Source organism: Ipomoea nil, unplaced genomic scaffold (genome assembly GCF_001879475.1).
Source record: "Ipomoea nil cultivar Tokyo-kokei standard unplaced genomic scaffold, Asagao_1.1 scaffold3047, whole genome shotgun sequence".
Lineage (NCBI taxonomy): Eukaryota > Viridiplantae > Streptophyta > Magnoliopsida > Solanales > Convolvulaceae > Ipomoea > Ipomoea nil.
Genome location: NW_017619475.1, coordinates 92,009 through 162,884, shown reverse-complemented (window position 1 = coordinate 162,884; position 70,876 = coordinate 92,009). Strand labels below are relative to the sequence as shown.

General features: G+C 40.3%; 3 protein-coding genes across 3 annotated transcripts; all 3 read left to right on the top strand.

Annotated features, from left to right (window-relative positions):
* The first annotated feature begins 28,833 nt into the window (after nucleotides 1-28,833).
* Nucleotides 28,834-31,599, top strand: LOC109163893 (11S globulin seed storage protein 2-like). Its single transcript, XM_019312615.1, has 3 exons — nucleotides 28,834-29,114; nucleotides 30,488-31,177; nucleotides 31,315-31,599. Exons 2-3 carry the CDS (start codon nucleotides 30,588-30,590, stop codon nucleotides 31,469-31,471), a joined length of 747 nt encoding a protein of 248 aa, XP_019168160.1. The 5' UTR covers nucleotides 28,834-29,114; nucleotides 30,488-30,587; the 3' UTR covers nucleotides 31,472-31,599.
* Nucleotides 31,600-33,332: 1,733 nt separating this feature from the next.
* On the top strand, nucleotides 33,333-43,193 carry LOC109163841 (putative uncharacterized protein DDB_G0282133). The gene is made up of 7 exons (XM_019312558.1): nucleotides 33,333-34,571; nucleotides 34,746-36,920; nucleotides 37,018-37,509; nucleotides 37,594-37,839; nucleotides 40,665-41,062; nucleotides 42,866-43,067; nucleotides 43,188-43,193. The coding sequence occupies exons 1-7, from the start codon at nucleotides 33,333-33,335 to the stop codon at nucleotides 43,191-43,193; spliced, it is 4,758 nt and encodes a 1,585-aa protein (XP_019168103.1).
* A 1,428-nt stretch (nucleotides 43,194-44,621) lies between these two features.
* Nucleotides 44,622-47,234, top strand: LOC109163894. The gene is made up of 4 exons (XM_019312616.1): nucleotides 44,622-44,767; nucleotides 46,214-46,253; nucleotides 46,328-46,405; nucleotides 47,003-47,234. The coding sequence occupies exons 1-4, from the start codon at nucleotides 44,708-44,710 to the stop codon at nucleotides 47,170-47,172; spliced, it is 348 nt and encodes a 115-aa protein (XP_019168161.1). The 5' UTR covers nucleotides 44,622-44,707; the 3' UTR covers nucleotides 47,173-47,234.
* The last annotated feature ends 23,642 nt before the right edge of the window (nucleotides 47,235-70,876 follow it).

Genomic DNA, 70,876 nt, shown 5'->3' with positions numbered 1-70,876 from the left:
GGAAACTCCTGAGATTTTCTGAAAAGAACAAACTTCCATGGAACTATGGAAGTAGTGGTTGGTTGCTGGCATGAAAAGCCATAGAAGAAAATGGCAACCTAAGCTCTTCTCTGCTGCTAGAGTATTGTGGGAAGAGGTAAATCGTGGGATGTGCCTTAATGAGGTAGGGTTTGGGTGGGTCTTGGTCTGAGTGTTTTGTTTATTTCTCAAAAGTTTATTTTTCCACTGGTAAGGATTCAACTTGAATGTTCATTGAACACTATACCCATACTCAACTTTTCGATCAATAAGCTTCTTTCACTTCAGAAAACATTCACGAGCATATTTTTTTTAAGCGAGTTCTTTTGAAGGTGGCAGCACTTCAAGTAGCATTCACGAAGACACATGTCATACCATCGTATGAATTGGGACTTGCACCAACCCACCCAAGCTAGCTTGATGTTATGGATAACCCAAGCTAGCTTGATGTTATGGATAATATGGATAAAGCTAGAGCGAATTGTACTTTTGGTTTCTGAATTTTTTTTTTTTTTTTTTTTTTTGGATGTACTCGAAATTTGTTATCTAAAGTCAAGGATCGGACCCTTGACATTTAGTTAAGGATAAATGAGTCATTTTCACTTAAACATATCCCAAACTAATTGGTCCATGAGTTATAAGCTAATAATAGAACATTAGATATAGTCTATGTATTTTAGGTGTCACCAGTTTTGGTCCATAAGTTTTTAGTAATTAAAGTGGATGTCACTTTTAGTTTTTTGAATTGGTTAACCGTGGTTTAGTTGAAATTTACCAATATTCTTCAAAAATCATTAATTAATTAGAGCTAGTAATAAAATTTTATCCCATAATAAAATTTCTGCTATAGTTATGTTTAGGTTTGTAGTATCATCTTATTAGGTAATTAACCTGCTACAATACCTACGTATTATCGTTTACTTTTTGTATTATAATTCTTTGTGAATAGCAACGCACTGAAATTTTCTGTTATTGGAAAAATCAACGATTTGGTCCTTCAGTTATTAGCGAAATGTTAATGCATGTAATCCCTCAATCGTTTATTCATCGATTTGGTCCCTGAAAATAATTATTTTTAGTCGATTTAATTCCTCCGGCCGTAATCCAGCAACAACCCGGGGAGAGCTTCGATTTACCATGGGCAATTTGGTGTTTTCACGCCATCTTCTTCATCCTCTCTGACCAAGCTTCGCCGGGAAAATGGAGCCAAGTCTATCTATCACTAGATCTGCCACTGAGCCCGTCAGATCTGCTGGGTACGGTGGTTCGTCGTGTGCTGGTTCGCTGGAGAAGTTCAAGCTCGCCGGAGGGAGCTCCATCTCATTTGCTCATCGCCGGAAGAAAAGAGCCGACCTGAGCCATCGCAGGAATCGTACACGTAACAACTTTGGCAAAACTTCTATACAAACTGGGAATCCCACCCGTTCTTAAGATTCCCCTGAACACTGAAAATGCATTCTTTTTTGCAGCATAATGGTCAGCTGTAACTGTAACACCCCGAAATTTTGAAACTTTTAAAACTTATATAGAAAGGTGAATTCTCATTAAATCCCAAAAATCAACATAAGAGTGCGGGGTGTTATGCCACATCTGAGCTGGAAAACTCAGATGCACAAGCTATACTAACTAACTATCCTCAAAGCAATATCAGTACATAATCAGGGCACGCAGGCCGAAAGGGAAACTAACTAATCTACGCTCCGGATCTCTAGAGCGCTCGGGTGTCTACTCGTCTGTGCCTGAAAGCCAAATATATCTGTTCAGCGAATGATGCTGGTAACCCACTCCAACGCGTTGAAATACGATATAGGTAGATATATATATATAGATATATGAAAACCATTTTGAAGCAGGAAGATATATACTTAGGAGACTCTAGCTTTAAAACCAGGAATAGACTCAGCAATTAGAGGCAAGCACAATAATCAAAGATAACAGTTAAGTAGAGACAACCATCATAAAGAATATGCATCTAAGGTCACAAATCTCTTTCAAATCAATCGTATCATCATCCAATCATCATTTGTGTCACACAATCACACTTTGGTGGCACCACGGGACCAATCGCATGCCCAAAACATGAGGGTTAGTGCATATAGCACTAACACGGCCCCGCAGCACCCTACCTCATACCGCAGCATGAAGGGAGTTGATCGCAACCAACCCTATAGACCGCTGACGAACTCAGCGGCGGATCACAGTCCTACACATCGCTGACGCGCTCAGTCGGTGGACTGTGATCCTCTTTACAATGGGGGACTACGATCCTACACACCGTTGACAGGCACAGTCGGTGGATCGTAGCGGATCAGACCCTACACATCGCTGAGGGACTCAGTCAGTGGGCGATGATCCTCGGAGACTACGACCCTACACACCGCTGGCCCATCACTCGGTGGATCGCAGCCAGCCGTAGCCCTACACACCGCCTGGTTGCTCAAATCGGTGGACTACAGCCTTCCTCGGGCTTATTGGTCCTACACCCGCCTGGCGCGTCCGTCGGTGGGTCATAGCACACGAGGTCCATGTGGATCGCAGCCCAAGAAGTGAATCACTGACCGCAGCCAGGAGGATGAACCGCAGCTCATAAGTAACCAAACAATGGACCACAGCCCTATATAATATTTATATACTTGACCGATCGCAATCGGCCTGGTTAACAGTTGGGATGGTTCTCAACCCATCCAACTGCCCGTATAGCCAATTTGATCGCAACCAAATTGGGGAATCATGCATCACATAACACATAATAGCACATAATAGCACGTTGGGAAGGGGGAGACACATAAATAAGCTTACGTGTGATCATTCACATACTAAGAATAGTCCTAAGGGGTTCATACTGTAACACCCCGTGTTACGGCCCCTAAAACCGATTAATTAATTAATCAATAACCCAAGAGAAAGAATAAATTATAATGATTAATTAGGGAAAAAGGCCCACCATAGTCCGTGAGCCCTCATCTCTAAACCCAACCCCTAATCCCAATAGGATTAGACCCTAAATAAGATCCCTAGATCTATAAATAGAGAACTTAGGGGGCACCTAGAATTCCCACCACAATAATCTCTCATCACCCAAAGAGTTCCAAGAATCCCCTTAGGAGAAATCAAGAAATCAAGAAAGCTTAAAGAAAGATCCTTCATAGCCAAGGAATTAATTAAGGCTAAGAGGTAACCCATGTCTCAACAAAACCTATTTTCATAGTTATGATTCCCCCTTAGGGTTTCCCCATATTATTGTGTATTAATGATTGGTGATGATTATTATTGATGATTGATGTGATGATCCCATGGGGGATCTTGATAATCTTGATATTGGGAGATTCTTGATAATTATGGAGTTCTTGATGATTATATGGAGTTCTTGATGATTATGTGTTGTTCTTGATAATTGTGTGATGCCCTTGATGCTTATGTGTTATTCTTACCGAATCTTGCAATTAGAAGGCGAATCGTATTCTTGTTGATATAAAAGTGATTAGAACCCTAGGTTGTATCGTATGATATTATTCTTGGATTATCGGGTGGGGAAATCGCATGTTCGGGTGTTGATTATGTTTAGAAAAGCATGATAGGTTATGTGCCCTTCGTTTCTCGTATTTGATCCGTTAATTGTCTACGTATCGTGGTTAATTGCGTTGTAAAGTGTCTAAGCATGGTTTCGGGTTCCACAACGGTTCCCGGGGCGTAATTGATGAAAAAGAGTCAGTGGGGGGTAGAGGACCCGCCACCTACCCACGGCCGAGAAACACTATTCCGGCAGCGGGCAGCCGGCGGGCGGGCAGCTGCCCGCCGGCGACCCGCTGCCCGGAACAGTAAAGTCCGGCGGGCAGCCGGCGGGTGGCCCCCCACCCACCGGCTACCCGCTGGAAAATCATCCCCTTTGGGACCCCGGCTTTCCCGTTTGATGTTCCCCCGACCCCCGTGGTGTCCCAACGGACTCCGTTTATCGTGCCTATGTCTAGTTTGATATTTCGGGTACCGATCGTAGGTTCATGAGTCTATTATATTGCATGCTAGTTGAATTGGTATCCCGTTGACCTAGGTGGAAGGAGTATGAACCCCTTAGGACTATTCTTAGTATGTGAAGGATCACGCATGCATAGGTTTTGCTATACGCTTTCTCCCCCTTCCCAATGTGTAATGTGGGTTGCATGTGCTTGCTATGTGTTATGTGTGTGTGTTACCCCAATTCGGTTGCGATCGGATTGGTTATCCTGAGCTGCGGTTCAGAAGCTGGCTGCGGTCAGATTGATACTCTTGGGCTGCGGTCCACCGTTTGGTTGCGATCAAACGTTACTATATGAGCTGCGGTTCATCCTTTCCTGGCTGCGGTCAGATGACATTCTCTTGGGCTGCGGTCCACTGTTTGGTTGCGATCAAACACTATGATGAGTTGCGGTTCATCGGTCGGTTGCGATCGACCCCTCCGTGTTGCGATACGGGGCAGGGTGCTGCGGGGCCGTGTCAGAGCTATATGCGCTGACCCTCATGTATGGCCATGCGATTGGTCCTGTGGCGCCAACAAAGTGTGCTATGTGTTGTGATATGGATGAGTTGTGATTATGAGTGTCCTGGGGGATGTGACTATGGGTTTTATGTTGGGGACTGTTTATGTTGGGTTGTGACTATTGTTTATGCCTTGCCTTATCTGCCTTGCCTGTTATGAACTGCATATACTTGTTATAGCTGTTGCTTGCGTCTAGCCTTATCTGTCGAGTCATTTCCGGTTTTAAAGCTAGAGTTCGTAGGATATATCTTCATGCTCAAAATGGTTTTCGTATATCTATATATATCTCTATATGTATTGTATTTCAACGCGTTGGAGTGGGTTACCAGCATCTCTCGCTGAACAGATATATTTGGCTTTCAGGCACAGAGGATTAGAGCACTGGAGCGCGCTAGAACTGGAGCGTAGAAGTAGAATAGTTTCCCCTTTCGGCCTGCGTGCCATGTTATGCTTTATATTCGGAGAATATTAGTTAGACAGCCTGTGCACCTGGGTTCTCTAGCCCAGGTGTGGCATAGCACCCCGTACACTTATGCTATACTTTGGGATGTAATGAGATATTACCTTTATTATATAAGTTTTAAATGTCTTAAAAATCTGGGGTGTTACACATACGACTTCCACCTAGGCCAACGGGTTACCGATTCAACTAGCATGCAATTCCTAGACTCTTTTATCCTACGAACGGTACCCGAAACATCAAACTAGACTCAAGCACGACAAACGGGGTCCGTTGGGACACCGCGGGGAATGGGGAACATCAAACGGGGAAGCGAAAGACCCGGAGTGGGTGACAAACCAGCGGGTAGCCGGTGGGTGGAGGGCCACCCGCCGGCTGCCGGCCGACGACAACTTCCGGGCAGCGGGTGCCCGGCGGGCAGACGACTGCCCGCCGGCTGCCCGCTGCCTGGCGGTCTCACTTTGGGCAGCGGGTACCCCTACCCCCACCTACCCCCCACTGACTCTTTTATCAAATATGCGTACCGAGAACCTTTGTGGAACCCGAAACCATGCTTAGACACTTTTAAACCCAATTAACGACACCGCATAGACATTTAATGGATCGAAAGCATGAATCATATTGAACACATCGTAACATGAATTCTAGACACGAACAACACCCGAACATGCAAATTCCCACCCAAATATAAATCAAGAACATCACAATACCAATTCCCAATCCAACTTAGGGCTCTAATCCCACCCAAATCATCAAAATCATATTTTATTTTCATTATCAAGAACCATCAAGGTTATCAAGAATCATCACATAAATATCAAGAACCTCTTTTTAACATCAGGATCATCAAGATCTCTCATAGAATCATCACATCAATCAATCAAGATTATGTCACAAATATCATAAAGAAATTCATCAAGACACAAGTATATAGAGGGAGCCAAAGAAGGAGATCATAGCAAGGAAAATAGGTTTTGTTGAGACATGGGTTACCTCTTAGCATTAATTAATCCTCCCTTGGCTATTAAGGTTCTTCCCTAAGATTTCTATCTGTTTGATCTCCCTAGGCTTGGTGGTGGGGAGTCCCTTGGGAATTCTTGTGTGGTGATATCTATTGTGGTGTGACTTCTAGGTGCCTCCTATGTCCTTATATATATATATATATATATATATATATATATATATATATATATATATATATATATATATATATATATATATATATATATATATATATATATATATATATATATATATATATATATATATATATATATATATATATCTAGGAGTCCTAATTAGGGTCTGAATGGTATGGGTTTACTAATTCTATTCCTTATAGGATTAAGGGCTTGGCTTAGGGATAAGGGTCCATGGTCCATGGTGGATCATATTAATTAATTAAAGGGAATCCTAACCAAATTAAATCCTTTTTAATTATTATTAACGGGATTAATTAAATAATTAATTCGGGATTAAAGGCCGTAACACGAGGTGTTACAGCAACAACAATGAAAGGTTCCATCGATGGAGTGAAAGGGACTGGAGGAAAGAATGAGCCTCAGAAGTGAAGAAGAGATGGATCGAAGAAATAAAGCCAGCACATAAACGGCGTCGTTCGAGGGGACAGTTTTAAGTCGTTGAACTTAAGGCTAAACAGCGTCATTACGAACTAGCCGTTGGGTGCCGTTGAATGACCACGATTAGACGACGTCGTTCCAAGCATCTTCCAGTTTAATTCCTTTTTTATAGCCATTGGAATAGGGATTTTGTTAGCAAAATAATTAGCTGTTATTTTAGCTTGACTGGATTGTAGCTGGGTTTTTATGATGAAAAATATAGACTCCATTCATTTTCCCTTCTTATTCTCTCTCTTCTCTCAATTTCTACCCTACTATTCTTTTCTCGAATTTCTGCTTGTTTTCTAGTATATTGCAGTTGGCATCAGAACTCAACAATGGATGAGCGTATCAAGAAGCTAGAAGCTATAGTCATAGAGCTAAGCAGCAAAATTGATACTCGGTCGCAGGAGACTCAGGACTCCATCACTGCCTTGAAGAATGAGCTGCTCCAACTCCTGAGATTGAATCGACCGGCACCCCCCATCCTTGGAGCTTCCCCAGGGCAGTCATTTGTACAAGGGCAATTCCCAGAAGTTGTGGAGCAGGAGACTGACCGGATAAAGCCCCAATACAAGAAGTTGATGAGGATGAAAGGCTGGATACTGATGATCAGCCTCCTCTAGGATTGGGGCTAGGGGATCGAACTAGAAGAGACCGGATCCACAGAGATGAAGCAAAACCAAGGGCTGGACAGACTCATGAATTTCTTCTATGGTATAAAAGCGAGTTCCCTCTTTTTGATTACTCTTATCCCAGACAATGGATCATGAGGTGTGAAAATTTTTTCATACTCTCTCACATACCCCGACAGGAAATTGTTAATCTATTGTACATTCACCTAACTGGGAGGGTGGGGATCTGGTTTGAAAGTTATGTGCATAGTTTGAGGGGGGGGGGGGGTGTGTTTCCAGTGGCTTGCCTTCTCTGATGTTGTGTGTAAAAGATTTGGGGATAATGGGATAATGAGGATTTTGCCTCTTTCAAGCAAGTGGGGACTGTTGATGATTATATTGATGAGTATGAGGGCTTCAAGAGCATGTTGATGCAGGTACACCCTACCCTCATTGAAAACTATTTCCTAGAAAACTATATTGCTAGATTGAGACAAAACCTGGATTAGATGATGCCATATGGCTGGCCAGACAGTATGAGAAAGGTTTGAGGAGTACTGACAGTCCTAAAACTACCAATTGGAGCCCCAAAACTCCCTAGAATACAAGAACCCTTAACCCCCACTCAAATAAACCATTCTCAGCCAACTCCAGTCCAAAACCCTCACCATCCACTCAAACTACAGCCTCTAAAACCCCAGATATTAACCAATTTAAAGCCCAACTTAAGGATCAAAGGAGATGCTTTAAATGCTTTGATCCCTAGCATCCATGACACAAATGTAAGGGCCCTACTTTTAATATCATAGAAGAACAGGAGGATGGGGAATCAGTTGATGCCTTGGTACAGGAGTAAGAAGGAAAAATTCAGGAAGGGGCTGGGGTTTCTTTGTGTGCTGTTGTGGGAGGTGAAGGCTTGAATACCATTAAGTTGTTGGGACTGATCCAAAGACAGCCTGTGGTTATTTTGGTTGATAGTGGCAGCACACATAGCTTTTTAGACCCCAAGCTGTTATGCCAGTTAAGAAGAGAACCAGAAAAAACCAGTCCATTAGTAGTAACAGTAGCTAATGGTGACAAGGTGGTGAGTGACTCTGTGTGCCTTGGCCTTAGCTGGCAGATCCAACAAGAATGTTTTGTGAAGGATTTCAGCTTGCTTAGGTTGGGTGGTTGTGACATGGTATTAGGAATGGATTGGGTGGATCTGTATGCTCCTATCTAATTGCATACCAAGCCCCTTGGTATCTCATTCCATCAAGAAAGAAGGAAGGAATGTCTTGCTCAAAGGGCTGGCTAAGAAAGGGGTTTTGAAGGCAGCTTCTGATAAGCAAATTAAAAAGAAGCACAAGGATGGTGTACAAGGGTTCCTTGTACGGTGTTATGGCTCCTCAGTTGTTAGACTAGAAGTGACACCCCCCTCTAAACATCACCAGTACCCAAGCTATACCCACACCTTCCTTAAAGCTCACCAGTACCCAAATTACCCAAACCATACCCCCTGAGCTATCCCAACTGCTGCTGGAATTTCAAGAATTATTTCAGGAACCTGCTACCTTACATCCACAAAGATCCCTAGACCATACCATTCCCTTGATCCCAGGATCAAAACCTACCAATATTGGGCCTTATAGATACTCATTTGACCAAAAGAACACTATTGAGAAAATGGTAGAGGAAATGCTTACAACAAGAATCATCACCCCTAGTTCATCCTGCTTTGCTTCACCTGTGCTATTGGTGCCCAAAAAAAGATAACTCCTGGAGGTCCTACATTGATTACAGCGCCCTCAACAACATCACAATTAAGAACAAGTTCCCAATTCCTCTGGTAGAAGACCTATTCTCTGAGCTAGCTAGGGCAACCTATTTCACCAAGTTGGATTTAAGATCTGGCTGTCATCAGATAAGAATGAAAGAAGGAGAAGAATTTGAGACAACTTTTAGAACTCATCAGGGCCTATATGAATTCAGGGTAATGCCCTTTGGATTGATCAATGCCCCTGCCACATTTCAAGCACTAATGAACCTGGTATTCAAGTCACTCCTCAAGAAGTCTGTCTTAGTATTCTTTGATGACATTATTATATATAACCTAACTCTGGAGGATCACTGGATACACTTAAGAGAGGTGTTGCTTATCATGAAACAACATACATTGTATGCCAAGCTAAGCAAATGCTCATTTGCTAAAACACAAGTGGAGTACTTGGACATATTATTTCCAAGAATGGCCTGGAAACAGATCCAACTAAGCTAGATGCAGTAGCTGCTTGGCCCAAGCCCGAGACTGTCAAAGCAATAAGGGGATTCCTAGATTGATTGGGTACTACATGAGATTTATCAAGGGATATGGGATTATAAGCAATCCTCTAACTGATATGCTGAAGAAAGATTCTTTTAAGTGGACTATTGAAGCTGAACATGCCTTTGAGCAGCTTAAAAAGGCCCTATGCCACCCACCAGTGTTGGCACTTCCAGATTTTCAAAAAGAGTTTGTCATAAAAGCTGATGCCAGTTACAAGGGAATGTGATGAGAACACGACTACTACAATAATTTAAAAGATCATTATGTTGGTCCAAAAATATGAAGGAGAATGCCCTAGAAGTCCCATGGAACCTGATCATAATTGAAGCATAATTAAAACCTAGTTATTTTAGTGATTTAAAATGCATTTATGTTAAATTTAATTAGTGACCTTTTGTTTTCTTTATTTCTATGTTACTAGTTCAAGGGAGATGAATGTTATTTAATGCCTTGTAAATAGTCTTCTATAAAAAAGGAGGCTAAAACATTATCTTGGAGGCAAAATTTTAGAGATTGAATGAAAGAAATGCTAAGGCATTTTGTTTTCTCTCATGTGATTAGGGAGAAGTTCTTTTAGGCTTATCAAGATAATACCAATCTTGTCGTGCCATCCATTCCTTATCACCTAAGACCAAGGTGTGGCGGAAATATCTTTATACAAAAACACAAAAATAATCCCAAATCCAACCCCTACATCAACCAATTCCATCTCCAACACCCATAAACCGTAATTGTTGTTCCTGCTATTTTGGTGAGGAAAAGATCGCGAAATCGGAGGACTCTTTGGTGAATCGACTCACGAGTTCACCCCCAAAGATCCACATCAGTTTGGTATTAGAGCTTTGGGTTCATTCCTCACACAAAAAAAGGTTAACACTCTACCAATCAATTCTTGTTTCATTTGTTTCTGCAGTAAATTTTCAGCCTGCGTCTTCTGAAAGAAAAATTCCAAAAAAATACTTCCACATATCCAATTGTGTTGAAAGTTTTTCTGGAAGTACCCAACCTACCACTCTATTGTTTCATGAAATTTTTGTGTTAAAATCATATTCCTATAAACACATAAAATTCGTTGAATTCCGGCCACTGTTAGAACAATTTCTGCCAACATTCCAGCCTGCACTGTTGAGAGAACAAATTCCATAAAAAATACTTCCACATATCCAATTGCTTTGAAATTTTTTTTGGAAGTATAAAACCCACCACTATTTAGTTTCATAAACAATTTGAGTCAAAATATCATCCACAATATTCCAGAAAATTCTACAAATTTACTCTTAAAATCTGTCCAGATTTGTGTTGCCATTCCTTGTGTTTTCTAGTTTATTGTTCATTGTTTCATATCATCCATGGAGTCTTTTGAATTAAATACACTTCAACAAGGATCTCTTAGTGTGGAAGAATTCTACAATAAGTTAAGAGATTTGATGATTCGTGATGGCGTGATTGAACCACCTTTGATTACCAAGAACAGATTTGTGTATGGTGTTAGAAAAGAAATTGCATGATTGCTTCCTCAAGGGTGAAAGTGTTTGTTTACTTTACTATACCATGCCAAAATAATTGAAGAAAAATTGCAGCAAAAAGAGGTCAAGAATTCAGCATCTATTTCCTTGTCATATGATGAGAGCTCAAAAGAAATGAGTGACAATGTAAAAATAAGTGAAGAAGAGTGTGAAAACAAAGATGAGAAATATTTGTGTGAAAAAGGAGAGATTGAGAAAAAAACTGAAGATTAGGAAGAAGAATTGTCTTATAAACTTTGGAGAAAAAGAATGAGGAAGAAGATTTTGAGAACTCCATAACCTTTATTTTAAGTTCTTTGCAGGTTAATGGGTGTGATTCAAGTATTGAGAACAGGTTGGAAGAAATAACAATGGAATATCAAAATTTAAATGCATCTCTGGTGTTGTTGTGCCAAGTTCAAAGAAACATGTGTTTATTCACTTTCTATGATGAAGATATTCAATTAATACGATGGGAAATTTAATCATTTCCATTTGACCGAGGCAAGTGTAATTCGAGGACGAATCATCTCAAAGAGTGAGGGAATGATGAGAACACGACTACAACAATTTAAAAGATCATTATGTCAGTCCAAAAATATGAAGGAGAATGCCCTTGAAGTCCCATGGAACCTGATCATAATTGATGCATAATTAAAACCTAGTTATTTTAGTGATTTAAAATGCATTTATGTTAAATTTAATTAGTGACCTTTTATTTTCTTTATTTCTATGTTACTTGTTCAAGGGAGATGAATGTTCTTTAATGCCTTGTAAATAGTCTTCTATAAAAAGGAGGCTAAAACATTATTATCTTGGAGGCAGAATTTTAGAGATTGAATGAAAGAAATGCTAAGGCATTTTCTTTTCTCTCATGTAATTTGGGAGATGTTCTTTTAGGCTTATCAAAATAATACCAATCTTGTGGTGCCATCCATTCCTTATCACCTAAGACCAAGGTGTGGTGGAAATATCTTTATACAAAAATACAAAAATAATCCCAAATCCAACCCCTACATCAACCAATTCCATCTCCAACACCCATAAACCGTAATTGTTGTTCATGCTATTTTGGTGAGGAAAAGATCGGGAAACCGGAGGACTCTTTGGTGAATCGGCTCTCGAGTTCACCCCCAAAGATCCACATCAGAATGGGAGCTGTTCTTATGCAAGATGGAAGACCTATTGTCTTTTTCAGTAAAGCTTTTGGAGAAAGGCATTTAGGACTGTCTATCTATGAGAAGGAATACCTATTTATCATCAACTCAATAGATAAGTGGAGACCCTATTTGTTAGGAAGACACTTCACCATAAAAACTGCCCATCATAGCCTGCAGTTCTTACTGGGGCAAAAGATCACTACCACCTTGCAACATAAAGAACTTACCAAGTTGTGGGGTTGGATTACTCTATACATTATAAAAAGGGGATGGATAATGTGGCAGCAGATGCCTTGTCCAGAAGAGAACTTGTGTCTGAGGCAGAAAGTCACGCAATCACATCTGTCCAACCACTTTGGATAGAGGAAGTGTGCAGCAGTTATGAGGATGACAATTGGGCTTCTGAGGTTATGAATGCTGCCTTAATCAGCCCTGGGGCTGATCCCAAGATCTCCACATCTGGGGGATTGATAAGGTATAAGGATAGGCTCTATGTGTGCACAGTTGGAAATCTGAGAAGGGAGCTCATACTCAAGTTACATGAGTCTACAGTTGGGAGCCATGCTGGCCAAAATGGAACATATCAGAGAGTAGAAGGACTGTTTTACTAGAAGAGGATGAAGGGGGATGTGTTGGACTTGGTCAGGAACTGTGATGTCTGCCAGAAATGCAAGAGTGAACATGTGGCTAGCCCAGGTCTTTTGCAACCCTTGCCTATACCCCAAGAAGCCTGGCAGAGTATTTCAATGGACTTTGTAGAGGGACTACCTAAGTGCAACAACAAGGAAGTCATTTTGGAGGTAGTGGATAGGCTCACCAAGTATGCCCACTTCTTGGCATTATCACATCCCTACACTGCTGAATTGGTGGCAGAAGTATTTATGGAAAACATTTATAAGTTGCATGGTTTACCTAGGGACATTGTCTCTGATAGAGACAAGATTTTCACAAGCAAATTCTGGCAATCCTTATTCAAAAGTATGCATGTGAAGCTAAATCTCTCTATTGCTTATCACCCTCAGACTGATGGTCAAACTGAGAAGGCCAATCAGTGTGTGGAGGGCTATTTGAGATGTATGGTATTTCAGAGGCCTAAACACTGGGAAAAGTGGCTCCATCTGGCTGAGTGGTGGTATAACACCAACTACCACTCTTCCTTGAGATATACCCCATTCCAGGATTTGTATGGATATGCACCTCCCCTATTGGCTTTTAGCATTAATCCAGAGATTGGGCATTCTGATTGGGTGGCTGCAAGGGGTGATGTATTTGGAATTTTGAAAGAGAACCTTAAGCAAGCTCAGAATAGAATGAAGGTTCAAGCTGATAGAGGAAGGAGTGAGGGGTCATTGGAGGTTGGGGATTGGGTTTATCTCAAGATACAACCCTATAGACAAGTGACATTAGATGTGAGAAGTAACCTGAAGCTGTCTTCCAAGTATTATGGGCCTTATCAGGTACAAAGTAAGGTGGGAAGGTGGATTACAAGCCGAAATTACCCCCGGGGCTCAGTTGCACCCTGTGTTTCATATATCTCAGCTTAAGAGAAGAGTGGGGGAGGGAATCAGTCCTCAGTTGGACCCTCCTTCTGTGGGGCAAGAAGGGCAAGTCTTGGCTGCTCCTGTGGCTGTTCTTGGTAAGAGGTTGGTAAAGAAACATAACAAGGCTGTGACTGAACTTCTGATACAATGGGCTAATCTGCCTCCTGAAGAGGCCACATGGGAGGAATATTATCACTTGAAAAGCCAGTTTCATAGCTTTGATCCTTGGGGACAAGGATCTATTGGGGGTGAGGTACTGTAACAACCATGAAAGGTTCAATCGATGGAGTGGAAGGGAGTGGAGGAAAGAATGAGCCTTAGAAGTGAAGAAGAGATGGATCGAAGAAATAAAGCCAGCACATAAACGTCGTCGTTCGAGAGGGCAGTTATAAGCCATTGAACTTAAGGCTAAACGGTGTCGTTACGAACTAACCGTTGGGAGCCGTTGAATGACCAGGATTAGACGACGTCATTCCAAGCATCTTCCAGTTTAATTCCTTTTTTACAACCATTGGAATAGGGATTTTGTTAGCAGAATAATTTGCTATTATTTTAGCTTGACCGGATTGTAGCTGGGTTTTTATGATGAAAAATATAGACTCAATTCCTTTTCCCTTCTTATTCTCTCTCTTCTCTCAATTTCTACCCTACTATTCTCTTCTCGAATTTATGCTTGTTTCCTAGTATATTGCATCAGCCACCTGCAATCTTGTCTTGACAACTGAAATGGGATATAGGGCAACCGTGAACCCAGAAAAGATACCAACTCCTACCAGATAAAATTTAGTTTTATCAAGCCTGCAGGAAAGGTGGGTAATATGAAAAAATCTAAAAAATCATCAAGAAATTAGAATTCAGCTGCAAAATTTAACAAAGAGTGCGAATAATGATAACTTCATAGCATAACAGTGATTAAGCAGCAAAAGGAAACAACAAAATGGATTATTTCCATAATTAAACACTTCATCTATCCAAATCAATGAAATCATGGCATTTTCTCTACGATTGGCATATAGAATTGAAGAGATAGTAGTATGAAACAAAAAAAAAAAAAAATCTAAGGGATTCTTACTTGTCCCAATTAATCTTGGTTTGGAAACTTGGGTTAGATCGAGCATTTACGTCCATTAGGGAGAAACGCTAATTCAGGAAGTACAAAATCTAAAATCTTTTTGTACTCTCAAAAATCGAAATCCAAAGACGCGATTGCTAATTAGAAGTAGGAATATTCAAATTGCAGGTTTCTTGGAGCGGAAGCACAATGGAGCTGTGTGACGAGTGTTTTCCAGCGATGTTGGTCAGAGAGGTTGAAGAAGATGGCGTGAAACGACCAAATTGCCCATGATAAATCGGAGCTCTCGCCGACTTGTTGACGGAATACGGTCGGAGAGATTAAATCCGTCGGAGAGATTAAATCGACTAAAAACAATTATTTTCGAGGATCAAATCAATGAATAAGCGATTGAGGGACTACATTGACATTTCGCTAATAATTTAGGGACCAAATCGTTGATTTTCCTTTTTTTATTTCTTTAATTCTTATTAACATTTATCTGTTTTTTATACTTATACTAAACCTATACTATATATATATATATATATATATATATATATATATATATATATATATATATATATATATATATATATATATATATATATATATATACACACACACACACTGTGACACACACACATGTTGGGTATGGACTATAGAGTAATCTTAAATCTACAAATCAACAACAAAAGTAAACAAACAAACGTGTTAATGAATATCAAATCCAATAGTAAAATATAACATTTTTTAACTAAACGTCACCTTATTTATATTTTTGATCCCATAACAATTAAATCACTTCCATATTTTTACCAATATTATTTTTGTCATATTTGTTGCAGAATTCTTTTTTGAGGGTTATGGACTGGGTTGTGGCTTGGGTTCACATAGTGACTATGTGGAGTAGGTCAACCCAATCCATGAACAATGCAATACTTATACCGTGTACTATGTTTCACGTAACAAGATAAATCACTCATTAAAATTCATTATTTTTAATATACTACAAATTTATCTTGCAAAGTGAACCCAAAAGTGTATGATATAATTTGGCAAATTATGCTGTGCATCCGTATTATTAAAAACGCGCGTCTCCCTTAAAAAAAAAAAAATTTAGGTTCGATTCCCAGCAACAACATATGAACTAAAATTCCAGAATCGATGAACTATAATTCCATAATCGATGAATTAAAATTCCAGAATCTAATCTATGAACTAAAAATTTCAGAATGAATGAACTAAAATTTCAGAATCTAATCTATGAACTAAAAATTTCAGAATGAATGAACTAAAATTTCAGAATCTATGAACTAAAATTTCAGAATCAATGAACTACAATTCCAAAATCGATGAACTATAATTATATATAATCAATGAACTAAAATTTCAAAATGAATGAACAACATAATGTTGTTGCTGAAAATCAAACTAAATTGTTTTTTTTTTTAAAGGGAAGACACACGTTTTTAATAAAACAACGTCGTTTTTGCATCCGTATGGACCATGCATGATGCATACGGATGCACAGCATAACTACTCATATAATTTGCCATGAACAATGCAAATCGCTACTATAGCCACCGAGCAAACCCAGCCCATCTGCCACCTCTACATCTATTTTTATTTTTAATTTAATCGCATTACACCCTTAAATTTAAATATGTGACGAAATTAAAATAGTAAAACTAAATGTAAGATTAATATTTGATGCACCGTTGGTGTATAGATGCTATACATCGGCGGTAAAAGAGAAGATGTCACATCATTAAAAAACAAAGTCAATATTAACCGGGTCCTCTTTTTGTAAATATCTAAGACTTGTATTTTATTAGATAAGTCTTTTATTTCTAATTAACAAAATATATCTACCTTCCTAAACATATTATATATCTAATTACACTTGCAAGTTCAATTCCACGACGGTGACAATGAAACCTATATCATCCTTATGATTAATAATATTGTTAACATGTTCTTTACTTAAAATTAAAAATTTTAATTGAATTAAAAAATTTTAATTTTAATTAACAAAAATCATCATAAAGATGGAATATAACACTTCTTTCGGTACTCTTTTTTTCTTAATGAGATAATATAATGTTCCATCTCTGGACATCCAAGGGAGTCAAGGTTATACTTTTACACCTATTTGACAATATACCATAATAATTTTTCTTCATGTAAAAGCATAAGCATGTTATCTATCCATCATCATTCCATAAATGACCTTTTTTTTTTTGTTATCTGTAGGTACTATCAACAATTGTAAAACTCGGGCAGCTCCTTGACGAGAGAGCTTTCCGCTAAGAACATAACATTACCTTCCAAAGATGCAAAAAATAAGCAAACTCAATCCAAATGAAAGAAAAATTAATTAATTAATGATTAATTATACAGCTCTGATGTTTTACAAAATTAAAATCTTGTAACTTTCATGCACTAAAACCCTATTGAAACTAATTAAAGCAATTAATCACCCACTAAATTATCCAGCGTTTTGCAGAATAACACAAATTTCCATCAGAGTAAAATAAAGAATTCAAAATAAACAAAAGGGCATATCTTTCCAAACATTTTATCAGCAAATCAAATCATACAAATTACCAACAAAAAATCACTGATTAATTCTAAGTAAAGATTCATACATTATTGTTTCTAATAAATTGCCACAAGTAACAATCTAACTATTTGATTGAGTGTCTCTTCGAAGCACATTTTTAAGTCTTCATCACATGCTATTAAAATCTTGGTCCCATCCTTATCCTTATACGGGAACTTAAGAACATTTTTCGATGCTCGGACCCAACTCATCATCAACAATAGAGGCAGGAATCATCCAAGGTTCGACTTTGATAACCGGGTTGCTCGGACCCCCTCATCAATAGTGGAGACAGGAATCATGGAAGGTTCAACTTTGATAATGGTGTTGCTCGGACCCCCCTCATAAATTGTAGAGGCAGGAATCATAGAAGGTTCAAATTTGATAACCGTGTTACTCGGACCAGCCTCATTAGAGGCAAAATTCATCCCAGGTTCGACTTTGATAACCGTGTTGCTCAAAGGAGGTTCGACTTTGATAACCGTGTTGCTCAGACCCGCCGCTTCATCAGCAATGGAGGCCGGAATCGTAGGCATGCCACCCCCATCAGGAACAGGATTCCACATGCCGCCCGAGGAGTAATGAGCGGTGGGAGGAACCTCAGGATTCCCCAAGCCGCCAGAGGAGTAATGAGCGGTGGGAGGAACCTCAGTTTGACGAAAAACGGGGGGAGGAAGCATGATGCCGAGACGAAGCCAGCGGCCGCCGGAGTAGTAGTAAGCGGTGATAGGAGCCTGAGAATTTCCCAAGCCTCTGGGGGAGTAATGAGCGGTGGGACGAACCTCAATTTGACGAGAAACCATGGGAGGAAGCATTCTGCAGAGAGGAATCATGCGGCCGCCGGAGTAGTAGTAAGCGGTGATAGGAACCTGAGGATTCACGGTGGGAGGAACCGTAATTGGACGATCCCCTATGCCGCCACCGTGGGGACGAACCAGATTGCTCACCGTGGAAATTCCAGCACCGACAGTAATCGGACGAACCAGATTCCCCACAGTGGAAACGCCACCGCTGGAGTAGTAGGCGCCCATAGGGGGCGTCGCATAAACACCATTATTATTATTATCATTATCCATCATCACCAAGTTTTCTGCGGATGACCGATAGAAGTTCAAAGCAGATCTGTTTATTTATACAATGAGAATAATCTCCCTTAACAAACTAGACTTCTAGCGCTGAATTCTATACTTGTATTAGACTATAACTCTTTTTCTATTTCTATATTTATATCGTGTACAATTTTTTTTTTTGTCAATGATAATTTAAAATTATTTATTGTGAAAGACTAGGAAATAATATTTTTGATGTTTTGATTAAAAACAAAAGGTTAAAATGGGAAATTTATTAAAATTTGACCGAATTTGTCAATAATCAAATAAAAATCATTATCTAATAATTATTATGGAATTTAACAAATTAATTGTATAGACATTAAAATTCGTTTGGAAAGTAAGAAAATGATTTCTGAAAACTGAGTTATTTTTTAGAAAATATTTTTCTTTTTAATGTTTGGTTGCACATCAGAAAACTATCTAAAAGAAAACTTATATTATTATTATTATTATTATTATTATTATTATTATTATGTAATAATGTAATAATAAAATAAAATTACAATAATAATAATAATATTAATATTAATAATATAATAATAATCAAAACAAAATTTTATACAAATTAAAATTAAAATTAATTTTTTTTTTTTAAAAAAAAAAAGACAAAGGGGAACCACGTGCTCCCCTTTGTAATAATAAGATAAAATCTATCTTTGGGGTAAGACAAAATCTATCTATATCTATACTATATATCTATACAAAATTCTGAAGTTTAACTTCCCGCCTAAATCTTAAAAAATCTAGCTTTTTAATAAAATATATTATTTTTTACATTCCTATTCGTACTATAATTTTAGGTTAAAATTCTTATTCTAATATTATAAAATAGTGTAATACAATTTCTAATAGAATATATTGTTTCTACTCTCGTATTCGTACTATAATTCTACATTAAAATTCCTATTCGTAATACAATAAGACAATCTATATCTATATATAATTAAAAGTAAAACCCTCCTTCTATCATTTTGAAAAGCTCTATTTTAGTTTTTTTTTTTTTTCAAGAATACTATTGACTCTAACCTTATTTTAGTTTTTTTTTTTTTTTTTTTTTTTCAAGAATACTATCGACTCTATTAGATGCATGTTAGTATCTGTTTTATACTTTCTCTAACTAATGCAGCCCAAAGAGTCAATATCCCACCACCGGGGTTCGATCCTGTGACCTTTCATTGTGGGGAGCCACATAGGTGCCATTTGAGCACAAGGTGCTTGACAACATTTTTATTTTTAATGTTTGGCTGCACAACAAAATATTGTCTAAAAGAAAATATATTATTATTATTATTATTATTATTATTATTATTATTATTATTATTATTATGTAATATTGTAATAATAAAATTACAATAACGATAATAAAATTAAAAATATTAATAATATAATAATAATCAAAATAAAACTATATAAAAAATAAAATTAAAATTTGAAAAAAAAAACCAAACAAAGTGGAGCCATTGTAAATGATGTGGGATCATTTTGATCACACATAAAAAATATTTGGAAAAATGAGTTCTTAAGCTCCTCGATATAAGAGGAGCAATGTTCTTCTTTCAAACATAATTGTTTGCCCTTCAACGTGGGCAAGTATTGAGAAGTCAAAAGGTTATTATTTAAGAAGTCATAGCTTAATAGGTTCTTCACCGCATAAAATTGTCTAAAAGAGAATTTATAATAATAATAATAATAATAATAATAATAATAATAATAATAATAATAATAATAATAATAATAATAATAATAATATTATTATTATTATTATTATTATTATTATTATTATTATTATTATTACTATTATTATTATTATTATGTAAAAATAAAATAATAAAATAAAATTACAATAATAAAAGTAGTAATAATTAAAAATATAATAATAATCAAAACAAAACTATATACAAAATAAAATTAAAATTAAAAAAAAAAAAAAAAAGACAAAGGGGAGCCACAGGAGTCTTTGTAAATGATGTTTGATCATTTTGATCCCACATCAAAAATGTTTGAAAAGATGAGATTTTGAGCTCATCTATATAAGAGGAGCAATGCTCATCTTCCCAACATAATTGCTTGCACATCAATCTAAGCAAGTATTGAGAAGTCAAAAGACTCTTATTTAATAAGTGTTAGCTTAATGGCTTCTTATTTTTTTTTTTTCAGAGAACACTTTTCTTTTTAATGTTTGACTGCACAACAGAAATTTGTTTAAAATGAAATTTATATTATTATTATTATTATTATTATTATTATTATTATTATTATTATTATTATTATTATTATTATTATTATTATTATTATGTAATAATAAAATATGTTGGTCCCGATAGGGTGGTAAAAAGTCTAGAGGGGGGGGGGGGGTGAATAGACTTTTTAAACTTTTTCACAATTAATAACACTTCGGTAATTTCAACTCTAAGTAACAAGATATGAAACTTAGATACACAACGGAATAAATTAAACAACCAAGTGTTACGTAAAATCAAAGAGATATATCACATGCAATATTATAGATTTGCTTGTAAAGGTTCAAATAATAAGTATGCAAATTTATGCCCACATGCAATCGTGAAATCTACTAGACCCAGATGAATATTTTCGAACAGTGTATCAAATGGGTCAGTCAAATATTCAACATGCAAGACAACAAATGAATATTTAAAGAGATGGTGCACTCAATATGTGTGTGGTATCACGTGTGAAGCAATGAGTGAATCCAAAAGGAATTGTGTCTGCATGCACTTGTAAACTCACATAACCCAATTAATAAGATAAATGAATAAGACGAATAGTAAATGGGTTAGTATGCATGCAATATTAAATAAAGGCAGTATGTAAATGAGAGAGGCAATTTATAGTGGTTCAGAGGTGGTGTAATCCTCCTAGTCCACTCTTTTCCTTTCACTCCAAGGAGGAAATTCACTATCTCGTTCACCTAGATACAAATAGTGAATCAAGTGCACACAGGCACTTCCCGAGTGTTTTGCACACAGCTACACTCAATCCCGAGTATCTCGCACAAAGCTATACTCCCAAGTATATCGCACAAAGCTATACTCCTACACCAACTAAGTGTTTTGCACCCAGCTACACTTAGCACCACCGAACGTCTCGCACCCAGCTACGCTCAGCAACTACGAGTGTCTCGCACAAAGCTACACTCAACAGGGTAGTGTCTTGCACAAAGCTACACTCAACCCTCTTTCTACACACAGTAGAGGTAAGTTTAAGAGAAAACAAATTTATCTTCTGGTGACTTGAAGAATCTCTCGTTTAAGCTCAAATTGGATATTTCGAATTTTTCTCTTTGTGTATTGCGTTGCCTTCTCTTTTTTCCTTTTTCCACCTCTGCTTCATGTCTTCAAGTCTTCTTGGTATATATAGCTGAAGAAGCTATATTACCGTTGTAGCTTCAATTAATCTTGATCGTTCATCTTGATCAGCTACAAATTATTGCCAACTTGCATTGCGGTGAATTAATGCAAGAGATGGACTTCAACAGTGAGTTTGAAAATCCTCACCTGACAAATCTTCAAAAGTCATACATATCGGCTCATCAGCTAAAACTTCTCCGAAAAAATAATTTACCTTATCTTTGACGGATTCAAATTGATGAAATCTTCCAAAAGATTTTCCTGCTGATTCTTGCTTGAGTAAAAATTATTTCTCCGTTCTCCATCCATTTCTTCTTCTGAAGTGAGATGAGATATGCAGCAAGAGATTAAATGAGAAAGAAGATGAGTAGAAGAAAGTTCACGTGATCTTCTTATCATGTCCACAAGCTTCCAAACTTGTAGTCAACTTAGCTTGACATGTGTCCACATTGTAGCATGCACCCAACAAGTGTCATACTTTAAAAATATGCTTCCAATAAGATTTGAACACAAGCCCAATTAGATTTATCATCCAAACTTGTACCACTACGCCATATTAACTCATTGGTTAATATTTCTGGATTTAATCTTTATTCCCAGAATGGCTTTAGTAGCTTTTTAGATTAATTCGTAGATTAATCAGAGTCCGCCCCTTGATCATCCCCATCAACCCCTTAGTCGTCCCCTTCTTCATATCTTACATAAAAATGTAGAGATTGAGTCTCGAACCCATGACCTCTGACTTCAGCAACCTTGTCCCTTATCCACTTCACCACTTCAACCTTTGGTGTCTTCCAAGGTAAATAAATCTCAAATAGTAAAATTCTGGATAAGTATATTTTGCTAAGAATTCGTAGACTTTATGGCTTGACTTGGGACTTAGGCTAATAGACAACTAGACTCAAAATAAAATATGGGGGTTCTAAAAATATAAATTTGGCTCATCAAAACTATTACATATTATTCCTAACAAATTCCCCCTTTTTGATGATGCCAAAACCTATACCCGAACATTTTGGCTTAGTCCAGTCAAAAATAATAATCTTTCATTTTTCTATTTTATTTTGACTAGCCAATATGACGAGTTTAACAATTTTTGGACCTAAAGACCTCTTTTTAACTTTAGACACGTAAAACCGTTGCAATTTTTGAGGATTGATTTTTAATTTCTTTTGTCAACTTGTTTTCTTCCCTCAAATTGCATTTACAAAACTAAACATGTGTCTAAAAATTAAAAAACATAAAGCTAAATAAAATATGACTAGATAGATTAATTGCATCAAGGTTCAACAAGCCATATTACATACTTAGCAAAATATATTTAAATATTCAACATTTTCACGGTCCAATCATGCTATTGACTCTAGCTCTTAACTTAATGAAGTTACCTTTGCAATTAGCATGATAATATAATTGCTTCACTTGCCCTTTGATATAGCATGAGAAGGCTCCACGTACATCTCCCTTGCTTGTTGGAAAAACATTCCAAGTGTACCACTTGGCACATTCGTAAATGCTTCTTCCTTCCTCTAATTTGGATACGTCCGGTACGAGTGCGGAAAATGATGCAATGACATCTTCATTCGGTTCCCTTCCTTCCCCCTGAAGGTATGCATGACCCGAACTCGAGCTTTGTCCACCATGTCCAAATCCACTACCAAAATGAGAGGGTTGTGTTAGGAATAATTGTAATAGATTTTAATAAGCCATATTGTAATTTGTAGATCCCCAATTTTATTTTATTAGATTAATCGAGTCTTAGACCAAGAAAGGGAAAAATAAATTCATTAGTTGAGGAAATGGATGAAGAAGATATCAAGCAAAAAATCAAGAATTTGTCAAGAGAAAATGGCAAACAGAAGAGGAAGATGTATGCGTATGAAATTTGAGAAAATCCCTCAAGAAATCCCGAAGAAGAAAGAACGTGACTTGAAGTTTGCATGAAGCTATCTTGAAGATCAAGCATCTATGAAAAGAAAGGAGTACACCAAGTGGAACAAGAAGGAAACCAATAGGTTGTACGGATGAGATGGTAGAAACTTGAAATATTATGTGCAAGGTCACAGGTTTGAATCTCACATCCCACATATTTTAAAGAAGCCAAGTTTAATTCCATTAGAGTCGATGGTTTGGCCGAAGGGATACAATTTGCAAGTCAAAGGGGATGAGATTTCCAATTTGACTATGGGATGAGGGTTTGGCCGAAGGGATACAATTTGCAAGTCAAAGGGGATAAGATTTCCAATTTGACTATGGGATGAGATTTCAAGGGATACAATTTGCAAGTCAAAGGGGATGAGATTTCCAATTTGACTATGGGATGAGATTTCAAGGGATGCAATTTGCAAAGTCAAAGGGAATGAGGTTTCCAAATTGACTAAAGGGATGAAGTTTACAAGTGAAGAGATGTAGTTTCTCAAAATTGGTATCCCAAACAAATTGACACCCCGAAATTGACATAGGGATGCAATTTCATCTGAAGAGTTGAAGTTCGAAATTGAAGTTCAAATTGGTACAGGGAAATCAATTTGAAGGGTTCAATTCAATTGAAGATATAGAATTGGTACAGGGAAATCAATTTGAAGGGATTTACAAGGCTTCAATTCAATTGGAGATATAGATTGCAAGGGATGAGATTGCAATTCCAAATCAAGTAAGGGATGAGAATTCAATTGACAAATCAAGCAAGGGATAGAGATTTCATTTCCCAAAATAGAAAGGGATGAAGTTTCACAAGGGAAGAGATTTCCAAGTCAATTGAAGAAGATGAAGTCTGTAAGCAGTAAACAGACCCAGATACACGAAAAACAGAGGAAGATATTAGAAGAAGTTGCAGAAGCAAAAATACTAGTCTAACTAGTAAGGGATTATATTGGAGAATATATTTTGAAGATAAAAATCCCAAGAGGCGTGATCTACACCAGATGGAGATTCATGGGACGCCATTTTTGCTACAACCTCAAGCTCAATTTGAAATCTCTGACAAGATCTGCAACGTTATCTTATCTTCTGACAAAAGGCTATACAACTAAGCAAAATTCAAAAATGAGACCGTTTCTTTCCAACGGACGGATTCTCACTACCAGCTATAAATAGATGAAGATTGAAGCTGAGGAAAGCAGAAGCAAATAACAAGAAGAAAAGAAGCAAATAGCAAGAAGCAAATATACAAAGCAAGAATACAGAGCTAAATAGAGCATAGAAAATTCAAAGAAAGCTTTCCATCTCAAGAGCAAAATTGATATATCTTTTGTGAGATAAACACTCAGAGTGATACAGAGCTTAGAAAAGAAATATCCAAGAGTGTTGAAATCTTCATCAACTTCAAGAGATTCAGCGCATCAACGAAGATCATCTACAGAATCTCAAAGTTGGAAGCAAGGCAAAACTTGTTTTGGAGCAAAACAAGGGAAAGGAGGAAAGTAACATGGAGTTGTGAAATCCTGGATTGTCACACGGAGTTGTGAGATCCGAAGCAGTAGTGTCGGGAAGACATTGGGCGTGATTGGTGTGGGCTTGGTGATCAAAGCACCAGATCACGGGATACGTTTCTACCGGATCGTAGAAGACGGAGGGAAAGTAGCACTGAGTTGTGAAATCCTGGGAAAGTAACGCGGCGACGTGAAACCCGAAGTAGCAGTGTCGGAGGCACTGGGCGTGATTAGTGTGGGCTTGGTGATCAAAGCACTAGATCACGGAATTCATTGTATCTTGGAACCAAGAAGTGGTGGATATAGTGAATTGGCTCTTTGAGAAGAGCAAGTGGAGTAGGAGGATTACATCACCTCGCGAACCACTATAAATTGCCTTGTGTTCTTTACTGCTTTCTTTACTTACCGCTCTTGCTTGCTTCTCACGTCAATAATCTTGACACTATCTACACACACACCGTATTGTTTATTTAATTCCGTTGTGCACCGAACTCTAACAATCTAGTTAAGAGTCTTGGTTTATCTCTGGCTTTACCATTTGTTGTATTGTGCGAAAAAGTTTGAAAGTCTATTCACCCCCCCCCCCCCCTATAGACTTTCACCTTACCTCTTTTGGGACCAACAATTGGTATCAGAGCCTGTAGCCTACTTGAGTCAATTTCTGACTGCTAGGCAGATCCATCTTACCCAGTGTGTGTAAATTTGATTATTTATCTCTCGTACCCACCGAGAAGATGAATAAAGATTTAGCTCAAAATCTATTATTCTCACTTGATAAATTTGATGATTGGAAAGTGCGTATGCAGGTTCATTTATCTGCTTTACATTATGAAATGTGGGAAGTTATCTCCAACGGCCCGATCGAAATATTGAAAGTAAATACGGCTTTTCTTCTATCACCGGATGCTTAACAATTCGTACCAAAGCCAAAACCGGAATGGACGCCGGATGATAGAAAGAGGAACAATCTTGACAACATTGCCAAAGATATTCTGTTCAAAGCTATTGATGATACAATCTTCCCAAAGGTTCGAAAATGTACAAGTGCAAAAGATATTTGGGATACTCTCATCAAGATCGGAGAAGGAGACGAACAAGAGAAAGATAATAAGCTCACAATTGCTATGAAAAAGTTCGAGGACTTCAAAATGCTCTCAAATGAATCCATTGTTGATATGGAAGCTCGACTGATCAAAATCCTTGGAGAAATTAATGACCTTGGCAAAAATATTAGCCAAAAGGAAATTAATCTCAAAATCCTACGAGGCTTACCATCTACATGGGATATGAAAGTCACAGCTATGCGAGATCACCGAGATCTAAGAATTTTGTCAACTGACAAATTATTTAGTGATCTTAAAGCATATGAGTTTGAAATGAAGGCCAAAGATGATGAAGTTCATGAAATTCGAAATCCAGCTCTTATGGCCGAACAACCATCAACCTCCAGGTCAGTAGATAATGTTGAATTTATAACTGACGAACAATTTGCTCTTTTTGTGAAAAAGTTCAAAAGGTTTATGCGAAAAGGAGACAACAAAAATTCTGCTCGTGGAAAATTCGTCTCTCGCACGACACAAGAAGAAAAAGTCGAAGAAAACAACAATTTATGCTACAATTACCGCAAACCCGGACATTTCAAAATAAATTGTCCGTATCCGATAGTTAGCAAGTATCAAGGCATAAATGTCGAATCTACACCGAATAAATCCGACAACAAAGATCGAAGGTTCAAGTGCGACAAAAGAAAAGCTCTCATTAGCAATGAACCAAATGAAAATGATGAGTCGAATGGAATGTCATCAAGTGATGAAAGTTCAAGTTCGGAAGATGACACGGCTCTAGTATGTATGTCAAATGAGTTGAGTTCAAGTGAAGAGTGCTTTATGGCTCTTGGAGCTGAGGAAGAAGAGGTAACATCTAATTCTTTCAATTCCGTTAATTCTTCTTTTTCTCGTGAATCTATTGACAACCTAATGCGAGATTGTCAAGAGATTATGCTCACTCATCCTCAACTCAAGGAGCGCAATAAAATTCTAATTCTTGAAAAAGAAGAGATGAATAAAAAATTGCAAGATGCTTTACTTGAAGTGAGTAACTTGAAGAATGAAAATATTCAACTTCAAGAAGAGTGTAAAGCTAGAGAGGTTAGAGAACATAACCTTCGGGCTACTATTGCTACGTTTACTAATTCGTCCAAAATTATGGATAAAATGGTAGACATGCAAAAGCCATCAGGAGATAGAACCGGAATTGGTTATGACTCCACATGTTCTCAAACCCCTCAAAATCTGACTAATTCTACTACTCCTTTAACCAATAAAGTGCAAGTAGTAAAATTTGTTAAAAGTCAGAATAGCACAATGAGACAAGGACTTGGCTATCAAACAAAAGCAAAGTTGAATGTTGAAAGGCCGAAACAGTTCAATAACACGGCAAAGCAACAAAAATTCTTCAAGCAAAGATATGCCAAAGAGTCAAGTGCAAAAACAATTTTTAGAAAAGAGGGAAGCTTTTCTAGAAATAGAGATGGAAGATTTTATTCCACTCAAAAGGATTGGTTGTGTAAATCTTGTTTTAATGCTTCTTATAAACCAAAGCAACAATCCTCTTCCCAGGTGCCTAAGTTTAAAAATGTTTTTCAAAATCTGGCGCCAAAAATGTTTTCAAGAGTTAATTATGATTATCGTGTTTTCAATGGTTACAAACCGCCTCATCTTAATTCAATAGGATCAAGGTGGGTTTGGTTACCAAAAATTACTAACAACAAAGGACCCAAGCAAGTATGGGTACCTAAAACCAACTAATATTTTTTGTAGGAGCCATGATTTGTTGGTGCAGGGATCAATCACAATTTGAGAGAGAATAATAAAACATATTAATATTTATTTAACATATTTTAAAATACATCATTATATTACAAATTTATTAAAATTTGGAACGTCTTCTAGAATTCAATGGCTCAATACTTATAAATGAATTTACTTGAGATGTTGAATTTTCAAAATTCTCTTTTAAAGAAAAAATCAACTCTTTGTGTCTTTTCCATTTCAACTCAAACTTCCGATGTTCACAGTGTTAATTTTTTTTTTTTTTAATTGACAAATCAATTGAATTAACTAAAACTAGAAAAAAAATAGACAAAGATTAAAGTAGTAGAAATTTAAAGATTTTGGTAGCAAAATGACAATTTATTATTATAATAAACACAATTACAATGTATTTCATTTGCAAATTAAAAAAGACAAAGATTAAAGTAGCAGAAATTTAAAGATTTTGGTAGCAAAATGACAATTTATTATTATAATAAACACAATTACAGTGTATTTTATTTGCAAATTAAAAAGACTAACTAGATAGCAAATTAGCAATCCACTAAGTTACCTAGAAGCTTGCTTTGAGGGGGCCAAAAAAAAAAAACTACAATACTAATATGAAAATTTTTTTAAAAAAATGGTTGTGGGGGCCAACCTGCAACTTTCATGTGGCACAGCCGAGTCTATTTAATTAATAACCAAAGGGTTTACTTCTTAGCAGTTACATACCTCTCCAAATGGCTAGTTTGTATTCCTTTGTGTATGCCTTGGCTTTGCTTGACAGCTTAGCCACAAATTGGGCGTATTCCTTAGCACCCCAAATGGCTGATCAAACCATTTATGAAGGAGAGGGTGGTGGATACTACACTTGGTCCACTTCTGGGGCTCCTTTTCTCCCCCAGGCAAAGCTTGGTGCCGGCAAGTTGGTTCTGCAGCCTAATGGCTTTGTCCTCCCTCACTACACAGACGCCAAAAAGATAGGCTACGTTCTTCAAGGTATGCATCCAATACTATACGCAGAAAAGTGCAGACACACCAATAGTTATACGGTGGATTATGGCTGTGTCAACCATAATGATACATCACGTACAAATATGTATATTGTTAATGAAATATAATTAAAATGATACTTTAGTGTTGTTATAACATACATGAACCTATAGTAGTAGAATTAAAATGATACTACCCATTGAGTTACCGTGATTTACATCCTCCCACATGCTCTGTTGGGTCGGAGTGTGGGGGTCCTTAGAATTGGGGGATTCAGCCTTTTAGGGTAAGAATTAAAATAATATTTTAATAATGTTGGTATAATGAACTTATTGTGTGTAAATAACATTTTTGGCCCCCTGAATTATTTCACTTTTGAAAATTTGGTCTCTGTTAATTGATTTGAACAGATTTAGTTCCTTAATTGTTCATTATGTTGCACTTTTAGTCCCCTTGATTTTATTACAGAGTATATAATTATCAAATTCTGTTAGTAAACTTTTTTAATGATGTTATTTTGTCAGTTAGAATCAATATTTATGGGTATTATTTTTAACAGTGACTATTAATATAATTCTAAATAGCAAAAATAACTCCATATGTTAATGGATTTTTACAATCAATATTATGAGTAATTAAGGGACTAAATTTGTTTAAATTAACTTACATGAAACTAAGTTTTTAAAAGTGAAACAATACCGGGGCCAAAAAGTGTCATTTTTCCTAAAATTAAAGTAGATAACACATGCATGAAGGATAATTAAAATAATTTTTTAGCATTACTATAATGAAAATTAGTGTGTGAAAATAGAACTAAAACAAACCTCATATCATGATCCACGCACATAGCTCATGACAATTTATATCGTGCACCAGGGCGCGCATTGCATTGTGCATCCTGATGCAAAATGACGTCGTTTCAATTTTTTATTTTTTTTTAAAATTTCGCTACCCAGTGTTCGCGGTTCATTTTCCTTTAAAAAAATTTTCATTCACATAATTTTATAATAGAACACACATAATTGTGTAAACAAATATACATAATTGTATAAAAAAAAATACACATACATGTATAAAAAAAAATACACATATTTGTATAAACAAATATACATAATCACGTCCACTCCCTACATAACTTACCAAAACGACTTCGTTTTGGGAGGCACGAAGTGCACAGTACTATGTGCGCCGTGGTGCCGCGTATAACGATTGCATAGCTCATATATACCATGATCCACACTCCGACATGAACTATTATGGACCACAGTAAAATTCCCTTCACCCCCCTCCCCCCTCCCCACACATATATAGTGTGACTGCTGTATGCTAATCATGGATTCATGTGCTGATGATGTGCAATGTGACACTTGAAAATGAAGGTAGTTGCGTGGTTGGAATTATATCTCCGAACAGTACCACTGAGAAGGTAGTCAAAATCGAGAAAGGTGATGCGATTCCGGTGGGGTTAGGAGCCGTCTCATGGTGGTACTTGTATTCTTGGGAGACACCACCGACTCCATTATCGCCGGCCAGTTCAGCTTCTATTTCTCGACCTTCCAACTTGGCGGTTTCTCCACACAATTTCTTGCCAAAGGTTTTGGCTTAACCGCAAGTGAATCCAAAGCCCTATTCCAAACCCAAAATGCTACCATCATAACCAAACTTAAAGCCAAAATAAACAACTCAGATTTCCAAAACAATAACCGAAAAGATATGGTGTTCAATCTAGAAAATACTTCGCCTTTAGCCAACATCAAGAACGGCGGATCTCTGGTTTCAGCCACGGCTGGGAATTTCCCTTTGCTCAAGGACGTTGGCCTAAGCGTTTTCCTCGTAAAACTCGAACCTGATTCAATGTTAACTCCGGGATACACGCAAGATGGCTCATATAAACTATGTTATGTCTGGAAGGGCAGTGCTCGGGTTCAGATTGTTGGCCTTAACGGTCAACTGGTTTTGGACGACAAAGTTGAGGCTGGCCAACTTTTTGTCGTACCCAAATTCTTTTCTGCCTCACTCATAGCTGATAAAGAAGGACTCGAACTTGTGGCTACCTTAACATCTTCAGAGTGAGTAACATATATTAATATTAATTAGTAAATATAATATTACACACTTCTGGGTGCTTCTTTATCTAGATTTTCTTTTAGTTATTTTAATTATTTTTCTTTTTTGACAAAACTCTCTCTCTCTCTTCTCTTTTCAGGCCAATATTAGGGAACTTAGCTGGGTATGGATCAGTTTGGAAAGCTTTATCTCCTTCAATCCTGAAAGCATCCCTAAATCTTAGTGTGGACGACGCAGACATTTTCAAGGCCAAGATAGTGGAAGCCCCAATAATTAACCCTCCCAATATTAATTAAAAAATTTCGTTTCACTTGCATACATATTTACGTTTATTGCTCTGACTAAATTAAAATAAATGGTGAAATTATTGCCTCTGTAATAATTTGATAGCATGTTATATGATGGTCCGGATTTAGAAGAATAAGTTAGATGAGGTCAATAGGCTTATTAGACTTTCTAAAACATTTTGTGGTAAGTGGATGAAGTGACACTTTCAAATGGGAGGTCATGTCCCCCTCAGGGACGGTATTGACCCTTTGAGTTTTTGTACTTCAATATGTTAAGAAAGTATATATTTGAAGAGATATTACAATGTAATAGATTCGGTAGTAATTAAAAAAAAAAATCTTTGAAGTTAAGTAAATAATCAAACTTACATGGGCATTTTTTTTTTTTTTAATTTAGTTTGGGCTGTGATTTTTTTTTTTTTTTTTTGGGCATATTCAATTAAAACTTTATAAACTTACATGGGCATATTCAATTAAGACTTTATAAAGTTTCAAAGATTTTTAAAGTAATAAATTTTGTATCTCTAATCTCTATAAAAAAAATTTGACTTCGTAAATTCTATACAAGTCTATAAAAGTCAATATGACAAATATTTATAAATTTTAAAAAAAATCATATTAAAAAGCCTACAAAAGTACGTAATTAAAACTCTAAATTAAATAAACCTTAACAAACATTTCATAATTTCTATTAATAAATTATTTATAATTTTCATATAAAAACTTTTATAATATATAATATATTTTTTATGAATCATAAATAAATTAATGTATTGCAAAAAAATAAAAATAAATAAATAAAAATTGATTCCCACAGAAATATAGTGTGCATGTATATATTAAACATTATTCAACCATAGCGATCATGTGGTGACATATTTAGAAACATATATGATGGATATATTAGGAACGAGCTCGGAGCAAACGGACCCGAGAAGGCGCGGTATAAGGGGGCAAGGGCGACCCCAGCATGGGCTGACTAAGGCCTCGGCTGGAGGCCGACCGCGGTATTTTATAGATTGAGAATCAATCTGTTTATGACCTTGCACCTGGTCTTGAAGGATAATGGATGAAGGAATGTCAAAGCTAAAGTACTTTGAGAATTACAAAAAACAAGTGTAAATGGAGTTGAAGGGAGAGTGGGAGATTTCTTAGGGGATTAAGGAACTAAGTTTAGGAGCAAAGCAAATGTAGATTATGCCTTCATTCCCTTAAGCTTATTTGTGTTAACTTGGAAATATTTCTTTCTAGCATTTGACAGCACAAAATTCATTATAACAAACATGAATGCTTCACAAAGAAATTTTGTTCCTCCTGTGAGTCCTCAATTGTATACAAGAGACAAGCTCATATTGTGCTTAATTCCTGCCTATTCCAAAGCTCATTACTTTGTAGTTTCAATGAAACAATAGGCAAGCACTAGAACTAGCAAGATTTCTGCATTAGTTACTTCATGTTCTAGATGATTGCAATGTTATTCTGTTGGTTGTATGCTTGGTTCCAAAGAAAACCTTGACTTTATGTACTATAGTTCAAAATACTATTGAATTTTTACGTATATGCTATGTTTTGAGTTCAGATTTCCTACTCAAGACTTCTTCTCTATTTATTTTTGCCTTTGTGTATTAATTATGAACACAGCAAAAGAACAAGTTATATTGAAACTTAACCTATTATATGAAATCGAACTGATACTTTTTGCCATAGACTTCAATATAAAAAAATTCACCTACTCGCAGCTGGCCTCAAAGAATCAGTTACGATTAACAGTTGCAAATAACGAAATAATCAACTCCCCAAGATTCACCCTCACATGTATTTATACTCACCATTAAACCAGTCAGAACCTTCCAACCCTGGATTCTTGAAAATGAACGTCTGGGGAGATCTCAACCCGGAAGACCCCTTACTGATGTTCCCACCAGGGTTTGAACCCCCATTTCAGCCACAGCCCCAACCCTTTCCGCCGAATGCGAATGAAGTTGGTCATCAGAACGCGGCGAATGTTCCTCATCAAAATGCGAATGAGTTTGGTCATCAGAACGCGCCGAATATTCCTCATCAGAATGAATTTGGTCATCCGAACGCGCCGAATGTTCCTCAGAATGCGAATGAATTTGGTGGTCATCAGAACGCGGCGAATGTTCCTCATCAGAATGCGAATGAGTTTGGTCATCAGAACGCGCCGAATATTCCTCATCAGAATGAATTTGGTCATCTGAACGCGGCGAATGTTCCTCAGAATGCGAATGAATTTGGTGGTCATCAGAACGCGGCGAATGTTCCTCATCAGAATGCGAATGAGTTTGGTCATCAGAACGCGCCGAATATTCCTCATCAGAATGAATTTGGTCATCCGAACGCGGCGAATGTTCCTCAGAATGCGAATGAATTTGGTGGTCATCAGAACGCGGCGAATGTTCCTCATCAGAATGCGAATGAGTTTGGTCATCAGAACGCGCCGAATATTCCTCATCAGAATGAATATGGTCATCCGAACGCGGCGAATGTTCCTCAGAATGCGAATGAATTTGGTGGTCATCAGAACGCGGCGAATGTTCCTCATCAGAATGCGAATGAGTTTGGTCATCAGAACGCACCGAATATTCCTCATCAGAATGAATTTGGTCATCCGAACGCGGCGAATGTTCCTCAGAATGCGAATGAATTTGGTGGTCATCAGAACGCGGCAAATGTTCCTCATCAGAATGCGAATGAGTTTGGTCATCAGAACGTGCCGAATATTCCTCATCAGAATGAATTTGGTCATCCGAACGCGGCGAATGTTCCTCAGAATGCGAATGAATTTGGTGGTCATCAGAACGCGGCGAATGTTCCTCATCAGAATGCGAATGAGTTTGGTCATCAGAACGCGCCGAATATTCCTCATCAGAATGAATTTGGTCATCCGAACGCGCCGAATGTTCCTCAGAATGCGAATGAATTTGGTGGTCATCACAACGCGGCGAATGTTCCTCATCAGAATGCGATTGAGTTTGGTCATCAGAACGCGCCGAATATTCCTCATCAGAATGAATTTGGTCATCCGAACGCGCCGAATGTTCCTCAGAATGCGAATGAATTTGGTGGTCATCAGAACGCGGCGAATGTTCCTCATTAGAATGCGAATGAGTTTGGTCATCAGAACGCGCCGAATATTCCTCATCAGAATGAATTTGGTCATCCGAACGCGCCGAATGTTCCTCAGAATGCGAATGAATTTGGTGGTCATCAGAACGCGGCGAATGTTCCTCATTAGAATGCGAATGAGTTTGGTCATCAGAACGCGCCGAATATTCCTCATCAGAATGAATTTGGTCATCCGAACGCGGCGAATGTTCCTCAGAATGCGAATGAATTTGGTGGTCATCAGAACGCGGCGAATGTTCCTCATCAGAATGCGAATGAGTTTGGTCATCAGAACGCGCCGAATATTCCTCATCAGAATGAATTTGGTCATCCGAACGCGCCGAATGTTCCTCAGAATGCGAATGAATTTGGTGGTCATCAGAACGCGGCGAATGTTCCTCATCAGAATGCGAATGAGTTTTGTCATCAGAACGCGCCGAATATTCCTCATCAGAATGAATTTGGTCATCCGAACGCGCCGAATGTTCCTCAGAATGCGAATGAATTTGGTGGTCATCAGAACGCGGCGAATGTTCCTCATCAGAATGCAAATGAGTTTGGTCATCAGAACGCGCCGAATATTCCTCATCAGAATGAATTTGGTCATCCGAACGCGCCGAATGTTCCTCAGAATGCGAATGAATTTGGTGGTCATCAGAACGCGGCGAATGTTCCTCATCAGAATGCGAATGAGTTTGGTCATCAGAACGCGCCGAATATTCCTCATCAGAATGAATTTGGTCATCCGAACGCGCCGAATGTTCCTCAGAATGCGAATGAATTTGGTGGTCATCAGAACGCGGCGAATGTTCCTCATCAGAATGCGAATGAGTTTGGTCATCAGAACGCGCCGAATATTCCTCATCAGAATGAATTTAGTCATCAGAACGCGGCGAATGTTCCTCAGAATGCGAATGAATTTGGTGGTCATCAGAACGCGGCGAATGTTCCTCATCAGAATGCAAATGAGTTTGGTCATCAGAACGCGCCGAATATTCCTCATCAAAATGAATTTGGTCATCCGAACGCGGCGAATGTTCCTCAGAATGCGAATGAATTTGGTGGTCATCAGAACGCGGCGAATGTTCCTCATCAGAATGCGAATGAGTTTGGTCATCAGAACGCGCCGAATATTCCTCATCAGAATGAATTTGGTCATCCGAACGCGCCGAATGTTCCTCAGAATGCTAATGAATTTGGTGGTCATCAGAACGCGGCGAATGTTCCTCATCAGAATGCGAATGAGTTTAGTCATCAGAACGCGCCGAATATTCCTCATCAGAATGAATTTGGTCATCCGAACGCGGCGAATTTTCCTCATCAGAATGCGAATGAATTTGGTGGTCATCAGAACGCGGCGAATGTTCCTCATCAGAATGCGAATGAGTTTGGTCATCAGAACGCGCCGAATATTCCTCATCAGAATGAATTTGGTCATCCGAACGCGCCGAATGTTCCTCAGAATGCGAATGAATTTGGTGGTCATCAGAACGCGGCGAATGTTCCTCATCAGAATGCGAATGAGTTTTGTCATCAGAACGCGCCGAATATTCCTCATCAGAATGAATTTGGTCATCCGAACGCGCCGAATGTTCCTCAGAATGCGAATGAATTTGGTGGTCATCAGAACGCGGCGAATGTTCCTCATCAGAATGCGAATGAGTTTGGTCATCAGAACGCGCCGAATATTCCTCATCAGAATGAATTTGGTCATCCGAACGCGGCGAATGTTCCTCAGAATGCGAATGAATTTGGTGGTCATCAGAACGCGGCGAATGTTCCTCATCAGAATGCGAATGAGTTAGGTCATCAGAACGCGCCGAATATTCCTCATCAGAATGAATTTGGTCATCCGAACGCGGCGAATGTTCCTCAGAATGCGAATGAATTTGGTGGTCATCAGAACGCGGCGATTGTTCCTCATCAGAATGCGAATGAGTTTGGTCATCAGAACGCGCCGAATATTCCTCATCAGAATGAATTTGGTCATCCGAACGCGGCGAATGTTCCTCAGAATGCGAATGAATTTGGTGGTCATCAGAACGCGGCAAATGTTCCTCATCAGAATGCGAATGAGTTTGGTTATCAGAACGTGCCGAATATTCCTCATCAGAATGAATTTGGTCATCCGAACGCGGCGAATGTTCCTCAGAATGCGAATGAATTTAGTGGTCATCAGAACGCGGCGAATATTCCTCATCAGAATGCGAATGAGTTTGGTCATCAGAACGCGCCGAATATTCCTCATCAGAATGAATTTGGTCATCCGAACGCGCCGAATGTTCCTCAGAATGCGAATGAATTTGGTGGTCATCAGAACGCGGCGAATGTTCCTCATCAGAATGCGAATGAGTTTGGTCATCAGAACGAAAAAAAAAAAAAAAAAGAAGAATGGTCATCAGAACGCGGCGAATGTTCCTCATCAGAATGCGAATGAGTTTGGTCATCAGAACGCGCCGAATATTCCTCATCAGAATGAATTTGGTCATCCGAACGCGCCGAATGTTCCTCAGAATGCGAATGAATTTGGTGGTCATCAGAACGCGGCGAATGTTCCTCATCAGAATGCGAATGAGTTTGGTCATCAGAACGCGCCGAATATTCCTCATCAGAATGAATTTGGTCATCCGAACGCGCCGAATGTTCCGCAGAATGCGAATGAATTTGGTGGTCATCAGAACGCGGCGAATGTTCCTCATCAGAATGCGAATGAGTTTGGTCATCAGAACGCGCCGAATATTCCTCATCAGAATGAATTTGGTTATCCGAACGCGCCGAATGTTCCTCAGAATGCGAATGAATTTGGTGGTCATCACAACGCGGCGAATGTTCCTCATCAGAATGCGATTGAGTTTGGTCATCAGAACGCGCCGAATATTCCTCATCAGAATGAATTTGGTCATCCGAACGCGCCGAATGTTCCTCAGAATGCGAATGAATTTGGTGGTCATCAGAACGCGGCGAATGTTCCTCATTAGAATGCGAATGAGTTTGGTCATCAGAACGCGCCGAATATTCCTCATCAGAATGAATTTGGTCATCCGAACGCGGCGAATGTTCCTCAGAATGCGAATGAATTTGGTGGTCATCAGAACGCGGCGAATGTTCCTCATCAGAATGCGAATGAGTTTGGTCATCAGAACGCGCCGAATATTCCTCATCAGAATGAATTTGGTCATCCGAACGCGCCGAATGTTCCTCAGAATGCGAATGAATTTGGTGGTCATCAGAACGCGGCGAATGTTCCTGTTATAATAATAATATTATTATTATTATTAAACCAATAGAATGTGGCAATATGGAGTACGTGTAGCATATTGCAGCATGCAGTACATGGAGCCTTGTTTGCTTAGTACGTGGGTTTTCAACATGGAGTAGTACGTGAATAATGGCATACATGGAGCATGATTTTAGCTTTGTTATTTTAGTATAAATAGTCTGTGTATTCAAGCTTTTTAAATCATCAATCAAGTTATCTATTCCCCTCTCTCTCTCTCTCCTCAATATATATAAATATAATATATATACATATTATATTTAATATATATTATAGATATATTACATTATATTTAATATATATTATATTAAATATATTATATTTAATATATCTAACATTTGGTATCTAACAAGGTTTTTGGATGTTTGGCATATGCACATGTGCCAGATCCATTGAGAAAGAAGTTGGATGATAAAGGTGAGAAATGCATATTCATTGGTTATAGTGACGCTTCAAAGGCTTATAAACTATACAATCCTGAAACTAAGAAGGTTGTTATAAGTCGTGATGTCACTTTTGATGAATATGGTGCCTGGGATTGGTTAGCTAAAGATGAAAGTTCAGTTGTTATTCCTGCTGTTGAAAATATTGTTGAAGAGCAACCGATTCCAGATAATGTCCAGTCTCCTTCACAGCCAGAATCGTCAATTCGGCGATCTCAGCGCGAGCGCCACTTACCAGCTCGCTTGCAAGATTATGTTTTGGGTCATGATAATGACCTGTCTGATGAAGAGATTGTTCAATTTGCTCTCTTTGCAGATTGTGATCCTTTAACTTTTGAGGAGGCTGCTACAGAAACTCATTGGCTTAAGGCGATGGATGAGGAGATCCGTGCCATTGAAAAGAATGGTACCTGGGAGTTAACAGATTTACCTCCTGGAAAGAAGCCAATTGGAGTGAAGTGGGTTTACAGAACGAAGTACAAGTCAAATGGAGAAATTGACCGTTTTAAGGCACGATTAGTAGCAAAGGGTTACAAGCAAAAACCAGGTATTGATTATTTTGAGGTTTTTGCTCCTGTAAGTAGACTTGATACAGTTCGAATGGTTATTTCTCTTGCTGCTCAAAATGATTGGAAATTGCATCAAATGGATGTCAAGTCTGCTTTTCTGAATGGTTTTCTTGAAGAAGAAATATATGTTGAGCAACCTGCGGGATTTCTGAAGAAAGGGGAGGAAAATAAAGTGTACAGGTTGAGAAAAGCCTTGTATGGCTTAAAGCAAGCGCCTAGGGCGTGGTATGGTTGCATTGACTCATATTTTGTTGAAAGTGGTTTTATGAGATGTCCTCATGAGCACACTTTGTATGTCAAATGCACGGATTCTGGTGATATTGTTCTAATCTGTCTGTATGTTGATGATCTGGTTTTTACTGGAAACAACTTGAAGCTAATCTCAGAATTCAGGGAGGCACTCATTAAGAGGTTTGAAATGACCGATATGGGTCTTATGTCTTACTTTCTTGGCCTTGAGGTTATTCAGATGGATGGTGGAATCTTTATTTCACAAAAGAAGTATGCTGCTGATATTTTAAAAAAGTTCAAAATGGAAAACTCCAAACCAGTTTCAACGCCGTTAGCTGAAAAGTTAAAGGTGTCCAAAGATGAGTGTGGTAAGAACGTGAATGTTACATCTTATAAAAGCTTAATTGGGAGTTTGAGGTATCTGGTGGCAACAAGGCCAGATATTTCTTTTGGAGTTGGGATACTTAGCAGATTCATGGAGGAACCAAAAGAATCACATTGGGCTGCAGCAAAGCGAATTCTGAGATATGTGAAAGGTACGAGTAATGATGGACTTTTTTACTCTACTAATGAAGCTGTGGAACTTGTTGGATACACAGACAGTGATTGGGCTGGAGATGTTGAGACTAGAAGAAGCACATCAGGATATGCCTTCTATCTTGGTTCAGCTATATTTTCTTGGTCTTCAAAGAAGCAGCAGATTGTAGCACTTTCAACTGCAGAAGCAGAATATATTGCAGCAGCAAATTGTGCTACTCAAGCAGTTTGGCTGAGGAGAATTTTGGAGTTCTTACAACATGAGCATGGAGCACCTACAACTATTTTTTGTGACAACAAGTCAGCAATTTCGTTGTCCAAAAATCCAGTCTTTCATGGTCGCAGCAAACATATTGATATCAAGTATCACAAAATCAGAGAGTTGGTTGCTGAAAAACAAATCAACATTGAGTATTGTTCAAGTGAGTGTCAAGTTGCAGATATCTTTACGAAGCCGTTGAAGACAGAGACATTTCTCAAATTGAAGAAGGAAATTGAGATGACCAATATATCCAACTTGGTTTAAAGGAGACAATGTTATAATAATAATATTATTATTATTATTAAACCAAGTAATAGAATGTGGCAATATGGAGTACGTGTAGCATATTACAGCATGCAGTACATGGAGCCTTGTTTGCTTAGTACGTGGGTTTACAACATGGAGTAGTACGTGAATAATGGCATACATGGAGCATGATTTAGCTTTGTTATTTTAGTATAAATAGTTTGTGTATTCAAGCTTTTTAAATCATCAATCAAGTTATCTATTCCCCTCTCTCTCTCTCCTCAATATATATAAATATAATATATATACATATTATATTTAATATATATTATAGATATATTATATTATATTTAATATATATTATATTAAATATATTATATTTAATATATCTAACAGTTCCTCATCAGAATGCGAATGAGTTTGGTCATCAGAACGCGCCGATAATGAATTTGGTCATCCGAACGCGCCGAATGTTCCTCAGAATGCGAATGAATTTGGTGGTCATCAGAACGCGGCGAATGTTCCTCATCAGAATGCGAATGAGTTTGGTCATCAGAACGCGGCGAATGTTCCTCATCAGAATGCGAATGAGTTTGGTCATCAGAACGCGCCGAATATTCCTCAGAATGCGCCAAATGGGAATCAATTTCCTCAGCCGAATGGGCCTAACGGATTTCATGATCATGGGCCGAATGGGCCACTCCATCCGGACTTTAATTTGCCTGAGCGAATGATTCAAATAGAGTACGGTGGGGAAATTATCAGATTTCCGCTTGAGGTAGTCAGTATGGAGAATTTAAGGAAATCGGTCGTATTGAGGTTGGCTCCCCTTGCTGTTTGCTATTTGAAGTTCTATTATGAGGATGGTGGCCAGCTAATCAGGATTGCCTGCGACTATGACCTACAGTACTACATCCGCCTCCGTGCAGGGCAGCCGATAGTGACTATACTAATGGGTACGACCTATTAAGGCAGTGTTTGTTTTTTTTTTTTGTTTTTTTGGGTCAAAATACGGGTTGTGAATTGTAATATAATATACTAATGGGTACGACCTATTAAGGCAGAAGATACTAATTAGTATGAAGAACGTTCTATTCCTTTGATTTGTTCTATTGTCAATATATAAAAGATTGATCATACTTTTAAAGCCTGAATTGTAAACTCATTTTGTGATGCATTTGACGAATTCAATAAATGTTGCATTATGATGCATTTCAGGATTGTGAAAATAATGCCTTATTTTAGGACTGCAATATAATGTTGCATTACAGAATGCAGACTTCCTTTAAAAAAAATTATTGGATTTTATATAAAATTGTAATGTTACATAAATTGACTTACGGACTAATATGTGACAGTGATAAAACTAAATAGAAGGAAATATAATAAAAGAGAGATGCTATCTTGGAACAATAGAAGCTTAAGAGAAATGAAGTGAAAACACTCCCATCGAGAGTCTTTAGTTGACTAAGGGACATCGGTGAAGTCTAGAAACATATTATGTGCACATTCATAAGTTGCAAGAGAATTGGAAGCTTGATTCATATCTCCTAAAACCTTTAAAATAAATTTATATCCATGAATAGTTCATTTTCCTAGAATAATATTGGCAAAAGGGGAGAGTAAATTGCATTAGGTTATTGGGTTCAAGCTTAGGAAACACACTGAAAAATTCTTTAAAAGAAAGATCGTGTGCATCTTCCTAAGTTTTCTGCCATCTTTTTCTTTCATTTCCTCTCTTTGCCATCTTTACTACCATTTTCTTATGTTCCCGGTCATATAATTTTTTAATAATGAAGAGCTGTAAACAAGCAGTCCATCTTGGCTTTTTTAAGCTTTGTATGTGCCTTGTGTGGAAAAGTTAACAAGCCAAGACTTGTTTAAAAAATGATCCAATTCAAGCTGGCCTGTTATTTACGTAAAAATAGCACTGTGTTGAATGTTGCTGTAGAATTGTGCTTCATGATTTGGGAATTTGGTTGCAATTTGTAGTGTTTGTTAAGTTAATGTTGCTCTAGAATGGTTGTTCATATATTGGGACATTTGACTGCAATTAGACTCTTGTACTTTGATTTGTGGGAAAGCTTGCAGTCGTTACCCGAAGATGCGCTCTGGGTGGAGTCAACCTTACTCTGTGTTTAACTTACAATCTATCTTAATTGCATTGGCCTGGCTTCTTGTGTTTTTGAACAATCCAAAGCACAAACTAAGCCCAAACCGGGTTTTAGGCTTGTTTAAGTTTAACCAATCTGAGCCAAATCTAAACATGCCATGTTCTGCTCGGCTTTGTTCTCACTCTCTTTCCTAGCATAAAAAATACGAAAGAGACGGGGGTGACCCCAACTAAGACGGGAAGAGATCCACACTTGTAACCACAAGATCACGAATTTGAATCTTTGCTCCCTTGGTTTGAGCCGTTCAACTATGGGTAACCTAGATTGGTTTACTTGTGGTCCTTTGCCAGCTATCTTGGAACAAGGCGGGGGGTGTACCTACACCTGAAAGGGTTGTGGGGTTTCTCTCGTCATCCAAAAAAAACAAAAAGGAAAGAGAGTGTTCTTCAACCTAAGCACCGAGTACTGTTAAACCTCACAGTGTTCCTTCTGATATCTGCGATTTGTCAAATTTGAATGGAATCTATATGCAAAATAAATGCTATTCGCTTGATTCGTACACCTGAGTACCTGACACGATTTTGCTCTCTTGTAGATATTTTATCCTTAATAGAGAAAAGCTCGTGGGTATCATCCGGCTTGGAATTAGGGAAAGCACAATGCTTCGTACTCGTTTGCGTGTTGGTATAGTACAATTGGAGATCATCCTCGATGATGCCTATGCCTATGGCGATGGCCACACTGGCAGGAAACTGTCTCTTTTCCTTGCGCTTCGTCAATTTGCTCCGATGAATGCTGTATATATATCTCCAGCACAGAGAAATATTTCTAGTTACTACAACTATTATTTTCACTCTCTTCTAATACAGTCTTAGTCTTATGTGTAAGAAATGTTATTCGGTACTTTTATCTTCCAGTCTTGAGACAATGGCACGTGAAATATGAGCCCTTTCTTGAAGTAAGCCGGCATACATTTGCTCGGCGGCCTTTAATGAGTAATATTACATGTACTCTCTATACTCCGTCTTGTCTGATTTGGTGTGACGGGATTGAGGAATTATTGATGGACCCTTCTATCCCGCCTTGACACGCTAGGTAGGACGTGTGTATAGGGAGTATGAAGAGTTTTTCCCCATTTCATAATGAATAAATTCTTGTATCTATATGTACTAAAAATAAAAATTTCTTGGGTAAATAGTTGTTAGCTGATAACTAACTTGTTGAAAAAGTCATTTTGCATATAATCAGTTATCAACTAATAGTTAATTTACCAAATATTTTTCTACAATTTGTTAATGTTATTAGCTAATCAAATTCAATAAACCAATCAGTTAACAACTATCAATTGATCAGCGTTTTAGGAAAATGTAAGATTTTTACCAATATGCCCTTAAAGCTGAGATAATTATTTAAAAAAAAAAATAAATTAAATAAGATGAATGGAGTATAAAACTGTAATCCATGTGACAGGTTTGTGTACGAATTGTATCAAAAGTCGCAACTAACCTAACCCTACCAAATGTACTTCAAAAAAAAAAAAATGTGAACAAAAAACTACTCCAATAAATAAGGAAAAATATATTTTTTTTAATCTTTCAATTATACTCGTGGTATAGACTTAGTCTTAAAGTTATAAACGTGATCATCTTTAACTCTTAAGTTATGTGTGAAGTGACAATTTTAGCCTTTCGAGAACTATTTCTGCTACCAATATGTTACTTAAATAAAGTGGCAGATTTGATCATTCAGAGACTAAACTCACCGCTTTATGCATAACTTATGGGGCTAAAGATGATCATGTATATAACTCATGGACTAAGGATGTGTTTGGTTGGTGAGTTTTGCCCATAGGAATGGGCATGAAAGTGGTTGTTGTTGTTTGGTTGATAGGTTTTTAGAATAATACTATGGATTTTAAATACCCCATCAATTGAAAAACTAGTACCAAATACAATTGAAAAACCCATACCCAAATACAATAAGGGGTTCATTCCCTTATTCATTCTCAAGCACTATTATTAGTAATCATTCACATTCCACCCTACTACCAAACATGTTAAATACTTTCACCAAAATCCATTACCATTACCAAGTATTTGATACACATTCCGATTTCGATTCCTATGTGCGAACCAAACACACCCTAAGTACGTACTAGAGTATAATTGAGGAATAAAAAAATGCAATTCTCCCAAATAAACAAATAAAGTGGGCTTGGGCCTTATGAATTAATGGGCTAATCCAAACCGGAACACGAAACACATGCAAATTCGCGGTAAGTTATCGTTGACGCGTGTGGCGCACGCTGCTCCGAACTTAACTAACCCCTCCCCTGTCTGTTATCTTTCAACCGAGAAGAGTTTAGGGCTCGTTTCCACACTGATCCGCCCAAAACAGTTCGTTTTCTCCGCCGCAGATCTCCACCGCGTGGTTTCTGATGGACGAGTCTTTCAACATCAACAACCTCCCTACCAGCCACTTGCTCGGCTCAGTTCCGGTACACACTTTCACTCCCGCGCATAATTGTAAACACAAACGACGTCATCTTTTATTTGCCTCCGTTTTCCATTTAATTTGATTGATTTTCCAGAAATTACATTGCAATTTAGGTGTCGATAGATTTATTTTTTCATTGAATTTCTGTTTCTGCAATGATTCTGTGGAGCATTGGAGATGTTTTGGTGTATCAGTTTGTAGTAATAAATATTCAGGTGCAAGTGTTTGTTCACGGTCAAGTTATCAGATTACTGGGATTAGGATATGAGGAATTTGTATTTTGTTTTAGATTTTTGGGAAGGGAAGCAACTGATTGTAAATTTTGTATCTCTGCACTTTTTAGCTTACAAATTTGGCTCTGATCGTATAATTTTGCAAGCGGTGGAGTAAAATTTAGTGAAATAGTACCTCGAAAATTCTAGAGAAGTGAATACTTTAGTTATGCTTGGGGTGCTTCACCAATGCCTGCAGGAATTCTTCTATTTTCTCAGTTGGATAAATATAATTACGTTTTATAACCTGGCCAAAGAGCACTCGATATTGATTGAATATAAACTCCAAAATCACATTGGTTCACCCATTTTCCAATCTCACACCCTATATCAAAGACGAACACAAAACAATCTCAGTTTTCCAATCTTCCTATGTTTCTGCTATGAATGCTCTGGAACACTGTTAGTTTCATAATTTGACACTCAACTTTCAACTGATGAAAATATTGTGTTGTCTGGTCTTTTCTCAATCACCACTGGGAGGGAGAGAGAGAGAGAGCAGTGTAGAGCATCCAAGGAAGATTAGAACAAAGAACCCTAGGATAGGGTGGAAGTTTATGGAAAAAAGTGCCCCAATGTTAGAACCGATTGTCCATGCATAAGTGATAAGAGCACATCTTTTGGTTCATAAGACATTATCTCATTTCCTTACATTTTATAAAGAAACTTGATTTACTGATTTCTACAATATAGGTTTTGCTCACTCTTCTTCTTCTTCTTCTTCATTTTTTTTTAAAACATGATTAAATTATTTTCTTGAGAATCACTTTAATATTTTGCAGTGTTGTATGTTCCAAACAGAGCTCAAGCTTAATAGTGCATTGCTTGAAAATTCTCATGCAGTCTTTCTTTGCAGCAGACATCAAGAGAGTCTGTTTGCTGAATTGGCAAAAATGGATGTAGCATTTTCTTACAGTTTGTAATTGAAAAGGAAAATTTTGTGTCGGGGAATGGGTTTTATCTCAAATTGAAGTGAATTTCAATTTAATAAATGCCCCGAGATTAATTTTTAATGCTGCTTGATTAATGGTTCCTGTTACCAAGATGAAGATAACGGGTTTTAGCTCAAATTGAAGTGAATTTCAATTTAATAAATGCCCCGAAATTAATTTTTAAAGCTGCTTGGTTAATGGCTCCTGTTACCAAGTTGAAGAATTATTTAAAGGCTTTTACAGGCTGTTGTCACAGAAGAAAAGAACAACACTAATCGCGAAGGTGTGATTGAACTGAATTTCCATCTCTTAGTAATTCCTTCTAAAAATTTACTTATTTGGATACTCTTCCTACAGCTCCTGAAGCAAATCTGCAGATATTTCCTCCAAATAATGGTGGGAATGCTGGTCAGGGAACTCCTGCAGGTCCAAGTGGTACTAATCATTTACCATTTTTCACTACGTTATATCAGGAAATCACGAGCTATTTTCTGATTACCAAACTGGTTTAGGTGATAAATATTTTTATTTCAAATATTCTTTTGGGCTGTAAAAATAGTTCAGTTATGTATTTAAGTTTTAGAAGTGATGTATAAATAATCATCAAAATAGCGTTTGGGTTAAAGAAAAAGATTGACTGTAAGGTTAAGTGTTTCGTGTGTGATGTGTCTTAGACCCAACATGCAAATTGATTGAAGAATAAATTAGGCTTATACCAAATGGGATAGCTTAGATTTGAATTCCATAATGTGAAGTATTTCATCATTTTTATGCATCTTACATCCGAGTACCCAACACGTAAGTCAATCTAGAAAATTTTATCTTATACTTAATTTATTCTGTGATAACACTTGTACAAGCATGCCATTTATTTAAGCAGTCACATTTACATTGCCAAAGTTTTGACCAAATTGCAATCCCCCATTTCCATTTATGGCACAAAATTGAGATGCCGTAACCGGAGTACCATTTTCCAATTTAGACCTATGTGTATGAAATTCTAGCTAATGTAGAATATACTATTTTATGCAGAAGGAGATGGGCAGCAATCAACAAACAATTGGAAAGGAGTGTTTAGTATATCTTCATATACCCAATATTTTAATGTAGATACAGATGTTGTGTTAAACAGATTGATGTGTTCTTTGAATCCTACAAGTGCTGATTTCTTCAGGAAAATTGATGCTAACCCTGATCTGTAAGTCCAACACTATATTACTCATAGTCTTGTGGGTACATTTCCAAAATGCATATATTTTGATCAGTTGATTGTTCCTTAGTGCTTTTTCTGGGTTGATGTGGTCCATTGAATTGAATGTGGATCTGCAAGGGTGCTACTAGGAAACTAGACGAAATGAATACAAATATTTTAGTAGCATATATAATCATTTTCCTTGCATTGGGTGTACTGTTAAATAACTCATTACATTGAAATTGAAGAAAGAAATTTATATTGAATTCGATAATACTTTTTGTCCTTTTGCCGTTCTTAAAGTTTTCTGGTGGATATGTGGTCAAATTCATATTTCTGTTTGCTTAGAAATATGTATGTTAATAGTGTCCTTGATTTCCTTTCATACCTCTAGATGCCCTGTTTGATACATAATTTCTTCGAATATATGTATTTTGTTGTACAGATGTATCTTGCTTTCTCAGGTGTGCAATTTTCATGTGAGAAAGAACAAAAAGGAAATAAATAAATAAAAATTTGGAAAATAAAGATGCAGATAATCAGATAATGTACTTGGCTAAGAGAAACGAGTCAAACTTGACTTAGAATCTTAGATTATGGCTTGACTAGTTGGCTGATTTGATTTCAGCTGTAATAGAAACAAGCCACACTAACCTTTCCATTGCCCAAAATCCTTTGATGTTATTTTCTTAATGTTCATATGACTGTTGGATTGGCCTTTACATCCTCTGGCCTTTATATTGTGTTTGATGTGAGCTTTAAAAGAAAATAGTTAGTTCTACCTGGTTTAGTCTCAATGACTGAATAAATATTCAATTCTTACAAGAAAGTTGCATCTCTTTCTTCTTTATGTCTTTGTCACTCTGTAGTTGTGTGCAATAGGAAAAGGGAAACTCCTGAGATTTTCTGAAAAGAACAAACTTCCATGGAACTATGGAAGTAGTGGTTGGTTGCTGGCATGAAAAACCATAGATGAAAATGGCAACCTAAGCTCTTCTCCGCTGCTAGAGTATTGTGGGAAGAGGTAAATCGTGGGATGTGCCTTAATGAGGTAGGGTTTGGGTGGATCTTGGTCTGAGTGTTTTGTTTATTTCTCAAAAGTTTATTTTTCCACTGGTAAGGATTCAACTTGAATGTTCATTGAACACTATACCCATACTCAACTTTTCGATCAATAAGCTTCTTTCACTTCAGAAAACATTCACGAGCATATTTTTTTAAGCGACTTCTTTTGAAGGTCGCAGCACTTCAAGTAGCATTCACGAAGACACATGTCATACCATCATATGAATTAGGACTTGCACCAACCCACCCAAGCTAGCTTGATGTTATGGATAATATGGATAAAGCTAGAGCGAATTGTACTTTTGGTTTCTGAATTATTTTTTTTTGGATGTACTCGAAATTTTTTATCTAAAGTCAAGGATCGGACCCTTGACATTTAGTTAAGGATGAATGAGTCATTTTCACTTAAACATATCCCAAGCTAATTGGTCCATGAGTTATAAGTTAATAATAGAACAGTAGATATAGTCTATGTATTTTGGTCCATAAGTTTTTAGTAATTAAAGTGGATGTCACTTTTAGTTTTTTGAATTGGTTAACTGTGGTTTAGTTGAAATTTACCAATATTCTTCAAAAATCATTAATTAATTAGAGCTAGTAATAAAATTTTATCCCATAATAAAATTTCTGCTATAGTTATGTTTAGGTTTGTAGTATCATCTTATTAGGTAATTAACCTGCTACAATACCTACGTATTATCGTTTACTTTTTGTATTATAATTCTTTGTGAATAGCAACGCACTAAAATTTTCAGTTATTGGAAAAATCAACGATTTGGTCCTTCAGTTATTAGCGAAATGTTAATGCATGTAATCCCTCAATCGTTTATTCATCGATTTGGTCCCCGAAAATAATTATTTTTAGTCGATTTAATCCCTCCCGCCGTAATCCAGCAACAAGCCGGGGAGAGCTCCGATTTACCATGGGCAATTTGGTGTTTTCACGCCATCTTCTTCCTCCTCTCTGACCAAGCTTCGCCGGGAAAATGGAGCCAAGTCTATCTATCACTAGATCTGCCACTGAGCCCGTCAGATCTGCTGGGTACGGTGGTCCGTCGTGTGCTGGTTCGCTGGAGAAGTTCAAGCTCGCCGGAGGGAGCTCCATCTCATCTGCTCATCGTCGGAAGAAAAGAGCCGACCTGAGCCATCGCAGGAATCGTACACGTAACAACTTTGGCAAAACTTCTACAAACTGGGAATCCCACCCGTTCTTAAGATTCCCCTGAAGACTGAAAATGCATTCTTTTTTGCAGCATAATGGTCAGCTGTAACTGTAACACCCTGAAATTTTGAAACTTTTAAAACTTATATTGATACTGCTAATTCTACGTAAGCAATATATAACAACACGAGACCAATTAAAGCAAGTAAATATCTTTATTGATCACGGCAAAGGCCCTAAGTACAATCTACTTGGTTGCTCTGAGTACCAACTGACTGCGGTCGGGATTCTCTAACAACAACCTATCGATCGTCCAAAAGTCCCTTACACTGTAGCTACTGTGGGTATTTATAGCCGCTATGCCGGGGACAAGATTCCAGCCGTTCGGCATGTCCTCCACGTAGCCACCACGTGTCGTCCTCCCGGGTGCCCTGTCTGTCGTCGTAGAGAGTCGCCACGTGTCTTTCGTCAGCTCTCTCGCCAAAGGGCTGCCGCTCGGCGGTCGACACCGTCGCTCGGGCAACTCCCGGTCGGCCCCCGACCGGGTCCTTCTCAAGGAGCCCGACCTGTTACCTGCAAAGACAAAGAGAAAAAGACCAAGGCTTCTCGGTCGTGGTGAAGCTATGTCGGTCGGGGTATTCCCTACCAAGAGCCCCCCAGCCCGGGCCTTTTTTATCGTCCGGGAAAAAATGGGCCGGGATGAAGGAGCCCAACCGCCGGCCGCTAAACCGACCGGCCAGCTGTCATTCCCTTCTCCGCCACGTGTCGGCCACTGCCGGCCTCTGCGACTGCAACCGTCGCCTCGGAATCAGCGCTGGTCGTGTCACGCAAGTGGATGATTTTCCCGTCCAAACGCTCTCCTATAAATAGGTTCCTGAGGCCTTCATTTGAACTTTCCTCAATCTTCTGAAGCAATCGGTACCCTCAGAGAGTCCCGAGCAGCAGATCATCAATCCGACCAAGCAAAGCAAAACTTCAAATCCTCTTCCAAGTTTCTTCACTCGGTAAGTTCCTAGCCCTTCTCCTTTCTTTACACTCCCATGTTAGGTAGAACTGTTAGGTCAACTAACTGTCCCGGACACTTTAAGTCCTTCACTAACCCCGACCGACCTCTAGGTAGATCGAATATGACGGACTCTGACAGTCAAAACGCATCGATCGCGGATTACGACGAGGAGGTCGAGCACCTCAGCGACGAGGAGGTGGACATCATGTCCTACTCCCCCGAAGCTATCAGCCGACCGGCGCCAGCCCCCGAGCAGGCCGCCGCACAAGACACGTCGTCCAGCTCATCCGGGTCGTCGAGCTCTAGCTCAAGCGGATCGGGGAGCTCCGACGAAGAAGAAGAAGGAACCACATCGGGGAGACAAGGATCTCCGACCGAAGGCGTTAGGGAAACGCCCACCGGGGTGGTTGGGGACCACCCGAGTCCTGCTCCCGAGCTGGCCGAAGAAGACACGGCCGGGCCGGCCGCCCCAGCCGCAGCGGAGTTCGAATTCTTGAACAGCGAGAATGTCGAACAACAAATGAGCCTACTGACCACGGGCGAGGCAGCCAGGATTGCTGAAAGGCTCGTAGGTCGGGTGGAATTCGACACGAGCCGAAAGTTAGGGAACGTCATCGATCGGCATCGGGGCAAATGGATCGGGATGCATTACGACTCCCTAATGGCCCCGATCGCCATTCCCTTCACCCCCCTCCTGAACGCCTTCTTGGCCTACTACCGGGTCGTCCCGGCCCAGATCTGCCCCAATGCGCACCGGATTATCGCCTGCTTCCCGCAGATATGCGCCCGGCATGAGGCCGCCTGCACGATGGAGCTGTTCAACTTCATCTACCAGGTCAAAGTCCTCCCGGGCAACTATGGAGGCGGGTTCTTGATGCTACAGTCCCGAGCTGACATGTGCGCAATCAAAGGCCTGCCCGGGAACAATAGGGGGTGGAAGAATAGGATCTTCTCCCTCAAATACGACCCCTGGATCCTCCCGGTTGACCGTGCTTGGAGCACCCACTTTCGGAAACAAGTGGTGCCGGTCGAGACGCAAGCGCTGAGGGAGACGGTCAGTCGGATCTCGAGCGAGCTGCATGAGTACACAATCTTCCGGACGGCTGAAAGTCTCGAGGCGGCTAAACTCCCGCCCCCCACATACGAGCTACAGGAGAAGTATCTGCCCGTGCCGATGGGCGTGACGGTCGCCAAACCCTCGAGGCGAACGAAGAAAGGTTTAACTCGAGCTAGCCCTCCCGACTTATCCTTATGCCTCGATCACACTAACGATCTCTTTGTTTTGCAGCTATGGCAGACTTCGGTGATGAAGAGGCCCCCCTTCCCCCGCCTGCCAAGATCTCCCTCGGCGGCAAGAAGAAGACCAAAGCCAAGCCAGCCGGGGAAAAGGAGATCCCCTTGGCCCGACCCCTAAGCGCCTCGACCGTGACGACGGGCGAGGGCTTTATCGTCGAGCCGTCCGATGTCTTGGTCGCCCGGGTAGAAGTTGCCCGGGGAAAAGAGAAGGTGCCCGAGCAGGGCGTGAAGGAGGTGGGCGGCATGAAACGCCGCCGTGAGCAACGCAGCCCGAGCCCTCCGGTCGGGCGGGATAGGGACGCTTCGTCCATCTTGGCCCGGATTGGCAATGCCGGGCGGGCCAAAGAAGATCTGGGGAAGATGACCCCCACACAGGTAGCCGAGAGGATCGGCTATGATCTGGCCGAGGTAAGCCTTTTTAGCCATCCATTTTTTGTGCAAGTGCCTTCGACCGGGCTAACTTGACTGTTTTGCCTTTGCAGATCTCCCGAGCGGCCCAACTATTGCAGGGCCGGGCCATGCTGGCCGAGGAGGCTGACCACCACAAAAAGACGGCCGCCCGTCGCCTTCTGGAGGTTAAAGAGCTCCAAGCCGAGCTCGAGAAGGCCCAGAAGGCCTTGAAGAAGAGCGAGGAAGACCGGGCCCTTGCAGAAAAGGTTGCCCAGCGGGCGATCGGCGAGAACAAGGAGCTGAAGACCCGCCTGGAAAGCCCGGAGGAGCTGGCCCATTCGGCCTTCAAGGACGACCAGATCGGCTCGGCCTTCCTCACAGCTGCTCGGAGGACCAAGGTCGGGGAGGACCTGATTCTCTCCTTTGGTCGGTGGGCCTTCAAGGCCGGCCAAAGGAAGATGTTAGAAAAGGCCCAGAAACGGTTGGGGGAAGCCCTCGAAGGCGACGACCTCCAACTCGTAATGTCTGCCCTTCCACCCGACCTAGCTGACCCTGGTCCCTCTCCCTTTGCTCCGAAAGAAAGAGCGGCTGAGCCCGGTGGAACATCTACGGCTACCCCGAGCGGGAAGGAGACGGCTGCTGGAACTCGGGAAGCGAAGAAGTAGAGTAGGCTTCTTTTCTTCTTCTTTTGTAAAGGACCACCGACCGGGAGCCCGGTCCCGATTTTGTACCGGGCATCTTCTGACGATAAATAAAATTTCTTTTGTTCAACTTATGCTGTTCGTTCTTCCTTTTCGCATTTTTATCTTTAGTCGTGTAAATGCTGATCCTTAATGCTCGACCTCGCGGCCTTGTGGCCCGGTCTTGCACTGCTCGATCCGTTCGACGTTCGACCTTATGGCTTTATAGCCCGGTCGTGCATCCGAGATTTCGACATCAAACTGGCCAGCCTGATCAGGTTTACCCGGTCTTCAGGCCTTGTCAAAATTCTTGAAAATAGATTCGTCCTGATATTGACCTACCCGACCAAGTTTACCCGGTCTCCAGGTCTTGACGAATTTTTCGGAAAAACAAGCCCCACGGTCGGGATATACCGAGCGATATGGGCCTAACAAAAACAAGCCCCACGGTCGGGATATACCGAGCGATATGGGCCTAACAACACTTCATTTATACCGAGCGATATGGGCCTAACAAAAACAAGCCCCACGGTCGGGATATACCGGTGATTCATGCCATGTCGGATGAGCAAGATATGCGGAAGATGGGGGGGCTTACCTAACAACACTTCATTTATCCCAGCCCCCACACTATTGTGCCCTCGAGGCACGAGTGGGTGCGATAGTGGACAGAAGTTGGACGAATCGGGGAATTATGCTGTGAGCTCCTGGCTTCCCCGATCAATGGCGTGACTCGAATGTCCGCCGATGTGGAGCGCATCTGACCGGTCGATAGATTCGCCCGGTCGGTGTAGCTTGAAGATAAATTGATGTGCATGCACTGAAGGTATAGAAAATAACCGATCGGGCCGCCGTATGCAAACGGTCGAGCAATTACCGATCGTATATACATTAATCTTTCCCGCTCGCAGGCGGTTGAGTAGATATTTACAAACGTAGGAATTTACTTACAACGACGACCGGGACTCACACGCAGGTCAAGCCCCCCCTTCGTCCAAAGATTACAAAAAAGAGGCTTAATGCCTAAACATAACGAGGTGCTCGGAATTCCAAGTCCCCTCGATTACCCGACCAGTTGTCGTCTCCAGTCGGTATGTACCTGGCCGTATGATCGCACTGATGATATACGGCCCCTCCCAGTTCTGAGCTAGCTTTCCGCCCTCTAGAGGTTGACTGGCCTCCCTTCGTCGTAGAACGTAGTCTCCGACCTGAAAATAACGAGGGTTGACCCGAACATCTTTAGAACTCTTGACGCGCTTCTGATACTCGGCTATACGCCGAGCGGCTAGCTCTCTTTTTTCTTCGACCCCATCGAGATCCACCGCCATGGCATGTTCATTCTCCTCGGCGTTGTAGGTTCTCTCTCGATCGGTCGGGATCCAAGCCTCGATCGGGAGTCGGGGTTCTGCTCCATAAACCAAGGCGAAAGGGGTCTCCAAAGTAGCTTCCCTCGGGGTCGTCCGATAAGTCCATAAGACATATGGCAACTCATCGGCCCAACTACGACCAGCCGAGTGTAACTTCTTTTTCAGACCTTCCAAAATCGTCCGGTTCGCGTTCTCCACTTGACCGTTTCCCTGAGGGTAAGCCACCGACGACCGGACGTGAGTCGTCCCGATCGTGGCCAAGAAGTTCTGGAAATATTGGCTTACGAATTGGCGGCCGTTGTCGCTGATGAGATGCACGGGCACACCAAAGCGGGAAACCACATTGCGCCAAAGGAAGCGAGCACATTGCTGAGAGGTAATCGTGGCTAAGGGCTCGGCTTCTATCCACTTGGAGAAGTAATCAATGGCGACGATCACGAACTTTCTCCGACCAGAGAGCTGAGGGAAGGGGCCCAAGATGTCTACTCCCCACCTAGCGAAAGGAATTGCTGTCGTGACCGGCTGATAAAAGGTTGCCGGTCGTCCAGGCATCCGGGCGTACAGTTGGCACGTCTCACATTCCCGAGCTAACTTTTCACAGTCCAGCTGGAGGGACGGCCAATAGTACCCGATCAGCATGATACGACGGGCCAGGGATCGGCCTCCTTGATGTGAAGAGCAAATTCCCGAGTGCAGTTCCTTCATGACTAACTCAGCCTCAAATGCGGTCAAGCAACGCATGAGGGGGCCTCCATACGATCGCCTATATAGACGACCGTCCAAGATTTGAAATCTTGGGGCTCTTAGCTTGGCCTTCCGAGCACGCTGCGGGTCGTCTGGGAGGCGATCGTGCTCGAGGTACTCCTTCAGATCGGTGATCCAATTGTCATCTACCGATTGAATGGGATTGACCGGTAGACGGTGAATACTGTGTCTTGGGATCACCAAGATCCGAGCTATCTTCGACATGTGTTCCAGGGCGTCTTGAGCTAATTTGGATAAGATATCTGCATCGGCGTTATCCAATCGGGGTATGTATCGGACGGTATACCCCCGGAACTGAGCAAGCTTCTCCATGGCAAGACCTCGGTAAAGCTGCAGACGTTCTCCATTGATTTCATAATCCCCGAGGATTTGCCCGACCACGAGCGCGGAATCTGTCTGAGCTCGGATGTACTCAGCCCCCAAGTCCCGAGCGCACTGTAAGCCGTTAACGAACGCTTCGTACTCGGCTTCGTTGTTGGTCGGGTGGAACTGGTACATGAGAGCAAAGTAGACCTTGAATCCTTCCGGGCTCGTGACCACCACTCCTCCTCCTGCTCCTCTCTTGCTACTCGACCCATCTGTGGCCAGTGACCACCACTCAGCCTCGGGATCCGGAACCTCAGGAGGCCGGGTATCCCGGGCGGTGCACTCAACCAAGAAATCCGCAAGAGCTTGACCTTTAATAGCCGGTCTTGGTCGGTATTCGATCGCGTACTGGGTCAACATTAACGCCCATTTGACTAGGCGACCTGATGATGAAGCAGTTCGGAGAACTGGACCGATCGGCTGATCGGTCAATACACGGATCGCTCGACCTTGGAAGTAGGGAGCCAACTTCTTCGCGGCAATGTATAAGGCGTAGACGACCTTCTCTAGCCGGGAGTACCGGAGCTCGGGACCATGTAGCGCGTGGCTTACATAGTATACCGGTCGCTGGACCCCTTCCGGATCGGTTCGGCACAACACTGCGCTTACTGCGCGATCGGACACGGCGAGGTACACGTCTAGCTCTTCTCCGAGCTCGGGCTTTGAGAGCACGATTGGTGACATGAGATATTCCTTCAGCTCGTCAAAAGCCGCTCGGCATTCTTCGTCCCAGACGAATCCATTAACCTTCCGCAATACCTTGAAGAAAGGTAAAGCGCGCTCGGCTAGCTTGGAGAGGAACCGGCTGAGGGCTGCCAACCGACCGGTCAATTGTTGGACTTCCCGAACGGTGGAAGGTGGCTGCATGTCCAGAATCGCTTTTACTTTGGCCGGGTTAGGCTCGATTCCTCTCTTGGTCATCATATAGCCGAGGAACTTGCCGGTCTGAACCGCGAATGTGCACTTGGTCGGGTTCAGCCGCAACTGGTACTTCCTCATGATCTGGAAGCACTCCCGAAGGTCCCGAGTGTGGTCGGATCGGTCCCGACTCTTGACCAGCATATCATCGATGTAAGCTTCCATCGTTCGGCCCAGCAGATCAGCAAAGAGCATGTTGACCATCCTTTGGTAGGTCGCTCCTGCATTTCGGAGGCCGAACGGCATCACTCGGTAACAATACAGCCCATCCGGGGTCACGAAGGTTGTCTTGCTTTCGTCTTCATGGTGCATCATGATCTGATGGTAGCCCTTAAAGGCATCCATGAAGCTCATTAACTCGGCCCCGGCCGTCTCGTCGACCATCTGATGAATGCTCGGTAGAGGATACGGGTCGAGCGGACAGGCTTTGTTGAGGTCCGTGAAGTCGATGCACATCCTCCATGCTGGGGGCTTAGGAACAAGAACGATATTTGCCACCCACTCAGGATAGACCACCGGACGGATGTGCTCGATCGCCGCCATCTTTTTGACTTCTTCTCTTACAAACTCGCGGCGATCGGAGGAGAGGTGTCGTGTTTTCTGCACGACCGGCTTAGCTGCGGGATCGACGGCCAATTTGTGACAGATGACCGATCGATCGATCCCGGGCATGTCTTCAGGCCCCCATGCAAAGATATCAGCATACTCCCGGAGTATGGCCAAAACTTCCGCTCGAAGCTCGGGGGTGAGGGCTCGGGCAATCTTGATCTTCCTATCCGGGCGATCCTCGGATAGGGGAACTTCTTCTATTTCTTCGGAAGGCTCAGGCTGCTCCTTCCGTTCCTTAGCCTCCTCTTTGGCTATGGTGTTTACCCGGGAAGATGGACCGGAGTCACGTCTATTGACCGCTTGGGTGTAACACTTCCGGGCGGATTGGACATCGCCACGGACCACGCCGACCCCGTTAGGGGTGGGGAATTTCATGCACAGGTGGGGCATAGAAATTATCCCACCGATCTTCATAATGGCGGGCCGGCCCAAGATAATGTTGTGGACGCAATGGAGGTTGACCACAACAAATTCCAGCTCCGTTTGGATCGACTTTGGAGGCGTGCCGATCTCGACCGGGAGCGTTATTTTTCCCTCGGGGTAAATAAGAGCCCCGGTAAATCCTGACAGTGGTACACCGACCGGAGTCAGCTCCTTCCTGTCAAGGCCAAGCTTCTCAAATACGTCCAAGTATAGGACGTTCACGCTACTGCCCGTGTCAACCATAACCCTCTGGACGTCCGTCCCCTTAACGTCAATCGTGACCACGAGCGCCTCCATGCCGTGGTCGCTGCTGGTAGGTTGGTCCTCGAGGGTGAAGGTTATGGGTTCCATCTTCTGCCTCTTCCCGGTTCCCCGGGAATCCACTATTGCGACCGGGCAATTAGTCCGCGGTCGGGAAGCATCTTCCAGCCCACCAAAAATGACGTGGATGGTAGGCTTTCCGGACGGGCGGCTACCGGACGGAGGGTCGGGGTCCCGTCGGTCATCATGACGATCATCCCTTCTGTCTTGCCCAGATCGATCAGAGCGGTGATGGGAACGTCTATGATCCCTCCGATCGGTGTTCCTTTTGTTTTCCTCTCTCTTCCCCACACACTTGTCCAACTTTCCCCTGTTAAGCAGATCTTCCAACAATTGGCGCAAGTGGGTACACTCCTCCGTGTCATGCCCAGCACATCGATGGTAAGCACAGTGCTTACTCTTGTCAGGGCCGTCTGGATCGGGATGGGGGAGTTTGATGAGATTGCAGGACTGGGCGTACTGCATGGCCTCCGCTGCGGATCGGTTCAAGGCCGTAAACTCGCCAGGCCTGATGCGGGATCGGGGATGGTCATCTCCCGACCGATGCTCCGCCCGGCCGGCCGGCTTGCGGGACGAAGAGCCGACCTCCTGCAAGCGCTTGACGGCATTCGCCTCGCCGGCGTTGGCGTAGTCTGTGACCCTCCGAAGGGCCTCCTCGTAAGTGGTCGGGGGGTGTAGGATGAAGTCCTGATACAAATGTCCCGCCCGGAGAGATATGTGAAGCATGTGGGTGGCGGTCGCATCGTCCATAGGCTCAACCTCCCCGACCGCCGCTTTCCATTTGATGAGGAAATCGGTCAAGCTTTCCCCTTCTAATTGCTTGGCCTTCTCGAGATACATGTAGGACTTCCTCACCACTTTGGAAGTGATGAACTTCCTCACAAATTTGATCGCCAGGGTCTCAAATTTATCGATCGACCCCGGTGGCAAGGTACGGAACCACTCCGCTGCCCGACCGGTGAGGGTTGAGTAAAAGGCTCTGCACATCACGGCGTCCGAAACGCCCTTCAGCATCATGTTGCTGAAAAAATCATTCACATGGGCCTCAGGATCTGCTCGCCCGTCATAACTCTTCTCTCCAGAGACCTTTAAGTCAAGCGGGTAAGGCTGGGCCATTACCGCTGCTGTGAAAGGCGTCTGGTGCAGGGTTGATTGGTTGACCGGGGGCGTTCCAGGGTACGCATTCCTGAGCTGCGCAACTTCCGCCTGAAGGTTATAGAGTAATCCCCGGGTTTCGTTGAGCTCGGCGGCTTGAGCGGCTTGGGCCGTATCCCGAGCGCGTCGCCGTCGGTGAGATCTCGACCCGCTATACCCGGATGAAGCCTCGTGGCTAGCTTCCTGCATTTGTATGTCTTCTTGCCCGCGGTTCGGGTCTTGGGGTCCCAAACGCTAGCGCATCTCCGGTCGAAGACGATCAAAAGCTACCGCTCGGGCAACTTCTTCAGGGTCCTCCGCTTGAACGGCCTGAGCTGGGGCCTCCATCGCATCAGCACCCCCCGACCCCAACCGCGAATGAGCCGAGCGTCGAGCCCGGGATGCGGACTGACGCTGCGGCTCCACTTGGGCGGTCGGTTGTACTGGAGGGGCGGCGGCTGGAGCTGTATAAGCTGGTGTATACGGTGGATAACCAACCGGGGAAGTGTAGCACATTGGTTGTCCTGGCCAATACCCATACGGTGGAGGTGGGACCGGGTACGGATACTGGGCGGGATACATCATCGGCGGCTGCTGGTATGGCAGACCGGGTGTTGGGTATCCCGGTTGTATGTAATTCACCGGCTGCTGGGCGGCCGGGTATGCATTTGATGGATGCGGTGGTGAGAGGTTGAGGTTGAGGTCCATCGTCTGACCCTGCTGTTGGGTAGCATAGTGGTCGGAGGAGCTCGCCGCATCCGCCTGGTCGTCGGCAAAGTTGTTGTGTGCCCACGGATACATGTCGACGTAATAATCGGGTGCTCGTCAAGACGTTGGTTTCTTGGACGGGTCCCCACAGACGGCGCCAAAATGATACTGCTAATTCTACGTAAGCAATATATAACAACACGAGACCAATTAAAGCAAGTAAATATCTTTATTGATCACGGTAAAGGCCCTAAGTACAATCTACTTGGTTGCTCTGAGTACCGACTGACTGCGGTCGGGATTCTCTAACAACAACCTATCGATCGTCCAAAAGTCCCTTACACTGTAGCTACTGTGGGTATTTATAGCCGCTATGCCGGGGACAAGATTCCAGCCGTTCGGCATGTCCTCCACGTAGCCACCACGTGTCGTCCTCCCGGGTGCCCTGTCTGTCGTCGTAGAGAGTCGCCACGTGTCTTTCGTCAGCTCTCTCGCCAAAGGGCTGCCGCTCGGCGGTCGACACCGTCGCTCGGGCAACTCCCGGTCGGCCCCCGACCGAGTCCTTCTCAAGGAGCCCGACCTGTTACCTGCAAAGACAAAGAGAAAAAGACCAAGGCTTCTCGGTCGTGGTGAAGCTATGTCGGTCGGGGTATTCCCTACCATATATAGAAAGGTGAATTCTCATTAAATCCCAAAAATCAACATAAGAGTGCGGGGTGTTATGCCACATCTGAGCTGGAAAACTCAGATGCACAAGCTATACTAACTAAATATCCTCAAAGCAATATCAGTACATAATCAGGGCACGCAGGCCGAAAGGGAAACTAACTAATCTACGCTCCGGATCTCTAGAGCGCTCGGGTGTCTACTCATCTGTGCCTGAAAGCCAAATATATCTGTTCAGCGAATGATGCTGGTAACCCACTCCAACGCGTTGAAATACGATATAGGTAGATATATATATAGATATATGAAAACCATTTTGAAGAGGAAGATATATACTTAGGAGACTCTAGCTTTAAAACCAGGATTAGACTCAGCAATTAGAGGCAAGCACAATAATCAAAGATAACAGTTAAGTAGAGACAACCATCATAAAGAATATGCATCTAAGGTCACAAATCTCTTTCAAATCAATCGTATCATCATCCAATCATCATTTATGTCACACAATCACACTTTGGTGGCGCCACGGGACCAATCGCATGCCCCAAACATGAGGGTTAGTGCATATAGCACTAACACGGCCCCGCAGCACCCTACCTCATACCGCAGCATGAAGGGAGTTGATCGCAACCAACCCTATAGACCGCTGACGAACTCAGCGGCGGATCACAGTCCAACACATCGCTGACGCGCTCAGTCGGTGGACTGTGATCCTCTTTACAATGGGGGACTACGATCCTACACACCGTTGACGGGCACAGTCGGTGGATCGTAGCGGATCAGACCCTACACACCGCTGAGGGACTCAGTCAGTGGGCGATGATCCTCGGAGACTACGACCCTACACACCGCTGGCCCATCACTCGGTGGATCGCAGCCAGCCGTAGCCCTACACACCGCCTGATTGCTCAAATCGGTGGACTACAACCTTCCTCGGGCTTATTGGTCCTACACACCGCCTGGCGCGTCCAGGTCGGTGGGTCATAGCACACGAGGCCCATGTGGATCGCAGCCCAAGAAGTGAATCACTGACCGCAGCCAGGAGGATGAACCGCAGCTCATAAGTAACCAAACAGTGGACCGCAGCCCTATATAATATTTATATACTTGACCGATCGCAATCGACCTGGTTAACAGTTGGGATGGTTCTCAACCCATCCAACTGCCCGTATAGCCAATTTGATCGCAACCAAATTGGGGAATCATGCATCACATAACACATAATAGCACATAATAGCACGTTGGGAAGGGGGAAACACATAAATAAGCTTACGTGTGATCATTCACATACTAAGAATAATCCTAAGGGGTTCATACGACTTCCACCTAGGCCAACGGGTTACCGATTCAACTAGCATGCAATTCCTAGACTCTTTTATCCTACGAATGGTACCCGAAACATCAAACTAGACTCAAGCACGACAAACGGGGTCCGTTGGGACACCACGGGGAATGGGGAACATCAAATGGGGAAGCCAAAGACCCGGGGTGGGTGACAAACCAGCGGGTAGCCGGTGGGTGGAGGGCTACCCACCGGCTGCCCGCCGACGACAACTTCCGGGCAGCGAGTGCCCGGCGGGCAGACGACTGCCCGCCGGCTGCCCGCTGCCTGGCGGTCTCACTTTGGGCAGCGGGTAGGTGGCGGGTACCCCTACCCCCCACTAACTCTTTTATCAAATATGCGTCCCGGGATCCTTTGTGGAACCCGAAACCATGCTTAGACACTTTTAAACGCAATTAACGACACCACATAGGCATTTAATGGATCGAAAGCATGAATCATATTGAACACATCCTAACATGAATTCTAGACACGAACAACACCCGAACATGCAAATTCCCACCCAAATATAAATCAAGAACATCACAATACCAATTCCCAATCCAACTTAGGGCTCTATTCCCACCCAAATCATCAAAATCATATTTTATTTTCATTATCAAGAACCATCAAGGTTATCAAGAATCATCACATAAATATCAAGAACCTCTTTTTAACATCAGGATCATCAAGATCTCTCACAAAATCATCACATCAATCAATCAAGATTATGTCACAAATATCATAAAGAAATTCATCAAGACACAAGTATATAGAGGGAGCCAAAGAAGGAGATCATAGCAAGGAAAATAGGTTTTGTTGAGACATGGGTTACCTCTTAGCCTTAATTAATCCTCCCTTGGCTATTAAGGTTCTTCCCTAAGATTTCCATCTGTTTGATCTCCCTAAGCTTGGTGGTGGGGAGTCCCTTGGGAATTCTTGTGTGATGATATCTATTGTGGTGTGACTTCTAGGTGCCTCCTACGTCCTTATATATATAAATAAATAAATAAATAAATAAATAAATATATATATATATATATATATATATATATATATATATATATATATATATATATATATATATATATATATATATATATATATATATATATATATATATAGGAGTCCTAATTAGGGTCTGAATGGTATGGGTTTACTAATTCTATTCTTTATAGGATTAAGGGCTTGGCTTAGGGATAAGGGTCCATGGTCCATGATGGATCATATTAATTAATTAAAGGGAATCCTAACCAAATTAAATCATTTTTAATTATTATTAACGGGATTAATTAAATAATTAATTCGGGATTAAAGGCCGTAACACGGGGTGTTACAGCAACGGCCATGAAAGGTTCCATCGATGGAGTGGAAGGGACTGGAGGAAAGAATGAGCCTCAGAAGTGAAGAAGAGATGGATCGAAGAAATAAAGCCAGCACATAAACGGCGTCGTTCGAGGGGGCAGTTATAAGCCGTTGAACTTAAGGCTAAACAACGTCATTACGAACTAGCCGTTGGGAGCCGTTGAATGACCACGATTAGACGACGTCGTTCCAAGCATCTTCCAGTTTAATTCCTTTTTTATAGCCATTGGAATAGGGATTTTGTTAGCAAAATAATTAGCTGTTATTTTAGCTTGACCGGATTGTAGCTGGGTTTTTATGATGAAAAATATAGACTCAATTCCTTTTCCCTTCTTATTCTCTCTCTTCTCTCAATTTCTACCCTACTCTTCTCTTCTCGAATTTCTACTTGTTTTCTAGTATATTGCATTTGGTATCAGAGCTCAACAATGGATGAGCGTATCAAGAAGCTAGAAGCTACAGTCATAGAGCTAAGCAGCAAAATTGATACTCAGTCGCAGGAGACTCATGACTCCATCACTGCCTTGAAGAATGAGCTGCTCCAACTCCTGAGATTGAATCGACCGGCACCCCCCATTCTTGGAGCTTCCCCAGGGCAGTCATTTGTACAAGGGCAATTCCCAGAAGTTGTGGAGCAGGAGACTGACCGGATAAAGCCCCAATACAAGAAGTTGATGAGGACGAAAGGCTGGATACTGATGATCAGCATCCTCTAGGATTGGGGCTAGGGGATCGAACCAGAAGAGACCGGATCCACAGAGATGAAGCAAGACCAAGGGCTGGACAGACTCATGAATTTCTTCTATGGTATAAAAGCGAGTTCCCTCTTTTTGATTACTCCTATCCCAGACAATGGATCATGAGGTGTGAAAATTTTTTCATACTCTCTAACATACCCCGACAGGAAATTGTTAATCTATTGTACATTCACCTAACTGGGAGGGTGGGGATCTGGTTTGAAAGTTATGTGCATAGTTTGAGGGGGGGGGGGGGGGGGGTGTTTCCAGTGGCTTGCCTTCTCTGATGTTGTGTGTAAAAGATTTGGGGATAGTGGGGTGTCCCTAATGGAGGATTTTGCCTCTTTCAAGCAAGTGGGGACTGTTGATATACTGATGAGTATGAGGGCTTCAAGAGCATGTTGATGCAGGTACACCCTACCCTCACTGAAAACTATTTCCTAGAAAACTATATTGCTAGATTGAGACAAAACCTGGATTAGATGATGCCATATGGCTGGCCAGACAGTATGAGAAAGGTTTGAGGAGTACTGACAGTCTTAAAACTACCAATTGGAGCCCCAGAACTCCCCAGAATACAAGAACCCTTAACCCCCACTCAAATAAACCATTCTCAGCCAACTCCAGTCCAAAACCCTCACCATCCGCTCAAACTACAGCCTCTAAAACCCCAGATATTAACCAATTTAAAGCCCAACTTAAGGATCAAAGGAGATGCTTTAAATGCTTTGATCCCTAGCATCCATGACACAAATGTAAGGGCCCTACTTTTAATGTCATAGAAGAATAGGAGGATGGGGAATCAGTTGATGCCTTGGTACAGGAGTAAGAAGGAAAAATTCAGGAAGGGGCTGGGGTTTCTTTGTGTGCTGTTGTGGGAGGTGAAGGCTTGAATACCATTAAGTTGTTGGGACTGATCCAAAGACAGCCTGTGGTCATTTTGGTTGATAGTGGCAGCACACATAGCTTTTTAGACCCCAAGCTGTTATGCCAGTTAAGAAGAGAACCAGAAAAAGCCAGTCCATTAGTAGTAACAGTAGCTAATGGTGACAAGGTGGTGAGTGACTCTGTGTGCCTTGGCCTTAGCTGGCAGATCCAACAAGAATGTTTTGTGAAGGATTTCAGCTTGCTTAGGTTGGGTGGTTGTGACATGGCCTTAGCTGGCAGATCCAACTTAGTCCAGCCAACGACGTGTAGAACACATCATCCTTGAGGTCGTGCAGCAGTAGTAGAAGCAAAGAAATATCCAAATTGATTGTTTTTTTTTTATTTCTTAATGCGGAAAATTATTTTCAGCAGTCCAGAAAATTTAATTGCAGACTCGAGAATATTTACACATGTATCTCAATTATACAAAACCGTATACAACATATGCAAATACTATATATATGCAATTAAACGAAACGAACTAGACAGAGATTATACAGGCAACTGATACCAACTGTTAGACTAAATATCACATGGATCATATAATATGTGATAACAGAATCGACTAACCTCCAGCCATAGTTCTTGAGACGATTGAACGTTCTAGACTGCTGCAGAGATAACGCAAGCGTTTTGTCTCTCACTTTACTCAACTCTCTCTAGATGGTGTATGAGGTATGCAATGTGAACAGTGAGAGGAATAGTGACCTTATATAACCACTGGTCATCATTGTGGTTGTATGTCTTTAGGTCTCCTAAACCCTAACCAGACTCCTAATCATAATGGTAGTCTAGCTATTAGGTTATTAGTGTTGCACCACATATCAAATACTGAATATTATCATAACTTATCCTAATGTTATAATAATAGTAACGGATAAAACGTTACAGTCTCAACATGCATCATCACATAGTCCATCTCCAGAAGCTCACAAATGCTCGTGGGAGGGTTGATAAACTCAATCTAGTCACAATGCCGTTTTGGGGCAATCTTTGCAAGCTGATCCACCACTTTGTTGAGCTCACGAGGAGAGTAGTTGATTGAAATGCTCCAATCTCTGTGGATCCGATCCTTGCACAGCTTAACAATTCTACCACATTCTCCTAATGGTTCAAGACCTCCGGTAAACCACTCGACCACGTGCTTCGAGTCACTAAGCATGTAGATCTTCTTCAGCCCAGATTTTCGTGCCCATTGGAGGTCGGTATAAGCTGCCCAAATCTCGCCTTCTGTGGGGTTGGTGGTCTTTGTGATACAGCTGAATCCTCCAATCTATTATCCATTGTGGCTTCGTAGGACTCCCCCACAACCAGTTGGTTGGTGCACAGAAGAGAAGGATGCGTAGGCCTGGAGAGTTGCCCAGCCATCCAAGAAAGTTCTCCCAACGCTTGCTTTTGCAGGGGTATGACCAGGGGGTTGCTGCTTCGCGTATGCAAGTTGCACTTCCTCCAGCTGCTGCCAAATCCATTTCACCTTTTCGCCTCGGTTCCATGTTTCTTGTCTGAAGATTGTGTTACACCTCCATCTCCATAACCCCATCTCCATAACCACCAAGCAATAATGGCGAAGCGGTCACTCCAGTTTCCTCTTTTACCACCTCTTTGCTTTCTTGTCACATTAAAATTAAACCAAGTATCAAGGTTCATACTATGAAATTGAGAATGAGCCCCATAAGGTAAAAAGACTTCCCATATTTCTTTAGCTTTGGCGCAGTCCACATGCAATGCAATACAGTTTCCTCCAAAGCATTACAACATGGGTACCTTGAATCAGATGTGAAGCCTCTATGATAAGCACTATTTTTATATTTAATTTAGATTAGTTTTTATAATAAATTAGTTTTATTTATTTTACATTATATTATTTTGTGTTTTATTTTATATTTTGTAATAATATAACAATTAATTGAATAATTAAGTTTAAATGTTATTTTTGGGTCTTTAGGAATATACATATTGATGGCAATTTATATCCTACACCACGGCGCGCGTTGCACTATGCACCCAGATGCAAAACGACGTCGTTTTAATTTATTTTTTTTTGAAATTTCTCGCCCCAGTGAATGACAGTAGTTTTTTCTTTAAAAAAAAAAAACCCGCTGTTCAAGAATGTACATAATGTTATACTAGAATACACATAATTGTATACATGAATGTACATAATTATATAACAAAATATACATACTCTTTTTAAAAGATAATACACATAATCTAACATAATACATAATAAACATAAACTTTTAACATAATACACATCAACTCTTAACATAATATGCACAAATTTTCTGATTCGGATGTACATAATTGTATAAAAAGAATGTACATAATTGTATAAAAAATGTACATAATTGTATGAACCAATACACATAACTGTATGAACAAATACACATAACTTTGTGAACAAATACACATAATCCCAGCAACTTCCTACCGCGCCTCCCAAAACGACCTCAAAACAACGTCGTTTTGGGAGGCGCGCGGCGTACAGTGCTATGTGCGCCGTGGTGTAGGATATAACGATTGCATATTGATATCATTATTAATAAGAGTTGGGCTAGGTAGATTAAAGTGAACTCTTTATGTTTCTTATTTAGTTTGACCCAATCAAATGTTATTTGTTATTTTATTTTTAAGCCCAAATCCTATAAACTTAATTTGCCTTTTTCTTTTTCTGTGAATTCTGTACGCAAGAAATAGAGGTCCAAAGAGCAGCTTCACTCGCAAATTATGTTGTGCAACTGAATGCACCTTGCAAGGTGCATACGTTTGCAAAACGGTGCCGTTTTGGTTAAAAAAACGCGCGTCCCACTTAAAGAAGAAATCAGGTTCGATTCCCGGCAATAGCATTTTTATATATCCAGAAATTCATAACTATATAACCACAATTTCATAACTATATATCCACAATTTCATAACTATATATCCACAGTGAATGAATGAAGTAAAAAACCACAATGAATGAATGAATGAAGTAAAAATCCACAATGAATGAACTAAATATCCACAATATATGATTGAACTAAATATCCACAATGAATGAACTAAATATCCATAAATTCATAACTATATAACCATAATTTCATAACTATATATCCACAATTTCATAACTATATATCCACAATAATGCTATTGCTGAGAATCGAACCTGATTTTTTTTTTAAAAGTGGGACGCACGTTTTTAGTCAAAACGACATCGTTTTGAACCGTATGCACCATGCGCATGGTACATTCGGTTGCACAGCATAACTATTGCAGCTTCACTTCATACGGCTTTTACGAATTACATTCATAATTTGAAGCGCGACATCGGCAACTGCTGCGACGTCCGCGACTCCGTCGACTACTGCGGTGAATTTTTCTGCGTTTGTCGTCCGTGATTTGCAGCCATGTCCGTCCGCGAATAGTTCCTATGAACAGACGAAATCAAATTGAGGCAAAGGTTGGAACAACAATAGTTACTCTGCTAATTTTCTCTAGTTAGAACAACAAATATAATTTATTTTTCATATTTTGTGTGGTTTGAGAGATTAATTTAATTTGTGGATGTTAAGAAAGTTAGAGTTATTTTTGAGCTGATTATGGAGCCTGAACTAGTACATATAGGACTGATTTTTCAATGGAGGATAGTCCGTTCATAGAATAATTTTATTTTTAATCTGTAAACACTCCTGCAATCCACTATTGAGTTTTAATTTTTCAATTCAGGGCTTATTGATATTAATATTAGTAAATATAATATTACACACTTCTGGGCGCTGCTCTATCTAGATTTTTTTTTTTAGTTATTGTAATTATTTTTGTTTTTTTGACAAAACTCTCTCTCTCTCTCTCCTCTTTTCAGGCCAATATTAGGGAACTTAGCTGGGTATGGATCAGTTTGGAAAGCTTTATCTCCTTCAATCCTGAAAGCATCCCTAAATCTTAGTGTGGACGACGCAGACATTTTCAAGGCCAAGATAGTGGAAGCCCCAATAATTAATTAACCCTCCCAATATTAATTAAAAATTTTCGTTTTACTTGCATACATATTTACGTTTATTGTTCTGACTAAATTAAAATAAATGGTGAAATTATTGCCTGTGTAATAATTTGATAGCATGTTATATGATGGTCCGGATTTAGAAGAATTAAGTTAGATGAGGTCAATAGGCTTATTAGACTTTCTAAAACATTTTGTGGTCAAATGGGATGAAGTGGCACTTTCAAATAGAAGGTCATCCTCAGACCCAGGGGGACAGTATTAACTCTTGAAATAAGGGTCAAATAGGCCATCCAACTGCATACGATAAAACAATCAGGCCACTGAACCTAGAAAACTAACAATTAGGTCCCTAAACTAATCAATTTCAAACAATTATTCCAATTTGAAGGTTTCCAACAGGTCAACAGGTCATCTCCCAAATTAATTATTTTTAAAAAAATAAATTTTAAAAATTAATTAGTTTTAAATTAAACTAAAAAAAAAAAAAAAAAAAAAAAAAAAAAAAAAAACTGAAATCCAGCCGGAGACTACCGTCTCCGGCCGGAACCAGTTTTTTTTTTTTCTTTTTTTTTTTTTAGTTTAATTTAAAACTAATTAATTTTTAAAATTTAAATTTTAAAAAATAATTAATTTGGAAGGATGACCTGTTGGAAACCTTCAAATTGAAAAAATTGTTTGAAATTGATTAGTTTAGGGACCTAATTGTTGGTTTTTTAAGTTCAGTGGCCTAATTGTTTTATCGGGTGCAGTTCGATGGCCTATTTGACCTTTATTCCTTAACTCTTTTGAGTCTTTGTGTTTTAATATGTTAAGAAAGTATATTTGAATAGATATTACAATAGTCGGTAGTAATTAAAAAAAAAAAAATCTTGGAAGTTAAGTAAATAATCAAAAATAAAAAACATCTTTGAAGTTAAGTAACTAATCAAACTTACATGGGCGTATTCAATTAAGACTTTATAAATTTTCAAAGATTTTTAAAGTAATAAATTTTATATTTCTATAGAATTTTTTTGACTTTCATAAATTTTATACAAGTCTATAAAAATCAATATGACAAATATTTATAAACTTTAAAAAAAATCATATTAAAAAGCCAACAAAAGTAATTAAAACTCTAAATTAAATAAACCCTAACAAACATTTCATAATTCCTATTAATAAAATTTTTATAATTTTTGTATAAAAACTTTTATAATATATAATATATTTTTTATGAATCATAAATAAATTAATGTATTGCAAAAAAAAAAAAAAAAATTGATTCCCACAAAAATATAGTGGGCATGTATATATTAAACATTATTCAACCATAGCGATCATGTGGTGACATATTTAAAAACATATATAATGGATATATTAGGAATGGGCTCAGGACAAACTGACACGGGAAGACGCGGTACAAGGGGCCAAGGGCGACCCCGGCACGGGCTGACTAAGGCCTCGGTTGGAGGCCGACCGTAGCCCGGTCAAGATCGACCACGGCTGGGGACGACCTCGACGCAGGGGCAGAAGGCTGCCCCGGGTACCCGCGTGGACCCGGTCAAACCGCGATCTAACTACCCCACGAGAATAGGGTGGGCGGTTGGGAGGTTAGCTAATATAAAAAGGGAGATCCTTGTCTTGTTTAGGACATCTACTTTCTTGGTCTTAATATTACACTCACCTTGTAATTCTCCTACAACAGTTATCAATACAAATATTGTCCCCGCGACATACATCTATTGTCTTTATTACCGCATTATCCTAATCCTATTATTATCAGGTTTAGTGATTCGGGCTACCCCGAGTTAATTAAATCCATCAATATACTTCTTTGATTTCGTGTTCAACCATATATTCCATAACCATAAAATAAGTATCACTATCTAACAGAATCCAAACAACCATTTCCTTTTTCACTTTTCTACACCAAACTATGGTACCAGCAGCAATTGAATCAAAAGTATTAGATAATTTATCTAACACATTAAATCAATTTTTTTTCTCAACTCAACTACATTTTCCCTCAAATTCAGTCTTATTTCTCTTTTTCTTTAGAATACTTTGTTAAAGTTGCTTCCACATTTATCTCTTCAACTTGTACATTATTTTATGTAAATCTGTTGTTAAATCAAGTTGTAGTTAATCAATTCTATACTGATTATCTTCTTCAATACCATAGGTTCTTGCATCTGTTTCATCACTCAATATGGTAGAGTTTTTAAATCTTATGGCAGCAGTACTCCCAAATACAATTTTTGTTGTTGTTGCGAACAATGGCAAAGTCTTGTTGTTGTTCACAATGACACACTACAAGAAAAATGCTCATAGACAACGGTTAAAAATCATTGTCTTTGAGGTAAAATTTCTGTTGTTGAAATCAATGTTGTTGCAAGTCCCACGCAAAGACAAGTCATTTCTATAAAAGACAACGGTTAAAAACCATTGTCTAGAGAGTGTTATTGAAATCAATGTTGTTGAAAGTCATGCACATAGATAATGGTTTCTAACCGTTGTGTATTGC

Excerpts from the sequence above, each read along its gene's own strand:
- LOC109163841 (XM_019312558.1), top strand. The coding sequence starts at position 33,333 with ATGAACGTCTGGGGAGATCTCAACCCGGAAGACCCCTTACTGATGTTC. Across the intron at positions 36,921-37,017 it reads GTCATCAGAACGCGGCGAAT|AATGCGAATGAGTTTGGTCA; the intron begins GTTCCTCATCAG and ends GTTCCTCATCAG. Across the intron at positions 37,510-37,593 it reads GTCATCCGAACGCGCCGAAT|AACGCGCCGAATATTCCTCA; the intron begins GTTCCTCAGAAT and ends TTTGGTCATCAG.
- LOC109163894 (XM_019312616.1), top strand. The coding sequence starts at position 44,708 with ATGGACGAGTCTTTCAACATCAACAACCTCCCTACCAGCCACTTGCTC. Across the intron at positions 46,254-46,327 it reads GAACAACACTAATCGCGAAG|CTCCTGAAGCAAATCTGCAG; the intron begins GTGTGATTGAAC and ends CTCTTCCTACAG. Across the intron at positions 46,406-47,002 it reads AACTCCTGCAGGTCCAAGTG|AAGGAGATGGGCAGCAATCA; the intron begins GTACTAATCATT and ends TATTTTATGCAG.
- LOC109163893 (XM_019312615.1), top strand. The coding sequence starts at position 30,588 with ATGGTGGTACTTGTATTCTTGGGAGACACCACCGACTCCATTATCGCC. Across the intron at positions 31,178-31,314 it reads GCTACCTTAACATCTTCAGA|GCCAATATTAGGGAACTTAG; the intron begins GTGAGTAACATA and ends TTCTCTTTTCAG.